Source organism: Musca vetustissima, unplaced genomic scaffold, assembly GCF_032173495.1.
Source record: "Musca vetustissima isolate MV318-11 ecotype Yass unplaced genomic scaffold, APGP_CSIRO_Mvet_v1 utg8833, whole genome shotgun sequence".
Taxonomy (NCBI): Eukaryota; Metazoa; Arthropoda; class Insecta; order Diptera; family Muscidae; genus Musca; species Musca vetustissima.
This window is the reverse complement of record NW_026879097.1, coordinates 150747-222835: the sequence shown is the minus strand read 5'-3', so window position 1 is coordinate 222835 and position 72089 is coordinate 150747. Positions and strand designations below refer to the sequence as shown.

The 72089-nt window shown below is 37.8% G+C and overlaps 5 protein-coding genes across 5 annotated transcripts; all 5 read left to right on the top strand.

Moving 5' to 3' along the window:
* Positions 1 to 13706: 13706 nt before the first annotated feature.
* On the top strand, positions 13707 to 19910 carry LOC133323901 (ras suppressor protein 1-like). Its single transcript, XM_061532804.1, has 3 exons — positions 13707 to 13858; positions 19116 to 19737; positions 19804 to 19910. Exons 1-3 carry the CDS (start codon positions 13720 to 13722, stop codon positions 19892 to 19894), a joined length of 852 nt encoding a protein of 283 aa, XP_061388788.1. The 5' UTR covers positions 13707 to 13719; the 3' UTR covers positions 19895 to 19910.
* Positions 19911 to 34955: 15045 nt separating this feature from the next.
* LOC133323900 (eukaryotic peptide chain release factor subunit 1) lies at positions 34956 to 44739 on the top strand. The gene is made up of 7 exons (XM_061532803.1): positions 34956 to 35054; positions 40141 to 40316; positions 40381 to 40850; positions 40921 to 41076; positions 41151 to 41348; positions 44383 to 44530; positions 44609 to 44739. The coding sequence occupies exons 1-7, from the start codon at positions 34969 to 34971 to the stop codon at positions 44686 to 44688; spliced, it is 1314 nt and encodes a 437-aa protein (XP_061388787.1). The 5' UTR covers positions 34956 to 34968; the 3' UTR covers positions 44689 to 44739.
* Positions 44740 to 52284: 7545 nt separating this feature from the next.
* Positions 52285 to 53431, top strand: LOC133323899 (ficolin-2-like). The gene is made up of 6 exons (XM_061532802.1): positions 52285 to 52368; positions 52429 to 52544; positions 52617 to 52637; positions 52707 to 52778; positions 52838 to 53245; positions 53302 to 53431. The coding sequence occupies exons 1-6, from the start codon at positions 52285 to 52287 to the stop codon at positions 53423 to 53425; spliced, it is 825 nt and encodes a 274-aa protein (XP_061388786.1). The 3' UTR covers positions 53426 to 53431.
* An 8-nt stretch (positions 53432 to 53439) lies between these two features.
* On the top strand, positions 53440 to 55584 carry LOC133323898 (angiopoietin-related protein 1-like). The gene is made up of 6 exons (XM_061532801.1): positions 53440 to 53447; positions 53526 to 53594; positions 53679 to 54086; positions 54147 to 54266; positions 55002 to 55388; positions 55461 to 55584. The coding sequence occupies exons 1-6, from the start codon at positions 53440 to 53442 to the stop codon at positions 55582 to 55584; spliced, it is 1116 nt and encodes a 371-aa protein (XP_061388785.1).
* A 9838-nt stretch (positions 55585 to 65422) lies between these two features.
* LOC133323897 (ficolin-2-like) lies at positions 65423 to 65952 on the top strand. Its single transcript, XM_061532800.1, has 3 exons — positions 65423 to 65435; positions 65536 to 65718; positions 65762 to 65952. Exons 1-3 carry the CDS (start codon positions 65423 to 65425, stop codon positions 65950 to 65952), a joined length of 387 nt encoding a protein of 128 aa, XP_061388784.1.
* Positions 65953 to 72089: the final 6137 nt, after the last annotated feature.

Genomic DNA, 72089 nt, shown 5'->3' with positions numbered 1-72089 from the left:
TAACCTCAATATCGCCAAATCAGTTCATAAATCTCAATCTATCTAATTCAAATTGACTGTTAAGAATTACTTGGCAAACAATGCATTTTTAAAAGAAGAAGAGAGCAAAAAATTATGAGCTTCTAAAACTTAGATGAGGCAGCAAATCCATCAATCTCTATGCAAGCATAGTTTCGCATACTTTGTTCATATATATTTTTTCTTCTTGGATTTTGTATAGCAAACCATCGATTTTTATGCCATTCTGTCAATTTTTTTGCAATAGAAAAAAATGATTCAAACCTGTGGTGGTTTGGGTTTATGGCCAAACATTTTTACTGGAGATGAAAGTAAATATAAAGGAGAAGAAAATGAGATTGGGAGTACTTAAAGTTTTCCAAAGATTTTTTTGGCAGATAAACCAACATTCGTTTATATTGGGCCCTGACAAAATATTTTGAAAAAAAATCCACGCCTTGTATAGTACCTTGAAAAAATATTTTTAAAAAATCCAATCATAGACCATAAAGAATATAATTTTTGCCCTTCATTGTTATTGTTGTTGCTGGAGTAGCCACTACCCTTCCTGTTGTTAAGCATTTTTTATGGTCAATAGTTGACATTAATGGGTATTTGATTTTCAAAACATGTACCAGACGACAACTAACATCCACCAATACCAACACACCACCATGGAATTCAAACCAAAAACCCAAGTTCATTTTTTATTTGGTGGGAAGGGAACTGACAATATTTATCATGGAGGATACTGGGAAGGACCATGATGATTACCAGTGGACAAAAACAAAATATGAGCAAAGTTTTTCTGCTTGTTATAAAATAGTATTGAAACTTAAAACCAAACAATTTATTACTTTTAACAATGATTGTTGTTGTTACTTTACAATTGTCCTGCAGCAGCAAATATTTAAACCATTTCTCAGCAATCAAGTGGATGATTTAAAAAAAAAATATTTTTGGGGGCCATATAAGGCGTGGATTTTTTAAAGAATATTTTTTCGAGGGCTGCCATATAAGGCGTGGATTTTTTAAAGAATATTTTTTCGAGGGCCATCCATATAAGGCGTGGATTTTTTAAAGAATATTTTTTCGAGGGCCATCCATATAAGGCGTGGATTTTTTAAAGAATATTTTTTCGAGGGCCATCCATATAAGGCGTGGATTTTTTAAAGAATATTTTTTCGAGGGCCATATAAGGCGTGGATTTTTTAAAGAATATTTCTTGGAGGGCCATATAAGGCGTGGATTATTTAAAGAATATTTTTTCGAGGGTCGCCATATAAGGCGTGGATTTATTAACGAATATTTTTCAAGGGCCAACTGAGGCGTGGATTTATTAAAGAATATTTTTCAAGGGCCAACTGAGGCGTGGATTTATTAAAGAATATTTTTCACGGACCCATATAAGGCGTGGATTTATTAAAGAATATTTTTTGGAGGGTTATACAAGGCGTGGATTTTTTAAAGAATATTTTTTGGAGGGTTATACAAGGCGTGGATTTTTTAAAGAATATTTTTTGGAGGGTTATACAAGGCGTGGATTTTTTAAAGAATATTTTTTGGAGGGTTATACAAGGCGTGGATTTTTTAAAGAATATTTTTTGGAGGATTATACAAGGCGTGGATTTTTTAAAGAATATTTTTTGGAGGGTTATACAAGGCGTGGATTTTTTAAAGAATATTTTTTGGAGGGTTATACAAGGCGTGGATTTTTTAAAGAAAATTTTTTGGAGGGTTATACAAGGCGTGGATTTTTTAAAGAAAATTTTTTGGAGGGTTATACAAGGCGTGGATTTTTTAAAGAAAATTTTTTGGAGGGTTATACAAGGCGTGGATTTTTTAAAGAAGCAATTTTTTAATTATTTTATGGAAATGGTGTATTCAAACCCTTATTGTTATATTGCTACAAGTGTTGATATTGTCTAATAAATTTATGAGGTGTAATAATTTAGTGGAATGCCAACTCTTTAAAGAACTTCGTATCACAATAGCAACTATGTATTTGATAATGGTAAGTTGGCCAAAAAGGGAGGACAAAGTTGATCCTGTTGTACTTCCACATTATGGGTCCCATGATGGTGCTGAACAACACTTCAAGTGGGATGGAGGTTGTAATACCAAAAATATGGGAGTTGAAGGGAAATAAAAAATGTTCTCAGATGAGAGTTGAAGCCAGATCTGTTTTATGATTTTGAAGGGGATCTATAGAGGATTTTAAATATTTTAAAATTGTTTTCCTTGATTTTCTCATCAACTAATTTTTGAATTTTTTGCAATTTCCTCCCTCAATCACATCTCATTAATTACTAAAACCTCAAACTTGTGCCACCTTTTTATTACAATCTGCAAACCACCCCACCCTCAGATTTTTAGTTTTTCATTTCATTTCCACCTTAATTACAAGCTATTGCAATGTAATTGCTGTTACAACAATGACAATAAAGCCAACAGCATTTTTAATTACAACCTCAAAGTTTTGTTCGACGCCATGTTACGCCTTGCCATCATAAATCATAAACAAAAATTCATATAAATGTTATTATTTGACTTAAGTAGCGAATAATTTTAATTAGGACATCCATAAGATGCGAAACGACAGAACTATTTTGCCATCGTGTTAAATTAATATTAGCCAAGCATTTACCAGCCAACGCGGTAGCAATCCCAAAAAAACTACCGACATTGCCAAACAACCAGCCAGCCAGCCCAACGAATATCCTGCAGCTGTGGGCAAAAAACTCCTTCATAATCTACAATTCAATAAAACTAAAGCAGCTGGAAAAAATGGAAAACTAAAATGGTAAGTTGTGTCATTTGGGAAAAGGGAGAATTACTGCAAAGGAAAAAGGGGTGATAAAAATTAAAAATATTTTTTTTTTAATCCACGCCTTTTCTAGGCCCTCAAAAATATGCTTTAAACCATCCACGCCTTTTGTAGGCCCTCAAAAATATTTTTTTAACAATCCACGCCTTTTCTAGGCCCTAACAATATTCTTTAAACAATCCAGGCCTTTTCTAGGCCCTCAAAAATTTTCTTTAAACAATCCAGGCCTTTTCTAGGCTCTCAAAAATATTCTTTAAACAATCCACGCCTTTTCTAGGCCCTCAAAAATATTTATTAAAAAATCCACGCCTATTGTTAGGGTAGGTTGAAAAGAAGGACATACACATAAGCCATTTGAGGCCTGTTGTGCGCTCTAGAAATGCGGAGAAAGTCAAGTCAAGAATTAGTGAAAGTTTATATTAAAAATATTTGGGTTTGATTCCCCTATGAATCTCGGAATTCCGTGTTTTTTCCGAACTCTTTCAATCTTCTCCATTCACATCACCCTCAGATCGGTTAGTCCGTGAAAAGTGTAATTTCCAAGAATTGTCTCCGAAGGCATATAACTGCTGAGCAATGGCACTGGAAATGTTCCAGTGTTTTACTGTTTTCCCCACTCGCTCTGCACATGCCTTCGCATCCAAGCTTGAGTAGATGTGCCTTCAGGTTGGGTGTCCCGTCAGAATAGCCGTCAGTCGGCTTATTTAATTTTTGTTTAGATTTAGGATTTGCTTAGTTTTATCTTCACTTGGGTCGCCTCATAAGATTTTGGTGATTTTTCCTGCCCCTCATTATCCCAAAGGGTTTTGTGGGTATCATTCCCTCATTTCTTGGCGTGTTTTGCTAAACTAAGACGAAGACAAATTTCGGTACCCGTTTCTTCGATAAAAAGTCCCAGTCCAGTTTTTCCTCCTAATAGATCTCCATTCTCAAAGAGGACAACTTTCTTCGAAAGACTTTACAATTACTTCCGTTAATTTGTTGACGTTCCTGTCTATGTCATTCGTGTCTAGGCATTCATAATTTGGTTGCCCTAAACCCTCCTTGACTAGTCTCCCAAACTTTATCCAGTTAGTTTTGGACTTGTTTCGGAAGTGTATGGGTTTCGGCGGTGGCCGTAGGACTATGAACATAATATATTTGTGGTCAAAAAAGGAGTAGTCTTCTGAGACTCTCCACTCCTGGACCTCATCTATGAAGTTTGCTGAACATATTGTTATATCTAATACCTCCTCTCTAATTCTGTTTACAAAGGGTTATCAGATCGTTAGTATTCAAATAATCTAGAAGGGCCTGGTCTCTTTTGTTAGTATTTGTACTGCCCCACGCAATATGATGTGAGTTAGCATCACTACCAATTAGTATTTCGTTACCTGTTTCATGTGCTTTCTTCACCAGTCGCTGCAGCTCCGCCATTGGTGGTGGTATCGGCAAGTCGAACGGGAGATACACTGAAGCCAGGTAAATGTTACCGCTCCCCTGCTTCAGTACAGGGGCGTCCGATGTTGACAACTCTGGGGAGAAGAGAAAGCATACATTTTTGTGACATATTATACAGGTTCTCGGACGAGACCCCGTATTTGCATAAAAGAGTTGGTAATTTATATGGCTTAATCCAGAGACCCTGTTTTTAATTGTCCAAGGTTCCTGGAACATTCCGAGGTGTTTTTTACCTTTTATAATTTTTTCCATCAGGGTCAGGGTTGCCGTCTCGCTCCGATTGAGGTTAATCTGGATGACTTCTATCAGTTGTCCTCCAGTAACCGGTTTTCTTGGGAGTCTGTGATCTTCACATCGGCTCTCTCTTCTTTGTTGCTGGGTATTTTCCCCTCGCTGTTTTCCTTGGCTTCATCGTCTCCTATCCTTGCGTTTCCGATTTTGAAGTACACATCATTGGACACGTATTGCGCCTTCCCCTTGGTCTTAGCCAGACTTGCCATTGAAGACCTGTCCAAGCCTAACACAAGGAGAGTACCTTCCTCCTTCTCCTCCCTGTGAAAGACCCTCAATTTCTTCACATGCAGTGTCTTGTTTTGTAGGCTGAGGACCTCGAGCATGCGTTCCGTGTCGAAATTGCTGCCCCAACCTCTAACGAAGACTGTAGCCTTTTGTAGTTGAGGAATGTCCTTTTTTTCACCAACTTGAGTGTCATTGTTCCACCTATGGGCCCAATGCTTGCCACTGCCTTTCACAGGGCTTCTATGCTTGCTGTTGTAGCAGAGGTGCGATCTATGCTTTTTGGATTTTCAAATTCCAGCATTAGATAGTCCCCTTTGCAAGCGCAGCTATCCACTTCAATAGAGTCCCCTCCTTGTACTCCATAATCTTGGTATTTAACACTTCCTTGTGGGTCTCCTTCTTTAGCTTACCAGACGCGCTATTCCCGTCGATCACTGCATAGCAGAGCTCGTCCCGATAGCGTTTCCTTGCAACCTTGTCATCTGTTGCTGTCATCGTTCTCTTTCGCAGATTCCGGTTGGTCCTTTTGGGATTCCCGGTCTTTTCGAAAGATTCCGACTCAGCACTCGTCCTCCTGATATCAGAGCCAGCTTTGTCTGCCCTCGTCAGTGGATTCTCGTGGCAGTCTCCTTTGACGCTGGTTTGATTCAGCTTTCTCTTATTATCGATCGACGGGAAGCTTTTTTTCTTTTTGGCGGATTTTACAGTCGCCTGCTCATCTGGATATCTTATCCTCTTCGCCGCTTCCACAGAAGTGGAGGGAAGGTCATTCTTATCCTTAAGAGCCTCTGCCTATATCTCGCCTATTTTTTTAATAAATCCCTCAAAAAATATTTTTTAATAAAATTGATAGTCCTCAAAAAAATCATCTCTCCTCTTTTCACCACCCTTTGGCATAGCTCATTTACTGAAGTCAGCAATGATTGTGCACAGCAAATATTTTTTGTGATAGTTCTTCCTCAGCAGACCTCCGTAAAAAATCAAAACTATAAAATGCAACTGCGGTAATTTTCTACTTCTGATCCTTTCCACGAAAAATAGAAACGTCGAACGCTAAAAAACTTACAACAGTAGCAAAACATTTTCATAAAATTTTCATTAGAATGTTTTTGTTGTTGTTATTATCCCAATGGAGTTTTAATTCCAAAGAGGAGGGTATATGGACTCAAGGGGAAATCTTTTTCTAAGGTAAGAAACCAACAACAACAAAACTGTTAATTCAAAATTCCCCAAGGTTCAAGTGGTCCATTACTCTCAGCTCATATCGAAATACTGCCTTACTGGTGGTTTTGTCGCCTTTGGACAATGGAGGGTAGCCCCATCTATTGAAGGTGTGTGTGGCTAAGGTTTGTGGCTGGGCTACATTTAATTATTGTAGCCAAGACAACAATATTTCTATACAGTTTCAGAATCACTAGGGTAGGGGTGTGAGCTAACACTTGATAGAGGATTTTTCGATAACACAGTTTTTATCGATAAAAGAAAATATAAAGCGAAAGGATTTAAAAACAAAAATGTTTAGGGTTTATAGAACGTGTGGATCTGCGAATCTGCACTTGGAATGTGCGCACGTTGTACCAAGGTATATTTAATAAGGTAGCCGCATCGGCCCAGCTGTTGGACAAATAAATGTCAAAAATGTTGTTGTAATGTTGAACCAAAAAATTAAAAAACAACATTATAAATGAAAATCTCCGAATTTCGAAGAGCTTTTTTGGCACTACTTTTATTAACATTTTCTACAAGAATTTGTGTTTAAAAATGTTGTCAATCTGTTTGTTTTTGCAAAATATTTTTGACATATCAAAATACAACAACCGATGTTTGTTGTAGAAATTCGCCGATGCGGCTACCTTGTATATCTACCATGCGTTGTACAGAACAGGCGCAGTTTTCGCCTTGGCGGATGTACTCGAGAAGTACAAAGCCGATATTATTGCTTTACAGGAAATACGATGGAAAGGGACGGGCGTAAGTAAATCAGATGATACACCCTGTATTATAGCTGCCATGAAACGAGACGTGAATTTGGCTGCGGATTTATGTTTAATAGGAGAATAAAAGACCTCGTCTCCAGATTCACTCCAGTAGATGAGCGAATTGCTATAATCCGTACAAAAGCGAAGTTCGTCTACATCAGTCTTATTTGCGCTCATGCTACGACGGAAGACAAAGATGAACAGACCAAAGACATTTTTTACGAGCGCCTAGAAACTGCATATGACCGCTGCCCTGGACATGACATTAAAATTATGCTAGAAAAATTTTGATGCAAAAATTAGAAGGGAAAATATTTTTGGTCCCACTGTCGGAAAATTCCGCCTCCACGAAGAAACATCCGACAAGGGCATGAGGTTGATTGAGTTCGCGGAAGCAAAAAACATAGTAGTTAGCAGCACCAGATTCAAGCATTTGAGAATAATCCGTACAAAAGCGAAGTTCGTCTACATCAGTCTTATTTGCGCTCATGCTTCGACGGAAGACAAAGATGAACAGACCAAAGACATTTTTTACGAGCGCCTAGAAACTGCATATGACCGCTGCCCTGGACATGACATTAAAATTATGCTAGAAAAATTTTGATGCAAAAATTAGAAGGGAAAATATTTTTGGTCCCACTGTCGGAAAATTCCGCCTCCACGAAGAAACATCCGACAACGGCATGACGTTGATTAACTTTGCGGCAGCAAAAAACATGGTAGTTAGCAGCACCAGATTCAAGCATCTGGATATAGACAAGGCCACCTGGATTTCTCCTGATCAAGCAAAGAGAAATCAAATTGACCATGTTGTGATAGACGGAAGGCATTCGTCCAGTGTATTAGACGTTCGATTGATACGAGGAGTGAATATCGATTCGGACCACTACCTTGCAGCAGCCAAGGTTCGCACTCGTCTTAATGTTGTAGCAGAGGTGCGATCTAACACATCACGGAAACTCGACGTCGAAAAGCTGCAAACACATAAGGTAGCAGAGGCCTACTCCGCTCAACTTACCCACCCGCTTGACGAAAGCACTTCTTGTCCCGATAATAGTATAGAAGCACAATGGCAAAGAATTGTCCACTCCCTACAAACTACAGGAAAAGCAACACTTGGGTACCAAAGGCCACTATCAAGAAATTCGTGGTAGGATCAGGAGTGTCGTAATGCCACTGATATGAAAAACGCAGCGCATAGGGCAACCCTGCAGACAGTAGCAACACGTAATGTGATGGAGAATTATCGGGATAAAAGGAGAAAAAAGAAGAAAGAACAAGAAAAAAGTGAGCGTGAGCAAATCAAGATTTACAGGAGTCAGAATGAAGTCCGAAAATTTTACCAACGAGTAAATCACCAAACCGAATGCTTTGGTGCAGGCACAGCCTCCTGTAGAGATAAAGAAGGAAACTTGGTGACAAATACAGACAGCGTGCTGAGGATGTGGAGGGAGCATTTTGAAAAATTTTGGTATCAAATAGTAGCAGTGAAGAGGATACCCCAGAACCAATAATAGATGACGGTATAGAATGTATACCACCTAGCCAAGATGAGGTCAGAATAGCAATAAATCGGCTGAAGAATAATAAAGCAGCAGGTGCCGATGGTTTACAAGCCAAACTATTCAAGACTGGTGGTCAGATGCTGGTAAGGAGCATGCACCAGCTGATTAGGCATCCTGTGTCCCGTGCACAAAAAAGGAGACAAGACGACATATGCCAACTACAGAGGAATAAGTCTCCCTTCCATCGCATATAAAGTGCTATCCAGCGTACTGTGTGAACGACTTAAGCCAAAGGTCAATGACATTATTGGAGCATACCAATACGACTTCAGACCTTATGGAACGAAAGTTCTGTCACAAGACAGCTAAGTAAGTAAGAATTACATGGGTTGGGGTGTGAGGTAAAACTCGAAAGAGGAGTTTTCCATAACACTGTTTTATCGATAATGGATCTACAATTGACGTGGATTTTAAAAATAAAAAATTTTAGGGTTTATAGAAGGCGTGGATTTTTTAAAAACAAAAAAATTTCAATGCGGATTTTTTATAAGTTTTAAAATTATAACCCATTCGTTGGTAGCTGCGGTTAAGCTTGTTTGTGTCAACTATTTTATGAATTACCTTTTTTGGGTTTACAACAATCACAGCAACAACAAGAAGAAAACACACGCCCTGAAATGGATATTTCTACGCAGTTGCAAACAGCATCGTACCACAACGAAATCATTCGGGGGCAGACATATTTTGCAAATCGATCATCAATCGATTGTGTAGAGATGATTAACAAAAAAAAAAAAAAACAACAACAAAAACGAAGACATCGACGAGGATCGTATTCATGGTTTAAAATAAAGCACACACAAAAATATAATATTAGGGTCCAGGGGCGTAGCAGGAATTTTCATGAAGAATTTGGGCGGATAGTCGGGAAAATGGAGTAGTCCTTAAAAGACTGTTGGTTTGCATCTACAAATGTGATGATGGTAGAGCATCTGTAATAGGTCCGATATTTAGTTGGAAGCCCTAGCTCCATTTTTTTTTTTTTGGTCAATCAACAGGCGTGGTTAATCAACAGGCATGAATTTTATAAAAAAATACAGGCGTAGATTTTTTTAAACATAGTTTTTAGGGTCTATCAGGGTGGATTTTATAAAAAAATATTTTTAGGGTCTATCAGTAGGGGTGGAGTTTATAATAAATATTTTTAGCACCTATCAACGGCCGTGGATTTTTTTAAGAAAAATATTTTCAGGGTCTTCAAATTCCGATCCTCTTTCATCATTTTCCCCTTTTTACTCGCCACGACCCTGATTTTTCCGCCTTATGATAAATGAAGTAATATCAGTCAGTAGCAGACGCACCGGTAACAACATCAGCAGCCGCATCAACTAACTAGTCGAGATGTTTAAAACCAAAAACAAAAACTAATAAAAATGATATCGACATCTCGAGACACACACACAAAAGAGAGGCAGCCAACCAGACAGGCCGACGGACGGACATACCGCGTTGGACACTTGTACTTGATTATGTGACGTATATGGGGTGGCAGCTATTTTCGTAAGAAAAAAACGGCAACAAAACATTTTGATGCCGTTGCAATGCAGTTGGCGTGATTGAGTCAAAGCGAGAAGACCTACGGCGGGATACAAAGATATATAATTTATAAAAAATTTAATTAAGTGTAAAATAAATGAAATAAATAATAAAAACAACAACTTAATAAAAATAACGATTCAATAAAAAAGTGAAGTGAAAAAAATATTGAAAAAATCAATGTTTTTCAAATTCCAAAAATATCTGAAAAATTACAACCCCTCTCTCTCCACATATCAAAATAATTATGTCAATGACAAAATTAATGATATATTTTTATCCAATACTCCCACACACATCGTTACACTCACACATAGAAAATCAAATAGTTTTTCTCCAAGATGCAAAACTTTCACCCTCCAATTTCCCCCGAATTTCCCCTTTTTATGTAGAGCTTTTTTTGGAGAGATCAACAATTTGTTGTTGTAGCTGCTTTCAAATTTTGGAGATATTCGAAATTTTGTATAAACAAAAAACACATGTTTTGTTGTTGCTGTAATCAATGACATCAACCCATCCATCAATGATCAGGGCAGGGGTAATAAATACCCAAGAAAAATTAGGGATGCTATGTTTGGAATTATTGGAAATAAAATGGAATAGTGGTCTTATATGGATCTTACTCCGAAATATGTGTCCATTACAGCATATTCGGTTGAATAACGTGCTCAAGCTCCCTCAAATACGGAAATTTCAGAGGTACATTTATATTATATTGTTGATAATTTTTGGTAGATTGATTTGCTAACCTGTAAAAATCCGGAATACTGAATTACAGCCATTTTAGTTGAAAAATGTGTCCATGCTCCCTTAAATACGGAAATTTGTGGGGTACCCTTATATGGGAACTACCCTTTAAAGTGGACCAATATTGAAAATCTCTGGTATTCTGGATTCGCTACCCAACTAGGATTCGCTACCCAACTAGAATCCAAAATATTAAATAACACCCCAGTTGATTGAATAACGTGCCCAAGCTCCCTAAAATACGGAAATGTGCGAGGTACCGTTCAATGGGGACAGCCCTTTAAAGTTGGTCAATGTTGATAATTTTTGGTAGGATGATTTGCTACCCTATAAGAATCCGAAATACTAAATTACAGCCATATTGGTTGAAAAATGTGTCCAAGCTCCCTTAAATGCGGAATTTTTTGGGGTACCCTTATATGAGAACCACCCTTAAAGTGGACCAATATTGAGAATTTTTGGTATAGAGATTTGCTACCCCATGACAATCAAAAATACTAAATTACAGCCATTTTTGATTTAAAACGTGCCCAAACTCCCCCAAATTCTGAAATTTTAGTGTACCGTTTTATAGGGGGTCCACCCTTAAAAGTGGACTAATATTAATAATTTTTAATAGGATGATTAGGTACGCAATGAGTACCCAAATTTTCTATTTAGAACAAAATCGATTGAAACCCCTGCTCCAGCTCTTCAAAATATGGACATTTCGAAGGTATCGTTATATGGGAACTATCCTAAAAATAGATTAATATTTTTGGTGCGAAAATTTGCTACCCAATGATAAATCAAAATACTAAATTACAGCCAACTTTGTTGAAGAACGTGTGTAAGCTCCCCAAAATATCGAAATTTGTAAGGTGCGATTATATGGAGGTTACCCTAAAAAGTGGACCAATATTAATAATTTTTAGTAGGATGATTTGGTACCCAATGATAATCCAAAATACTACATAGCACCCGATTTGGTTTAAAAACGTGCCCAAGCTCCCTCAAATACGGAAATTTGGGTGACATCCTTATATGGGACCTACCCTAAAAAGTGGACCAATATTGATAATTTTTGGCGTGGGTATTTTCTGCACAATGAGAATCCAAAATACTTAATTACAGCCAACTTGTTGAAAAACGTGCTCAAAATCCAAAAAAATATAGATATTCGAACGATACCCTTATATGGGGGCAACCCTAAAAAGTGGATCAATATTCATAATTTTTGTTTGGAATATTCGCTACCCTATAAGAATTCAAAATACTGAATTACAGGCAATTTTATTGAAAAACGTCCTCAAGCTACCCAAAATACCGAAATTCGTGGGGGCTACCCTTATAGTATATGGAGGCGGGATACCGTTCAGGGCTTGTCTATAAACGAGATCAACTTCCAACTGATCTCCTTCAGCCACCTTCAGCCAGGTCTATACAGAAGAGCATCTTTTGGCTGATCTATAAAAAAACCAACTTCAGAACTGTCCTATGAAGAAGATCCCACCATACGACTACTCTATAAAGAAGACCACCTTCAGACTGATGTATAAAGAAAATCCCCTTCTTCAGGTTGACCTATAATAAGAACCACCTATTCCAGGCTGGTCAATAATGAAGATCACAAACTTCAGATCTGGTATATGAAGAAGACCCTACTTTACTACTAATCTGTAAAGACGACCTTCATCTGGCTTATCTACCACCTTCAAAGCTGGCCTATACAGAAGGTCACCTTCTGAGCAGGTCTTTGAAGAAGTCCGCCTTTTGATCTGGTCTTTAAATTAAAGCACCACCTTTAGAGCTGATCTAAAAAAGAAGATCACATTCAGAGCTGATCTATAAAGAAGACTATCTTCAGAAGTGGTCTAGAGAGAAAACCACCTTCAGAGCTGTTCTAAAATTCAGACAGGTCGGTCTATTTAAAGAAAGTCTCATCCTCAAGCTGGTATATAAATAAGGCCTTCAGACTGGTCTATATAAAGAAAAGTTCACCTTCAAGCGGGTCTATAAAAAATACCACCATCAGAGCTTGTATATAAAGAAGATGACCTTCAGCCTGTTATCTAAAGAAGATCACCTCCAGGCTTGTCTACAAAGATAACCTCACCTTTAGGGGGTCAAAAAAGAACTTTCAGACATGATCTATAATGAAGACCTCACCTTCAGAGCTGGACTAAAAAAAGACCACCATCAGAGCTGTTTTATAAAGATGACCCTACCTTCAGGCTTGCCTATAAAAAATTCATAAACTGAAGGTTGGCACAACCTGCAGGGCTAATCAATAAAAATGAACCTCCCGAAGTGGTCTAAAAAGAAAACCACCGTAGTAGCCTTCAGGCTCTTCTATTAAAAAGATCACCTTCAGACTGACCTTTAAATAAGACCATCTTCTGAACTGGTCTATAAAAACACCGTCAGAGTTAGTCTATAAAAGATACCACCTTCTGAGCGGTTCTATAAGGAAGACCACCATAGTAGCCTTCAGGCTACTAGATAACCGTCAAGCTGGTCTGTAATGAGGACCATCTTCTGAGCTGGCCTAAAAAAATGACCTCACTTTCAGAGTTGGTCTATAAAAAGACCACCACCTTCAGCCTGGTCTATAATGAATACCACCTTCATCAGAGCGGGTCTATAAAGAAAAACATCTTCAGAGCAGGTCTATAAAAAAGACCAACTTCAGGCTGGTTACTAAAGGCGACCAACTTCAGAGCTGGTCTATAAAGAATACTACCTTGAGTATATAAAGAACACCACCTTATTCAGATCATTTTCGGGATAGTTTATAAGAAAGGCCACATTCAGAGGTGATCAAAAAAGAAAACCACCTTATAGCGGGTATCTAAAGTCGGATGATTTTTACTAAACTATAGTGGATCCCCTTATTTGGCTATGGCCCATTATTCCCTATGACCATTTCCATTACTTTCTTTAATTCACTGAACGCCCATTTGCTTTCATTTTCCATTGCTATTTTATTGCCCACAACAATAACAAACATCTGTGTTTGTGCATGAATGTGCGTACGAGAGTGAAAGAGAGAGCGGAAGTTTGTAAACAATACATTGAGAGCGTGATTAATTTTGTTCTCCCCCCAAACAGCAACCAAAAATACGCCAACATGAGTCAGTCGTGTTTGCCCGTTCAAGCGAAAATGTCGAAAGCCAAAAAGGTGTTGGATGAAGCGCGCGAGACACAAAATCGTGAACTCGATTTGGTGGACAAAGGCATTAGCTCCTTTGAGGAGTTGCCGGGATTGTGTAAGTGAATAAACATAAAAATTAAAACAACAAAATAACTAACTAACCATAAAAAGTAAACAATGAAATATGTGTTGAAAGAAGAAAAAAAAAATGAAAACAGTGGGTGTGAAATGGTGTTGCCATACCAGAAAGTGTGAATAATACTTAACAAATGAAAAAAAAAACAAAAAAAATTATTAAAAATTTACTAAATTTGTTTCATAAAAGTTCATTTAGATTTGATGAAGAATTGAAAATGAGAATTATAATATTCTACCAGCATCTGCCTTCTGTTATGAGGTCATCTTGTTTTCCTACACATCTGTGAAGTAATCAATGTCGAACTGATATGTCTGTCCAACCCTGCTGTCTGCTGCAACATATCTATGAATGATTTGGTTTGGCTGACAACCCACACCTCCAGCGAAAATAGCATAGAACAATTATCGATACATCTGTGCGTCTTCCTCCAGCATAAATATGTGTATGCAAGAATTTGTTGTTATTGTTTCCCTTTCTTTTTCGTAAACAATTTACATCAATTATTTGTTAAAATTTTTTTATAGAAGTACAAAAAATCTATTGTAGACTGTTGCTGTTCTTGTATTCATAACTTGTTGCTTGAGTTAATTTTATAATCTAACGTCATAAAAAGCAAATGGAGAGGAGAAACAAATGTCAAAAAAGAAGAGAGAACAAAACAAATATGTATTTGATGTTGCCACATATTAAAAAAAAAAAAACTTGATTTCCCATATTTGGGGTTTATTTGTGCGGTATTTCAATGTCAGGGAAAAACTGTTGAGCGGAGCAGTATGATCGCACCGACAGAGCATTTGGTACCTTCTGGCTGGTCTATAAAGAAGTCCTCCCCTTCAAACTGACATATAAAACCGACCATATTCAGAACTGGTCTATAAAGAACACCGCCATCTTCAAGCTGGTCTACAATAAAACCCCTTCAGAGCTGGTCTATAAAAATTCCGCCATCAGAGATTGTTGTTAAACGATAACAACTTCGGGTTGGTCTATAATGAAGATCACCTTCAGAGGTGGTCTATAAAGAAATCCTCGACTTCAGGTCTATAACGGGGACCACCTTCAGAGCTGGTATATGAAGAATACTACCTTCAGGATGCTGTATTGAGAAGACCACCTCCAGGCTAGAACACTTTCTTAGGGCTTGTCTGTTAATAAAAATATCCTTCAGAACTGATCTATTAAAGGGACTACCTTTAGGCTAGTCTATAACGTAGCTCAACTCCTCCACTCTACTGTATAAAGAACACCACCTTAGATAGCGTGGACAAAATTCAGCGACTTCCAAGCTTGGGGGTACTGAAGGCTCAGTCGTCGCAGCCATCAACGTTCTAGCTGTGCTCGGGCCACTCACAGTCATCGCCTCTTTTCGAGGGGTTACCCTGATGGACTTTACACGTGTTATAGGAATCCTATCAATCAAGAAGTGCCTCGCAATATCGTTCGGATAGTTCCTGGAGAACTACCGAATGAAATTTAGGTTCATCTTGTTAACCGCTCTTCGGTAAATCTTCTCGTCAGAGATCTCTTTGACATTGACTCGTTTGGTGGTTCCCGGTTCTGATGATTTATCCATCTTTTCATATCCAACTGCCTAAGAATTCTCGAGAAATGGTCAACAGTATAGCTACTGTAGTTGACACCGAATTGCCGATAACAGTAGTTTCCATGAAGTCTTCCTCGTCTGTCAAGGGTGAGTCGTCCCAGAGTTGATTCGGGATGATCTCCTGATTAAGGCGGAAGTAGCAGGTTTCCTCTATAATGCTGTGGAGAACATCCGTTTGGCTCTCTAGGCTTTCGTTTACGTCGTCGAGAGTAACGGGGTCAGGCAAAAGAGTGGTCCATTGGAATAGGGTGAACATTTGTGGGGGTGGATTGAAATCTGACCTTGTAGAGTTCAAGACTGAGACAGCATCAGTTGAAAAATCGCATTTATTGTTATTAATTTTTCTATAGAAAAAGATTTTAGCGAAGATTTGCGGTCGTCCATGACATAGCTCCGTTTGGCTCTCTAGGCTTTCGTTTACGTCGTCGAGAGTAACGGGGTCAGGCAAAAGAGTGGTCCATTGGAATAGGGTGAACATTTGTGGGGGTGGATTGAAATCTGACCTTGTAGAGTTCAAGACTGAGACAGCATCAGTTGAAAAATCGCATTTATTGTTATTAATTTTTCTATAGAAAAAGATTTTAGCGAAGATTTGCGGTCGTCCATGACATAGCTTCTTACCATGGTAAGGACTCGGCAACTAAGCCTGAACAACTTGTTGAGGCGCTCAGATATCAACAAGGCTCCGTTCTAATACAGTCGGGAGCCTGACTGCAAACCGTACAACACTGATGGGCACGAGGTCGCTTGACACCCCAGCGTTAGTTCACTTTTGATCAGTGTTCGCAAAAAAACGGTACACTATCGTAGTGTACCGTACCAGGAACACAAACACTAAAAAATTTTTAGCGTTAGTGTTCCGGTACACAAACATTAAAAAATATTTTAGTGTTACTGTTCCGGAGCACAACGAAATTCGTAGTGTACCGCAGTCGGAGCACTAAAAATCGTAGTGTACCGCGGTCGGAGCACTAAAAATCGTAGTGTACCGCGGTCGGAGCACTAAAAACCCGTAGCGTACCGCGGTCGGAACACTAAAAATCGTAGTGTTCCACTTGCCGGAACACTAAAAATCGTAGTGTTCCATTTGGCGGAACACAAAAAATCGTAGTGTTTGTCGGAACACAAAAAGATGTATTTATTATATTTAATTTTTTATATGAATAAAATTTATATATTTTTTCAATAGATTTAATAAATAGAAAACTTGTTAAATTTGTATTTGTTTATATTTTATTAAAAATTAGTAATATTTTATTAGCATCTACAGTTTAAAATAATAAATATTTTATAACTAAAAAAGGTTGTCGAGTGAAAATTCAATCTGATGCCAACTCGCAAAATGTAATTCCATTGGGTTACATTTTGGCTGATAATCGATTGCACTGATCGGAAAAATGTATTGCATAAGACTACCGTCTTGATGAGAATATGTGGTTTTGTAACATTTATCCCAAGATTATAAAAACATTTTTTTCATACCCGCGTAATTTGTACAATTTGCTAAAATTTCCTAAAAGTATGAATCATAGATGGATGCAGGTATAATTGTTTTAAGAAAAAACATTTTCGAACTAACATTTTACAAGGAGATCTCCCAATATTATGGAAAATATCATGTTCGTTGTGTAAATTAATGAAAATTTTATCCTAAGCTGTATAATTTTGTCACAAAAACTGCCCAAAATACCTATTTCAAATGGACATTTTCACTTTTGTTATTGCAAATAAACTTATATTCAGTATTATTTTTTTATTATTTGATCTCATTTTACCTACGATTTTTAGTGTTCCGGCAAGTGGAACACTAAGATTTTTATTGTTCCGATAAGCGGAACACTAACATTTTTAGTGTTCCGTCCAGTGGAACACAACGATTTTTAATGTACCGCAGTCGGTACACTACGATTTTTAGTGTACCGCTGTCGGTACACTACGATTTTTTAGTGTACCGCAGCAGGTACGCTAAGATTTTCGTTGTGCTCCGGAACAGTAACGCTAAAAATATTTTTAGTGTTTGTGTACCGGTACAGTACGTTATTTTAGTGTACCTATCCACCTTGGTACGGTACAGAACACTATGGAACGGTACCATAATGTTTATTTTCGAACGCTGCTTTTGATGGTAGTGACCCCCCTCGTCAGTCCAGGCCGATTTCAATCCTGTCGCCAGTAACCATAAACTTGGAGCGCTACTCCTCCCATTGTTGAAAAACAGTTTTCCAGTTGCCCAACATCAGCATGTATTCCGTAAGGTGCACAGCACAACAACAGCATTACACCCCATTTCTACACATATTAGCAGAGGGCTTAACCAGAACAGGCCGTGCTACCGAAAAGTTATGGTGGCACTTGACCTAACGAAGGCCTTCGACCATGCCAAGCTGTTCGAGGATATAGAGAAGACAAATCTTCGATGGAGAACAGATAATGGTCGATGGAGAACAGATTCCGACCACTAACTACCCCAGGATACTGGGAGTAACGTTCGACAGCCTTTACATGTCGTCTGCGCAAAGCACTGTTTTATGCGATAAGCTGAGAAGTAGAAACAATGTCCTCAAGTCGCTAGCCGGCAGCACTTGAGGCGCTAACAAAGAAACCTTTTTGACCTCTTATAAAGCAATATACCGGTCGGCGAAGCAGTATTTTGCGAATTTAAGTGACACGCATTGGAAGAATATCCACATCTGCCAGAATGCTGCCCTAAGAACTCCTCATCCATCGCAACTGAAGAACGTCAGTTGCCCAGACAAACCAGGATAGTTTTGTTCCAATTACGTTCAGGATAGTGAGCAGTCATCTCAATTCGTATTGCCCTCGGATTGATGATGTGCTGCAAGCTCTCATGTCACACCGCACTTAACTTTCTGCATACCCATATTCCGAGTCTGGACTTCGTTTGTTCCGGATCGAGGACCCCACTCTCTTGGAAATGGCATCAGGAAATGTGTCTAATATCGTGCTGTTAATTCGGGGCCCAATACGAAGTGAAGTGGCTCCATCATCCTGATATTATTTTAAGCTAAAACTATACGCGTTTGCCTAAGCACCTGTTGTCTTTTGCTGCTATAGTTGGTGGCTGAGCTCCTAGAACTGCATTCACATGATATTTGTTCTTAGAATGGATTGCTGTGTAAATGGTATTCAATTCTGACTGAAAGGCCTGCTGATCTATGGATCCTCTCTTGTACCGTTGGACACCTCTCTCTCTCTCTGTCTCTAGATCTTGAAGGTCTCCAATTACGTGCCTTGGTCAAGCAATCATTTCTATGAAAAAATTGCCTGAATGATTCGGGCGATTGTAGGCACCTTGTCGCAGTACTCAGGACGTCATTCTGGCAATTTTTCAATATTTTTCAACTCGGGTCTTTATAGATCTCATTGAAAAAATAATAATAGGTCCATAACTATCTCACCCATTTTTCATTACAACGAAAGTTTTAACCACATAACTAGAATTTTGCTGCAAATAAATGTCGAGCTGCAAATAAATGTCAATAAACTTTTGGGCGATAATAAAAAAAAAACTTCGACCCTGCCGAATTTTACTTGGTTTTTAAATCCATATTCTTAACAGAAATGTTTCTAAAAATCCTAATTATCTCCTTCCTCTTTTTTCCATTTCAGTTAATATGTCCAACATAACCCGCCTAACGTTGAGTCACAATCGCATCACTACCATCAATCCGGGTATTGCAAATCTTTTGAATTTGGAAATTCTCAATTTATCCAATAATCAATTGCGTGAACTACCCGTTTCACTATCATCTATGCCAAAATTGCGTATCCTTAATGTATCGATTAATCGTTTAGATAGTTTGCCACGTGGTTTTGGTGCCTTCCCTGTACTCGAAGTACTTGATCTGTCATATAATAATTTAAATGAAAAAGTACTACCGGGAAATTTCTTTATGATGGAAACATTGCGTGCCCTCTATTTGGGTGATAATGATTTTGAATATATACCCCAGGGATTGGGAAATTTGAAAAATTTACAAATTTTGGGTTTACGTGACAACGATTTGCTGGAGTTGCCAAGGGAAATTGGAGAGCTGACACGTTTGCGGGAACTACACATCCAACACAATCGTTTGCAATTCCTGCCCCCAGAGGTGGCACAATTGGATTTGTTGGGTAGTAAATCGGTAATGAAAATGGAAGAGAATCCCTGGGTCCAACCAATTGCCGAACAATATCTATTGGGTATTAGCCATGTCATTGAATATTTGAAAACGGAGACCTATAAAATGTAAGTTGTGTGCGGTACACAAATGTGGAATTTTTTAATAATTTATTCATTATTTCCTTTTTACAGCATTTATAACCGCCACATCCAGGGTGGTCGTGGTGGTCCACCACCACCAAAAGCCGACAAAAGCAAAAAAGCTTCACGTGTCCGAGCCTAAGTGTGTGAGGATTTTTCTAACATCACATTATTTTCAACAGCTGCGAATAATAGTGCCTTTTGGAATTTATTTTTTTAAGTAATTTAAATACGTGTGTGTATGCGTTCTTTGTACTAATTTTAAAAAGAAATCTATATTTTGCTTGTAACATAAAATTAATTTATATTGTATTTTTAAATATAACATTTTTTAACCAATTTGTGTAAAGCTATAACTTTTCCAATGTAATGAATGAATAATGAAACGGTCAGGATAGTTTTATAGGAGAAATACCAACAAGTTTACCACTATTGGAATTTTTTTAAAGCAGCTTTTGTGGCCCTATTGGTGGTATTGGTTGTATGGATGCTATATTATTTTTGGTAAGGATAGTTTTTACCAATCAGAATCTATAATACCTAATCATTTAAAATATACGTTTAAAATCCACAATAACATTAAATTGAGGGTACCATTGTAAGTGGTCAAATAACTAACAGTGAACCATTGATCAGAATTTTTGGTTGTTGTTGTAGCAGATTCATATGTATACCATTTTTCTTGTTTGATTGAAACTGGTTCTGGTCTTGTCTTCAAGTTAAAAAATGCATCTACTTCCACTGCGCCCCAAGTGCTGTCGGCAATCGACTTGAGGGCCTTGTTAATACTTTTCAACATATCCCAGATAGCTGTGGTCTGCGAGAACAATTTGAACATATGGTGGACAGTGTGACCGAAGATTTCATGGCGGATATTTTCATATTCCTCGCGTGTAAGAAGGCTGTAAAGTCGGCGAAATAAACGTTCAACCTTACAACTACGTATAACTGAAAAAATTGATTATCCATTCCTCAAAAAGGGTGGCAGAATTAACAGTATTAATGGCTTTGATAGTTCAAGCGCAACACAGTTCTATGGTGCGGCAGGTGCTGGTAAAGTCATGGACTTATATGTATGTGTGGAGATGGCGTGCGATGTTGTTCAGGATTAGCGACTAGATAGATTTCAATAATGCTTTCAGTAATGCCTCAAAAGACCTCGCTACGGATGACAAAATTGAAATCGGCCTGTATGATTTAACATTGCGTTTTACTAGTAGTACTACTGGATGAAGAACTGGAAATGCATAGAATTTTGCTGAAGCTACCTTTTTAGATCCGGGAGAATAAAAATAATCGACAAATTGAATTTACGTCTAGAGGTTATGATCATGGGATGTTAGAATATTTGAATAAAAACCGGGACGCTAATAGGCAGAATGATAGAAATAGCATTGCTTAAATTAGTGAAATAACTAGCCGTACAAATACTGGTAGAGAAGCTCTGCTGGACGGAAATCTAGGGGGAGTGCTAGTCGTAGAACTGGAAGAAGAGCTAGTACAATAGCTATTTAGACATACCTGTTGCAAGTCCTTCAAAGATTTTTTGTAGCCTCCTTAGAGCTGAATATGAGTGGATTTTTTAAAAGTTTTTAATAGCCTCCTTAGAGCTCAATAGGCGTGGATTGGTTTAAGATTTTTAATAGCCTCCTTAGAGCTCAATAGGCGTGGATTTTTTTAAGATTTTTAATAGCCTCCTTAAAGCTCAATGTGCCTTGATTTTTAAAGATTTTTAATAGCCTCCTTAGAGCACCAGAGGAGTGGATTTTAGTAGCCTCCTTGGAGCTCACTAGGAGTGGATTTTTTTTAAGATTTTTATTAGAATCCATAGAGCTCAATAGGCGTGGATTTTTTAAAGATTTTTAATAGCCTCCTTAGAGCTCAATAGGTGTGGATTTTTTGGTGCTCCCACATTGACAACCTTTTTCGCCAGAAAATTTACTTCCTCATTGAATCATATTCCGTAATGACTCGAAGTCCAAATCACTTGGCATTTAATCACCCTTGAGCTACTCAACAAATTGTAAATTCGGCAAACAGAAAATTTCAGAACTACCAGAGCTATTCAAAGGAAAGCTGTCTATAAAGATGACCAGTTTTTTATAACCATCCTCCGTTGCAATTTCCAGTGCACAAATGCCGATATGGGGCTGCAATTTTTTACGTGTTGCAAGTCCTTTTCGGAAATAATTTGTTTTATCCTCGAAATTTAAATCGTTGTTTAAATATCGGTCAGCTGTTATCTTACCCTTTGCCTCTTCCCATTTATAAATATTCTTCATTTGTTATCGTCACCACATTCGTAACATTACGCTGCTATCGTTCACAAAAACGAGACTAGTTCACCTGCTCTTTGCGATGAATAGTTAAATTGAATCCGTTCATTTGTGAATTAACCACAGCAACAATAACAACAACAGTCAACCAGTGACAATCCAAACAAATCACGGCGCTGTGGAGTAAACGGAAATTCATTAAATGCAGCTGGAGGTACCGGAGAACCTAAATGTCGGCAAAAAAATCTCGAAGGTAAGAAAACTCCATAAATAATTAAGGTTACTTTTATTTATTCAGAACCCAATTGATTTTATTTTAGGGTCGTCAAGTTGACATCAACGGAACAATTTGAACTGTTGAAATATGAAATGCTACAATATCCGGAAGCAGCTATGGGCTACCCTTCGACAGTAGATCGTGCGAAATATGATGACCAGTGGAAGGCAATTGTGGAGAAATTGAATGCCATCGGACCACCATATAGAACTATTTCTGAATGGAAAAAGGTATGAAGCTGCTGGACAGGCTTGTAATAATGGCAACTAGTGACCCCAGAAAGCACAGATTTTGCACGGAATCCCATTAATTTATTTCTTTTGCTGTTGCAAAATTCCCTTTGTGCATGGGCATGGTTAGATTTTTGTTGTTGTCTGGAGTCTGTTGCCTGACAACGTTTAATGGATGTGCGTGTCTAGATAACCACATATTTGTATCCGCTACCTTTTGTAGTCACGTTTCGTTTTCTGTCACGTCACGACATCGTCGCCAGTCGTGATGTTAAAACCAATACACAAAGACGAACTATTTCAAGATCTCTTTAAGTTTGAGGTGAAATGGAATTTTCGTAATTAAAGTAGCGTGACAAGCTTAAAGTGTGCGTGTGTTTTTTCGTTCGTTGTGACTTGTCGTGTACAGTCACACAGCTTGCATGTTCAAATAAGAGTTTCACAATACAACTTGTGTGCAAATGATAGGAAATTCAGATGAGCTAAGAGGTCACCTTTTTTTCAAGTTTTTAAATTCAAACCGAGAGGACAATAGCCAATTTTAAATGATTTTTTAATACTGCTATAAATATTTTTATCACCACCACCCAGAGAGCTCAATAGGCGTGGATTTTTTAAAGATTTTTAGTAGCCTCCATGGAGCCCAATAGGCGTGGATTTTTATTAAGATTTTTAATAGAACCCCTACAGCTCAATAGGCTTGGATTTTTTTAAAGATTTTTAGTAGCACCCCACGAGCTCAATAGGCGTGGATTTTTTAAAGATTTTTAGTAGCACCTCTATAGCTCAATAGGCGTGGATTTTTTTAAAGATTTTTAGTAGCACCCCTAGAGCTCAATAGGCGTGGATTTTTTAAGGATTTTTAGTAGCACCCCTCGAGCTCAATAGGCGTGGATTTTTTTTAAAGATTTTTAGTAGCACCCCTCGAGCTCAATAGGCGTGGATTTTTTAACGATTTTTAGTAGCACCCCTCGAGCTCAATAGGCGTGGATTTTTTAACGATTTTTAGTAGCACCCCTCGAGCTCAATAGGCGTGGATTTTTTTTAAGATTTTTAGTAGCATCCCTAGAGCTAAATAGGCCTGGATTTTTTTAAGATTTTTAGTAGCACCCCTAGAGCTAAATAGATGAATATTTAATTAAAGAAAGTAATTTATTTTTCCTTGCAGGTCTGGTCCGATGTACGCTTGCGCAATAAAAAACGTGTTGGCGAACAAACTCGATTACGGCCCAAAAACACCAGCAGAAAACAAGATTCCGAATCAGAAGAAGATTTTGTTTTGGATTCAATACAAAATTCTCAATCCATTTATCCTGCATCTCAATCTTTGTCTAGTAATGATAATTATTTTAATGAAGATCAGAAAAATATTGGTTTACAACAATACGAAGAGTCAAATAATACTTCCAATCTGCAGCAGACGACAAAACGAAGTTGGTCCAGAACAAAGAAAACCTCAACTAGACAATTTAATTTATTAAATTTAGAAATGTCAAGGCATCCCTGTGCTGCACGGGGTTATGTTGCTGGCGTAAATCGGCGACAGGCCGATAAAGAATGGAAAGAAATTGTGCAGAAATTAAATGCCATTGGGCCACCTTATCGTACAATGTCGGAATGGAAGAAGGTATGTCAAATTAAATTATAATAAATTTTGGTTTTTAATTATTTATTTCTCCCTTTCTTCAGGTTTGGTCCGATGCCCGATCTCGCATTAAGAAACGTACATTTAAATTTGATTCGGAAACCGATGATGATGTGCTAATGGAAACCCTACGAAATGCTGTGAATTATCCTAACAATTCCTTTGAAGATTATCCAATAGCGGATAATGGTAATGATGTGGAGGATGCCCATGATATGGACAACAAACCTTGTCCAGCTAGCATTGTAAATGTTTGCCATGCATCAGATGATGATAATCATCAATTACCCACCAGCCACAATACCATCGATGAGATGGACCATGAAACCAGAGACTATAAAGATCGTTTACATTCCATTTTAAATATTCCCAATGGGGATTTAAATGAATCTCCAATTAATGTAAACAGTTTAGAACAAATCCTGCATGCTCTGCACCAGCAAATGCAACAAAATAATACGCTACTAAAACATTTAACCGGCATATCCATGACTTTATCAAATCTATTAGAACGTCATGTAACGGCCACCGAAAAAATGACCCACCTTATGGAATGTCAGCATAAATCAACTGGATTTAATAGTTTTCTACAAAGGCGTCGAGAAAATTGCCGAAAAGGTCGTTGCAAAAAATTCTATGAATTTTTTTGATACTTTTTATAATATGTGATTATGGAATTACTTTTAGTATTTATTAAATTTCGAATATATTAAAAATGTAAATATGTATTATTATGGATTAATATAAAATATTTTTTTTGAGGTTATAACTCTGTGAGATATAACAAATAATTTTGTGATTAAAATAAAATCGAATACAATGTGCAATGAATAAAAAAAATGTTTCAATTATAGACCTCAATAGGCGTGGATTTGTTAAAGATTTTCAATAGCCTCCTTAGAGCTCAATAGGCGTGGATTTTTTAAAGATTTTCAATAGCCTCCTCAGAGCTTAATAGGCGTGAATTTTTTAAAGATTTTAATAGCCTCATTAGAGCTTAATACGCGTTGATTTTTTTAAGATGTTTAGTTGCCTCCATAAAATTCAGTAGGCGTGGATTTTTTTAAGATTTTTAGTAGCACCCATAGAGCTCAATAAGCGTGGATTTTTTAAAGATTTTTAGTAGACTCCACAGAGCTCAATAGGCGTGGATTTTTTAAAGATTTTTGGTAGCCTCCACAGAGCTCAATAGGCGTGGATTTTTTAAAGATTTTCAATAGCCTCCTCAGAGCTTAATAGGCGTGAATTTTTTAAAGATTTTAATAGCCTCATTAGAGCTTAATACGCGTTGATTTTTTTAAGATGTTTAGTTGCCTCCATAAAATTCAGTAGGCGTGGATTTTTTTAAGATTTTTAGTAGCACCCATAGAGCTCAATAAGCGTGGATTTTTTAAAGATTTTTAGTAGACTCCACAGAGCTCAATAGGCGTGGATTTTTTAAAGATTTTTGGTAGCCTCCACAGAGCTCAATAGGCGTGGAGTTTTTAAAGATTTTTAGTAGCATCCACAGAGCTCATTAGGCGTGGATTTTTTAAAGATTTTAGTAGCATCCACAGAGCTCAATAGGCGTGGATTTTTTAAGGATTTTTATTAGCCTCCATAGAGCTCCATAGCCATGGATTTTAACTATTTTTAGTAGCACCCTCCATAGAGCTCCATAGTCATGGATTTTTTAACTATTTTTAGTAGCACCCTCCATAGAGCTCCATAGTCATGGATTTTTTAACTATTTTTAGTAGCACCCTCCATAGAGCTCCATAGTCATGGATTTTTTAACTATTTTTAGTAGCACCCTCCATAGAGCTCCATAGTCATGGATTTTTTAACTATTTTTAGTAGCACCCTCCATAGAGACTCCATAGTCATGGATTTTTTAACTATTTTTAGTAGCTCCATAGAGCTCCATAGGCATGGATTTTTTAAGATTTTTAGTAGCACCTCCATGAGCTCATAGGCGTGGATTTTTTAAAGATTTTGTGTTTTTTTTAAGGATTTTCATTAGCTCAAAAGGCTTGAATTTTAAAGATTTTTACAAGCACCTCTTGAGCTCAAAAGGCGTGGATTTTTTAAAGATTTTTAGTAGCACGCCTCGAGCTCAAAGGCTTGAATTTTAAAGATTTTTAACAAGCACCTTTTAAGCTCAAAAGGCGTGGATTTTTTAAAGATTTTTAGAAGCACGCATCGAGCTCAAAATTTTAAAGATATTTACAAGCACCGCTCGAGCTCAAAACGCGTGGCTTTTTAGGGGTATTTATTAGCCTCCATAGATCTCAATATGCGTGGATTTTTAAGATTTTTAGTAGCAACCCTACAGCTTAGCGTTGATTTTTTAAAGATTTTTAGTAGCCTCCATAAAACTCAATAGGCGTGGATTTTTTTTAAGATTATTAACAAAATATTCTCCAACTAAAGCTTAGCTTCTGAATAATTTTCTGCCGTTATCCGTTTCCATTGTGTTCGATTTACAATCATGATCATATATCGTGAGATGGCAACCTTAATTGTTGTTTTTAATGTTTGACATTTGCTATGAAATGAAACAACAACAACAGCAACAAAATGTAAACAAAGTGAATTAGTGAATGGCTTGCCGAATCTTCGCCATTTACGTGAAAACACGACGGCGAAAGTTTAGTTTTCTTATTATTTTTATTTATTTTATTAAAAATTAAAATTTAATAATATTATTTGTGCATAGTACTGAAACCATTACCACAAAATGATGAATCGACGAACGTAAGTATAACATGATTTTAATACCTGATTTTATTATCGTTCTCTTGTTTTGCTCAAAGCTTTACTTTTGTTTGTAAAGGTGTGAAGTGAATCACGACGACGTATGCGTTGCTATTTTGCTTACGATGGTGATCTTTGACATTCGCCATTAACTGGTGAATGTTAAGTGGGGCATTTTTGGGTTCCATTTTTATTTATTTTTTAATTTGAGAACAAAGTAGATAAATTGTATGCATGTTTATTATAATAATTAATTTTTGAATTTGGCGGTTAATTTTAATTTTATTATAAAAAAAGATTTATTGGAAAAAATAAGACAATTATTGAAGATAAAAGAGAAACTTGAGTATTTCTGAATCGCAAATTATTATTATTTGTTATTGTTCTACCTCGATTATTTATATGTGATATTCGATCATGCTTGTTAGAAAGACAATTAGTATCACCCTGAGTAATAATAAGTAGTAATACTTAAATTTAACTAGAACACCCCAGTATTTAAAAAGAGGCATGGTTCCTTTCGAGAATGTGCATAGAATCACTTTCTGAGTCGATTTATGCATGTCCGTCTGTTGATGTTAAATTATAAACAAAGTACAGGCCGCATTCATAATCCGAATTGGATGAAATTTGGTGCAGTTCGTTTATTTGGCCCAAGGACGAGCCCTATTGAAATTTGGAAAAATCGGTTCAGATTTAGATATAGTTCCCATATTTAATTTCATCCGATTTTCCGTAAATAGTGAACTTACGCCCCAAAATATGACCGATTCGCACAAAATTTTGCACATCGTACTGATGATAGTATAACCTACTGTGTGGAAAGTTTCGTTGAAATCGGTTCAGATTTAGATATAGATCCCATATATATTTTCGTTAGATTTTGAGTAAATGGCGCACCAAAGTCCCTATATATCTTTCGATTTGCATGAAATTTTCAGTACATGGCACACCAAAGTCCCTATATCGTCAGCTAAAATGCAAAAAGGCGTCAATTTTCAATTTTTTGTTTGTTACGCCTTTTTTCATTTTAGCTAACGATATATCTTTCGATTTGCACGAAGTTTTGCATAGTGTACTGAATTAAGTCTAGAATGATGTGTGTTAGGTTAGGGATGTACGGCTGTTATAACAACCGTCCACTCGGAAACTATGTCCATTGTGATCATCCTTTATGTATAGGTATACCTATAAAGAGAAGAAAAAAGATAGTGGAAGAGTAGAGAGAGAAATATTGAGAGAAAGGGAGCGGAAGAGACATTATTTTAGCCAAGTCAATTTTTTGACAAAGCCTAGAATTTGGTTAGGGTCTATTTTGGAGAAGAAGACTAGATTAGCAATTTCATAACATCCAAACTGTTTATGTCTTCTGCTGATCGGTGATGGACATTTGCAGAGGATGTGCTCAATTGTTTCCACTTCTTCTTCGTCCTCACATAGACGACAGTAATCCTCTCCACTGGAGTCCCACTTAGAAGTGAGAGATCTAACTTTGCAGTGACCAGTAATGATCCCCACAACGATTTTGATCTCCCTTTTGCTGTGATCCAGCAGCGAAGACGTTCTTTTACGAGACAATTCTGGCCAGATAGATTTAGAGATTCTGCAAGCAGGTTCCCTCAGCCATCTGTTGCCGACTACCTCGCAATGGAACGCGCGGATTTTGCCAATAAAATAGCTAATAGGGGGTTTCACAGATCTCTCAATCAGAAGACTGGACGACTGTGACCCCCCTCGAGCAAGCTCGTCGGCTATCTCATTCCCTTCAATATCATTATGTCCTGGAACACAACATAGCCCAACTATTTGTCGTATATCATTCAGAGCGGTCTTACAATCATGAACTGCTTTCGAGTTTATAGTATGCGACTTCACCGCTTTCAGGGCCGCCTGACTATCTACGTAAATAGTCATCAGTATTAAGTGCTTTTACTATCTCGGCCGCTTTCGTGATTGCAAGAATCTCTGCTTGAAAAACGCTACAATCATTGTTGAGTTTATATGATGCTGGCATGACCATAGTTCAGCGATTTCAAGGCATCTGTTTCCCGGAGTCTCAGGGCACACCTGGCCGCCTGGAATTTGATCAGAATATCCAAAGGTTGGAGATTCAAGATTGCATTCAAGGCTGCCTGTGGTGTGCTTCTTAATGCTCCGGTGATCAGAATTGAAGCCGATCGCTGTACTAGGCTCAGTTTTGTCAGCAGCTTCTTTTTATTCACCCCCTGCCACCAGACAAGACATCCATAAGTAAGTATGGGTAAGACAATCGTCGTATACAGCCAGTGTATAATTCCGGGTCTCAATCCCCAACTCTTGCCTATGGAGTTCTTGCATGAATAGAGTGCCAGCAATCCCTTTTTGGTGAGGTGTGAGGATTTGAGGTCGACCATGGCATAGCCTCTTACTATGGTAGGGACTTGGCAACTAAGCCTGAAACACTTGTTGAGGCGCCCAGGTATCAACAAGGCTCCGTTCTAATACAGTCGGTACCCTGACTGCAAACCGTGGAACGCTGATAGGCACGAGGTCGCATGACACCCCAGCGTTAGGGGGGACACTTTAAGAAGGTAGTGTCCCAAACCTTTGAGATGGATATATGAGAGGGGGCGCCATTCTCGCCTCGTCGGCTCAGGGATCACTGGCACTCGGTCATTTCCTCCGAGACTCTCCCCCTGAGCCCGCTGATTTTCCGCGACTGTTTATTGGTTATTAACAGTTATCCAACGAATGGTGTTGGGCTTCCCACTATCCGCAACCTGTGGACGCGTCCGTTAGCATTCAGCTTTGCTTCCCGTAGCGGAATGTGTGTTAAGTTTCGTTAAAATCTGTTCAGATTCAGATATAGCTCCCATATATATGTTCATCCGATTTTATGTTAAAGGAGCACCAAAGTCCCCACATTTCTTTCGATTTGCATGAAATTTGGCATAGCGTACTTAATAAGGTCAAGAATGATGTGTGTTATGTTTCGTAAAAATCGGTTCAGATTTATTTTTTTTACTTTTGTCCGATTATATGTTAATAGAGCACCACTTACTTACTTAGCTGACTTTTGGCAGAACAGTTGTTCCAAAGGCCGATCTAAAAAAACGATATCCAGGGGCGTCGGACAATTTTCGGAGATGTTGTCGTCTACTTTGTCTTTCCATTTATTTCGTGACCTTCCCCTTCTGCGTTAACCATAAGTAGGCTCAATTTTATATGCCTTTTGAGCTGGGACATTCTCATTCATTCGCACAACATGGCCTAGCCACTGTATTCTCTGCAGCTCGATACGCCTGACTATGTCGATGTCCGCGTATAGATAGTAAAGCTAGTCGTTCGTTCGACGCCGATATTCACCGTCGACGCAGATCGGCCCGTAGATCTTTCGGAGAATTTTTCTCTCTAACACCCCAACCGGGTAGTATCAGCGTCTTGTAGAGCGTGAGTTTGGTCTGGCGGGAAGTGGCCTAAATTGTTTACTTAGACCATAGTAGCATCTGTTGGCCAACACTATTATCCGAAACTTCAAAACTGATGTCATTCGTTTTATTTATGGTGGTACCAAGTCATATAAAGTCTTTAACTACCTCGAAGTTGTAGTCCTCAAGTTCCACAGTTGGTCCGAGTCAACTGGACGTCTTCCGCGTCGATACCATTAGATTGGTCTTCTCGACATTTACTGCCAGTTCAAAGGTAGCTGTTACCGCTCGCAATGTTCGACCCATTATATCAATGTCATTGGCGTAGGCGAGTAACATGTGTTGTTTGGCGTACAGATTGCATTTTCTGTTCACATTTCCATCACGTATGACGTTTTCCAGCAGGATGTTGAACAGCTCACACGACAAACTGTCACCTTTTCTGAATCCTCGTTCGGTATTGAGGTCCTTCCGACTTTAACTGCTGACCTTGTGTCAGTTTAAGTTATCCTGCATAGCCGTATTAATTTTCAGGAATGCTAAATGCAGACATGGCTTTAAACACCTCTGAACGGATAGGGTTTTCAAATGCGGCTTTATAGTCGACGAAGAGATGTCGAAAATCTGGTCAATGGTGAATTTGCCAGGCCTGAAGCCGCATTGGTATGGTCAAATAATGCCATTGACCATTGGCTTCAGTCGTTCACAAAGCTCTCTGGATAGGGTCATACAAAGTTATAATAACCTCAAAACAGTTTTTTAATTTATTTACTTTTATTCATATTGCCCCATCATTTATTTTTCATATTGCCCCATCGTATTCCCATATTTTTTCAGGGCTCGTGGTAAGGCCTATAAAAAGACCACCAATCGTCAATACACAGTGCTGATACGTGAAATTGGTAGGCATCTGTCGGGACCACCAAAAAACAAAAATGAACATTATCTATTCTGGTGTGAGCTGCGGGACAAATTAAATAATTTGGGACCACCGACACGTAATATCACCGAATGGAAAAAGGTAAAAAGATATTCAATATTTCCTTTTATATTAATTCCAATAATTCTAAAAATATATTATCTGTTTTATTTCCCAGGTCTGGAATGATTGTCAACGTAGTCGCAAACGTCGTGAACTATTACGTGAATCGTTGCGCAAACCCAAAGAAGAACCCATCGAGGTAAGAGATGAACCGATATATGATGATCGTGGAGAACCTATAAATATGTACAACGATGATGATGATTACCACAATGATGTTGATAATGAGGGGGAGGAGGCGGAGGACAATGAAATCCACAAAAATCACAGCTATCACAATGAATCTTCACAGCACTCTCATCACGTACAAAGTACTTATGATGATAATGTTTCATCGTTTATAATATCGGAAGCTAGTGATGGAGGTGGGTTTCAAGAGCCCATAATGCCTAGGACATTGCCACCACTATATCGTTGTCCTTCAAATGTTTCCATAACACCACAACCACCGCCAACATTTTCAAATGCCACCACATCCAGTGGATTTAATCATTTCGTTGTAACCACCACAAATACCTCTAAGCCGAATAATGCAAATTCCTCTACCACCTCTTCATTGCATAAGGATATCTTACATGTACTTAAAAATCAAATGATCCATCAAACAAAATTACTTGAACATATGTCGAGGGTATCGAATAACATGTCACAATTAATGGAACGTCAAGTGCAGGCGATTGAAAAACAAACCGAAGCGGTACGACGTCAGGCCATCGCAATGGAACATCATACATTGGTTATGAATTCGTTTGTCGATATGATACGCGATAAAATGCCCAAAACGAATAGTAATAATAGGAGAGCCACGAATTCCGCAAACAATGGTAAAATGTGAAGATCAAAATAAACTTTTTATGAAATCTCTATTCTATTTGGTTCATTTTTTATTTTTTTTACATTCCTAGTATTTAGTTTTAAAACTACATTCTAAAGATTTTTTGTATTCTTTTTTTATTTGAAACCTATTATCATTGAATGGTAATATTATTGAAAATAATGCTGGATTTTTTGACTTAATATTTAAAACAGGTATTTCATGTTACATACCTTCAATTTTGTTGTTGTAAGAAATCTCTAACCTACAGACTTATGAAGTTATTTTAAAAAAAGATTTATGAAACAATTTCTTAAATCCTTGTTAAATTTGTATAACCTCAAATATATAGTAAATAATTTTTTTTGCATTCCTAAAAAATAAAATGAGAATTGTGTTAATTTTTTTAATAATTTTTTTTTATTCTCTCTTTCCCAAAATCTCCACGCCTTCTATAAGCCTCCCAAAAATGTACTTTAAAAAATCCACGCCTTCTATAAGCCTCCCAAAAATTTACTTTAAAAAATCCACGCCTTCTATAAGCCTCCCAAAAATGTACTTTAAAAAATCCACGCCTTCTATAAGCCTCCCAAAAATGTACTTTAAAAAATCCACGCCTTCTATATGCCTCCCAAAAATGTACTTTAAAAAATCCACGCCTTCTATATGCCTCCCAAAAATGTACTTTAAAAAATCCACGCCTTCTATATGCCTCCCAAAAATGTACTTTAAAAAATCCACGCCTTCTATATGCCTCCCAAAAATGTACTTTAAAAAATCCACACGCCTTCTATATGCCTCCCAAAAATGTACTTTAAAAAATCCACGCCTTCTATATGCCTCCCAAAAATGTACTTTAAAAAATCCACGCCTTCTATATGCCTCCCAAAAATGTACTTTAAAAAATCCACGCCTTCTATATGCCTCCCAAAAATGTACTTTAAAAAATCCACGCCTTCTATATGCCTCCCAAAAATGTACTTTAAAATGTACTTTAAAAAATCCACGCCTTCTATATGCCTCCCAAAAATTTACTTTAAAATGTACTTTAAAAAATCCACGCCTTCTATATGCCTCCCAAAAATGTACTTTAAAAAATCCACGCCTTCTATATGCCTCCCAAAAATGTACTTTAAAAAATCCACGCCTTCTATATGCCTCCCAAAAATGTACTTTAAAAAATCCACGCCTTCTATATGCCTCCCAAAAATGTACTTTAAAAAATCCACGCCTTCTATATGCCTCCCAAAAATGTACTTTAAAAAATCCACGCCTTCTATATGCCTCCCAAAAATGTACTTTAAAAAATCCACGCCTTCTATATGCCTCCCAAAAATGTACTTTAAAAAATCCACGCCTTCTATATGCCTCCCAAAAATGTACTTTAAAAAATCCACGCCTTCTATATGCCTCCCAAAAATGTACTTTAAAAAATCCACGCCTTCTATATGCCTCCCAAAAATGTACTTTAAAAAATCCACGCCTTCTATATGCCTCCCAAAAATGTACTTTAAAAAATCCACGCCTTCTATATGCCTCCCAAAAATGTACTTTAAAAAATCCACGCCTTCTATAAGCCTCCCAAAAATGTACTTTAAAAAATCCACGCCTTCTATATGCCTCCCAAAAATGTACTTTAAAAAATCCACGCCTTCTATATGCCTCCCAAAAATGTACTTTAAAAAATCCACGCCTTCTATATGCCTCCCAAAAATGTACTTTAAAAAATCCACGCCTTCTATATGCCTCCCAAAAATGTACTTTAAAAAATCCACGCCTTCTATATGCCTCCCAAAAATTTACTTTAAAAAAATCCACGCCTTCTATATGCCTCCCAAAAATGTACTTTAAAAAATCCACGCCTTCTATATGCCTCCCAAAAATGTACTTTAAAAAATCCACGCCTTCTATATGCCTCCCAAAAATGTACTTTAAAAAATCCACACCTTCTATAAGGCTCTTAATAATGTACTTTAAAAAATCCACGCCTTCTATAAGCCTCTTAAAAATGTAGTTTAAAAAATCCAAGCCTTCTATAAGCCTCCCAAAAATTTACTTTAAAAAATCCAAGCCTTATATGGCCCTCCATGAAACCACGCCTTCTATAAGTACTTTAAAATCCACCCTTCCTCCTTCATCCAACAAATTGAACCTTTATCAAAAATGTACTTGCCAATATCCAACCCTGTCTCCTCCACAAAGCACACATTTCAGTTGGTATACCCCCTTTTGCTCCACTACCATAGATAAAAATCTGCATGCGAAAAAAACTCCAACCTCGGACCTGCGCACTGGGTCCACATTTCTAATTCTTTCTCTTCATAATAGAATTTTGTGTTATTTGGTTGTTTTTCATTTAAAATTTTGCTGAAAAAAATAAAGGAAAAACATTTCCAAAAATAAATAGTTGACCACACGTGTGGACCACAAAGTCGGGGCCAAAGGAGTTTCAAGAAAATTGAAATAACGGAATTAATTTTGGTCAGCTTTATGAAGTGAAAATTGTTTCGCGCCCGTCACCAATCAACCAGCCAACAAAAAATCTACAAGGCTTTGAAGCCTTTGTTCACTGCAGCAGTAGTCAGTCAGTCAGCAAGTCAGTTAATAGACCAAAAAAAAAAAAAAAAATAGAAACAAAAGTTGGTGAAAGTAAAACTTTCCCAAAAATATTAAAATTTTTGCTGTTACTGACTCCTGCCTCCGGACGGAACAGCCTGACATTGTGTCCACACAAAAATTAACTCCTTGAGGAACCAACCAGGAAGTAGCCATCCAGTAAAGAAGCTAAAATGTCGGGCGAAGAAACATCTGCTGACCGTAATGTGGAAATTTGGAAAATCAAAAAATTAATAAAAAGTCTGGAAATGGCCAGAGGGTAAGAAAATTTATATTTTTTTCTAACAAAAAATAAATATCACAATGTGCCAAATTTCTTCGGAAGAGGTGAAAAATGATAGAAAGAAAGCAAAAAAATGTCCATTGAAAATGTGGCCAATATGTTGGTTGGTATGTCTGTATGTATGTGTGTGTCTCGAAATTCTTTTATATGGGAGCCACCTCGCCTGCATTACATGTACATGCTGCTTTTACAGAAGACTCACACACACACACATACAACCTTATGCGCCCATTTTCCAATATGCTGCTGCTGCTTCGGTGATTTCATTTGGTATACAAGCCGTCCGTCCCATGCGTTTCAATTTTTTTCTTTTTGGTTCCACGTTTACAACTTGCCAATGTGGCGACAACAGTCATTACTTCGGCTTCAGTATTTTTTGAGGGAAAAGGAAAATTGACAATTAGTTATTCCCCCGCAAAAAATGCGAAGAAAAAACTTTGTTTATATCCCCCTTGTTAATACACCCCTCCGCCCGCCTTTGCAGGATATTAATATATGACTAAGTGCATTTGTTTATAACCTCAATGGTTAGGTTTTTGTGAACTGTGGCGAACAAAAATGTGACTGACTGACTGCCTTTTCTAAATACCATAAGTCAAAGGTGAATGAAATGTGGACCGTTCCCACCCACCCAATTTTGGAATTCTTATTGGATTTTTATAAAAACTTCGCGCAGAAAAATCGAACAAAATTTGAGAATAAAATTGAATGGACTCAACTCTAGCATTTGTGTCGTTACTCCTCGAGCACTTTGGAGTGAAATTAAATATGGACTTGATTATGGCATTTGTGCCCTTACATATCCAACGAGAATGATTAATATTTTAATTCTCAGAGGGGAAGATAGTTTCCTGTGTTACATTTACATATTTTAGAACAAAATTGAATATGGACTCAACTTTAGCATTTGTGTCGCTACCTCTCCAGCAGAAATACCACAGCACTTTGGAGTGAAATTAAACATGGATTCTGGCATTTGTGCCCTTACATCTCCAGCGAGAATGATGAACATGTTAATTCTCAAATGGATTAAAAACGTCACGCAGAAATGGGGAAGAAGTTTCCTGGGTTACGTATTTTAGAATAAAATGGAATATGTACTCAACTCCGGAATTTGCGTCGTTACGTTTCCAGCGGAAGTTATGGACATGCTACTTAAGTTACCCATTCATAAAAGAGCTTAGAATAATTACTTCGTGGTAGGCCCTCTGCGGCTAGTTATTTTCAACCTTAGTTTTTTATATCTGTCCAGATGATATAGGATATCACTCCATGGAGTAATATCACTGTTATTTTTGATTTAAAGTGCATTTACAACCTAATTTTTTTTCTTACCCGGCTTGTGACAGAATATTTGTTCCAAAAGCCTAGCTTTAACAAGATTTCCAGAAGCGCCGGTCTTGCTCGCAGCTTCCAAGTTGAAAGGCTGTGTTTCGAAATGTTCTCGTCCACTTAATATTTCCATCTAATTCGTGGCGTTCCTCTTTGCGTGAACCATCAGCTGATTCTCTTTTATATGCCTTTTGAGCTGGGACACATCCTCATCCATTCTCTCAACATGACCTAGCCAATGTAGTCGCTGCAGTTCAATTCGTCTGACAATGCCGACGTCCGAGACTAGATAGAGTTCTACCATGGTTCATTCGATGGCGATATTCACCGTCAACGCAGTTCGGCCCATAGATCTTTCGGCGAATTTTTCTCTCAAACACTCCAAGAGCTGCCTCATGTGCTTGCGTAAGCATCCATGCTACAGATCCATATAATAGCACGGGTAGTATCAGCGTCTTGTAGAGTGTGAGTTTGGTCTGGCGGGAGTTGGTCTTGTTTCTAAACTGCTTACTTAGACCATAGTACCATATGTTGGTCAACACTATCCTTCTCCGAATTTCGCCACTATTTGATACCAGAAGTTTTGCAAAATGTTCCTTCCAGATCCTCAACACGCTGTCTGTATCTGTCACCAGGATTCCTTCTTCATCTCTACAGGAGGATGTGCTTGCACCGAAGCCTTCGGTTCCGGACTTCGTTCTGACTTCTCTACATCTCGATTTGCTCCTGCTCACGTTTTTTTGTTCTTTTTTCTGAAAACACATTTCTACTCCTCTCTCCTTTTCTCCATTACGACAATCCTGATCGTACCATGGCTTTCTTGATGGGGGTCTTTGGTACCCAAGTGTTGCTTTTGCTGCAGTGTGTAGGGAGTGGGCAATTCTTTGGCATTGTGCTTCTATATTATTATCGGGACAAGGAAAGCTTCCGTCAAAAAGGTGGATGAACGCCTTCCGTCTATCACAACATGATCAATTTGATTTCTCGTTGCTTGATCGGGAGAAATCCATGTGGCCTCGTGTATATCGAGATGCTTGAATCTTGTGCTGCTAACTACCATGTTTTTGCTGCCGCGAAGTCAATCAACCTCATGCAGTTGTAGGATGCTTCTTCATGAAGGCTGAATTTTCCGACGGTGGGAGTCAAAGATATTTTCCCTTCCGATTTTTGCATTAAAATCTCCTAGCAGAATTTTATGTCTTTGGTCTGCTCATCTTTGTCTTCGGTCGGAGCATAAGCGCAAATGAGACTGATGTAGAAGAACTTCGTTTTTATACGGATTACAGCAATTCGCTCATCTACTGGAGTGAATCTGGAGACGAGGTCTTTTATTCTCCTGTTATCCATAAATCCGCAGCCAAATTCATGTCACGTTTCATGACAGCTATAATACAGTGCTGATTTACTTACGCCTGTCTCTTTCCATCGCATTTCCTGTAAGGCAATAATATCGGCTTTGTACTTCTTGAGTACATCCGCCAAAACGAAAACTGTGCCTTTTCCAAGTGCAGATTCACAGATCGTGGTCCTTTATACGTTTGCCAGTGTCCACAATTGAGACGAAAGAGGGACCAAGATAAGCCTGAGCTCCGCCACGTTAAAGCCAATCAGAGCCGTTGCTTGGTATCTATCATCCCCTACGCCATCCCCTATCGAAAACTTCTGTGGAATATTGTAATGGACGTTTCCGTGGTTATTGCTCGTCAGCGACATTTCGGGCTCTCAAACTCCAACTGGGGAGTTGTGACCACTTCTGCATTATTTCGATGTGGTTCCCAGTGTTGATATTTGTTGCCATCCTTCGTGATTATAGCTTGGAACCAAAACTGCAGTTTTTATTAATTTTTTATCTGTCCAGATCATGTTTATTGCATTGGGGATCATATCGGCTATTACCATCCACCCGGTATGAGCTTTGCGGTCCACCTTCTCCAGCTTTCGTTTTTCCATTGTGCCCGCAATTTTATCATTGTTTTTGTTCAAAGAGTCTGATCATAGGTTCTAGGAATAATCCACGTTTAAGTAAAGTCTTTCTTTGTTCCACCATGAGATCTATGGGGATCATACCCTCCATTATCAGAATTGCCCGCTCTGATACTGTTATGTTTCTCGCTTTCTTCGTAGTATGTTTGTACTGGCTCTAGGTTGTTGACCGATTTGTCCGGTCCAGTTAGTTTCACAACTCCAATAGTACTTATTTTACTTCGTTTACTGTTTAAATGCTGATTTAATTTTCAAACATGTCTAATTTGGTACTACTTAAACTAAGTTTGCTTAGCCTAATATTAAACACACAATACTTATCGATAAACTCTTTGTTCTAATAATAGAATTTGATCTGTGGAGAGTTTTCCCATCATTTTCGCTTTAAAATTTTAATAATAGTCTTATCAGCGTTGCATGCTGAATTATCTTAAAACACTCCAACGATTTAGGATAGGTTAAGGGATGTACATCTGCTGATTGCAACCGTTCACTCAGAGACATTTGCCCATTGTATTCATCCTTGTACCTGAAAAGAAAGGAGAAGAGAGAATGGAAGAGAGGAAAGATAGTGGAAGTTTGGAGAGTAAGATAGTTATTTTAGCCATGTCAAAATCTTAACAAAGCTTAGGATCTGCTTGGGGTCTATTCCGGAGAAGAATGCTAGATTATCAATTTCATATTTGCCGAACTGTCTGTGTCTTCTGCCACTCAGCGATGGACACTTACAGAGTATATGTTCAATTGTTTCCAGCTCTTTCTCATCCTCAATCTTAATCCATTCCGATGATGTCCCATTTAGAAGTGAGAGATCTAATCTTGCAGTGACCTGTTATTATCTCAACAACGATTTTAATCTCTTTTGTTATGGGACAACAGAATTCCGGCCAGATGGTTTTTGAGATTCTGAATCCTGGTTCGGATGACCATCTTCGGCCTCGCAGTAGCTCAAACGGATTTTCCCAGCAAAGTAGCCAATGGGCGGTTGTACATATCCCTCAATCAGAAGATTGGACGACTGTGATCTCCCTTGAGGAAGCACATCGGCAATCTCTTTCCCTTCTATGTTGCTAGGTCACCGGCAGTAGGTGTTTTGACTATCTCAGCCGCTTTCGTGATTGCTAGGATTTTTGCGTGGAAAACGCTACAGGGATCACTTAGTTTATATATGTTGTAGATGGCTAGTTCCTTGCAGTAAACATCTGCACCAGTACCTCCTTCCATCTTCGACCTGTCTTCAAATAACGACATCCCTACTAGGAAACTCTACTTTAATGTCATTGAAATCGTTATGAGAGGGAGTATACTGATCTAAGCACTCCTCTCTAGAAGGTCACAAACTGACGTTGGTTTTGGAATAGTAGCCTGACCAAAATTCAGCGACTTCCAGGCATCCGTTTCCCGATGAGTCAGATCACTTCTGTCAGCCTGGAATTTAACCAGAAAATCCAGTGGTTGTAGATCAAGATTGCATTGAATGCTGCTTGTGGTGTGCTTGCTTGCTTGCAGAAGTGGAGTGCCATTAGTCCTATCTTAGTGCATTCCTCAACTATTCCTTTTGATTCTAAGGAGACGTCTAAGGTTGCTCCACCCAAGGACGGCAATCGGAAATTTGCGTGTGCCCAGTTGGACAGAGTTAAAATGTTTAGATTTGAAAAAAAACCTCAGAATCAGATTTTTTGAATATTGAAATGTCGTTTGTAAGAGTTGCCACATTTGAATATTTGTTTCTTAATTCTATTCTTAGCAATGGCACCAGCATGATATCCCTGATCATACCACCCAAGGATCAAATATCACGTGTTAGCAAAATGCTAGCCGATGAATTTGGAACAGCGTCGAACATTAAGTCACGGGTAAATCGATTATCGGTTCTGGGTGCAATTACCTCGGTACAGCATAGACTTAAATTGTATACCAAAGGTGAGTGGGAAAACCTTCAAAAGTCTCAAACATTTTTTATTAAATATTCGTTTCTTTTTTGCAGTGCCTCCAAATGGATTGGTAATTTATTGTGGTACAATTGTCACCGAAGAGGGTAAAGAGAAAAAAGTCAATATCGATTTTGAACCATTCAAACCGATCAATACATCATTGTATTTGTGCGACAATAAGTTCCATACGGAAGCGCTAACCGCCCTGCTGGCGGACGATAATAAATTCGGTTTTATTGTTATGGACGGTAATGGGGCGTTGTTCGGTACCCTGCAGGGTAACACGCGAGAAGTTCTACACAAATTCACAGTGGATTTACCGAAGAAGCACGGGCGTGGTGGTCAATCGGCATTGCGATTTGCCCGTCTGCGCATGGAAAAACGTCACAATTATGTGCGCAAAGTTGCTGAAGTTGCCACCCAGTTGTTCATAACGAATGATAAGCCGAATATTGCGGGACTGATATTGGCCGGTAGTGCTGATTTTAAAACGGAACTGAGTCAATCGGATATGTTTGATCCGGTAAGTGGGGAGGGGTTAGGGATTATTTTCTAAAAAAATTGGAATTTTATTGTGATATTTTCCCTTGCAGAGATTACAATCGAAAATAATCAAATTGGTCGATGTGTCATATGGCGGTGAGAATGGTTTCAATCAGGCAATTGAACTGGCTGCGGAATCTTTGCAAAATGTTAAATTTATTCAAGAGAAAAAATTAATTGGTCGTTACTTTGATGAAATATCTCAGGTAGAGGATTTGGAGCCCCTTTACTATGGATCTAGACTTTTGTAATTTATTTTTGTTCATTTTTTCGATTTCAGGATACGGGCAAATATTGTTTTGGTGTTGAGGATACATTGCGTGCTTTAGAATTGGGCTCGGTGGAGACCTTGATTTGTTGGGAAAATTTAGATATTCAAAGATATGTCCTTAAGAATCATGCAAATTCAACGGCAACCACGGTATTGCATTTGACGCCGGAACAGGAAAAAGATAAATCGCATTTTACAGACAAAGAGGTAAGTGTGAAAAATTATTATTATGATTTTTTTAAAGAATATTTTTCAAGGGCCATATAAGGCGTGGAATTTTTAAAGAAAATTCTTTTTCGTGGTCCATATTTGGCGTGGATTTTTGAAACTGGATGGCCATTTAAGGAGTGGATTTTTTAAAGAATGTTTTTTGGAGGGCCGTATAAGGCGTGGTGTTAATGATTTTTGAATACATGGAATACACCGTTTGTCTACCATCCCCAAGAAAAGTTCATAGAACTGACGCCACTTCAAACAATCCCCATTTAATTGAGGAATTGTTACCTTCAGTAGTGGAAGTGAACTGTGTGCAATAATGTCACTTCCCAGTTGAGGTGCAATACTGCTAGTTTTATTAATTTGTCATACCGAATCTTCCAATATATCGTAGCTTTCTTGTTTCATTTAAATTTTCGATGAATCTTCAATCTGCTGCAATATTTCGTGGCAGATCTCCGTTATTTGATTTCATAGTTTTTTTTTAAGAATCTTCTCTGATGCTATAGAATTGCCTCGACTGTTTCGCTTCGATTGTGCCCAAGCCTTGCAAATGACGACTAAGGGCCTTCATTCGAGTATTTCTCATACTGGCAAGTCCATCAACACGGGAAGGCATTTTGTCTCCTGAGACAACTTCAGTCGATTTCTCTCTCAAGGTGGGAACTGGCTTACTTTGGGCAGACATCAGCTTCTTTATTTCTGCGTCTATATATTCGATTGTTGAGCTAAACTTCTCTCCAATCGTTCTATATAGATTCCGAACAATATACGGGTCATCCTCTGACAAAGATGCATCATTGCCATTATTGTTTGTTGATGTAGTAGCGAGTAGCAGCAGTTGTTGTATGATGGTTAGTTATAGACAATTTCCTCCTGTCTTCTCCTCCAGACCACTGAAAGGGGTTTTTGAAATTGGAACTTGTACGATACGTCCTCACACCTTGTGGGTAATGCCCCCAAAAACACCGCCAAATCACTTCGGGGCCACCGAAAAGGTTTATGATAACGCTACAAACTTTCTTGGAGCCAAAAATAGTTTAGAGGAATTATCTGCAAGACAAAGACTACTTTTATGGGACAAGGGCTACTTTTATCAACTTCCAGTTTCAAGGGCATACAATTCCATTTTATTCCACCAAGAGCTCCGTATTTTGGAGGCTTATGGGAAGCTGCAGTGAAGTCCTCAAAACGTCTCTTGGTCCATAGTGTGTCAACGGAAACACTTACTCATGAAAAATTAGAGACAATCATAGTAGCAATCGAAGCTATTTTAAATTCGCGTCCGCTCACACCACTTTCAAACGATCCAGATTGTCTTGCAGCATTAACCCCGGTGCATTTTCTTGTCGGAGAAGCTCTAACTTCACAGGTAGATAGCACAGCAGATACTTCCAAGACATCCAGGATATCACACTGGAAGTTAATTTCGCATATTAAGCACCAATTCTGGAAAAGGTGGTCGGAAGAATACCTACAAAAACTCCAGCATCGTAAAAATGGAGACAAAAGAAGACAACCTATTATGAAAGAAGACAACCTACCACCAATGAAGTGGCCATTAAGGAGAGTTCTTAATGTATTCCCCAGTGATGACTGAGCTGTAAGAGTTGCTGAAATAAAAACCTCAACCGGAGTACTCAAGCGGACGATCCACTGACTGGCACCACTTTTTCCTGAAAATCATGATAAAGTTTTAGTAGACAATGATCCAACGCAAGAAAGCACAATTTCCTGTGCAGCAACTTGCAAGTTACACAATTTCATGAAGGATTGGGAACAGTGAAACTGAATACGGCTGAATGGAAGATGTTAGTATATTATGATTTAACGCCCCTTGTTTCGGAAATAGAGTCATTGGCATCTGGTTTACAAACGCTGCAGCAACTGTGCCCTGTAATGCATCAGCATGAGGTGCAATATTTTTAACATCTCATTCCACATAATTGGCAATATTGCGCACTCACTTTTTGACGTTCTTGATGCGGACTATGGAGAAGGAATGTCAAGACCATCAACCAGCAAAAAGCGATCAGGAGCACATAATCAGTCTTGATGCAATTGATGCAACAATTAATGTTATAAAACAGGATGAGATTAATACTCACCTAAAATTTGGGAGATTTTTTAAAATTCTCAACTGTTTGGACTTCTATCAACGCATCTGGTTTTATCCGCAATAAACCTACCGAGAACACAGGCCAAAGTCATCAATGTACTTACAGATATTCTAAATGAAAAATAAGTCCCCTATTATTATCTCCTCATCAGTTGAAAGAATAAATTAATTTCATTAAGGCTAATCTTGCAATTTCACATGCTTTGCCAACAGCAGGGGATAATTTGATTCGACTTTATAAGCTTATGAGTGTCAAAGGGACAATGACAAAATATGAAATCATTTTGGAAGTCAATATACCCTTAGTTAACCGACAGTTTTTTTTCGAGTTGTTCAAAATAGTTGCAGTTCCAACAATACAAAATAACACCTTAATCGCCATTCAACCAGAAACGGTATACATATCAACCGATGCACATAGAGAAGAATATATTATTTTCAAAAAAACGGAAGACATCAAGCTGCCTCAAACCAAACGATGATGAATATATTTGCAGAAATCAGCAGTCAAAACTCAAGAAAAATGCATAATGAAAATAACTCACCATAAAAATGTCGGAATAATCGAAATTGGTTCCAACTGCGTGATAAAAATAAAATTTGTTACCATACATGGACATTTTGAAGCTTCGAATAGATTAAAAAAACATGTAAGATTAAAAAAACATGCATTCGACAAGTCGTCAAGAGGAAATAGAAAAGGTTTTAACATATACCAACACCACTCCTTACAAGGTTCATCAAGAATAATTAGATTTTTTTTTAGCTCCAACTGAGGCGTGGAATTAAATCTTTTTATAGCTCCAACTGAGGCGTGGATTTAAAAATTTTTTGTAGCTCCAAGATTTTTTAAAGCAAAATCTTTAATTAATATTCTCTATTCCTCTCCCTCTCCTTCCCTTTTAGACTGGTGTTGAAATGGAACTGATAGAATCCCAGCCCCTGTTGGAATGGCTGGCGAACAATTACAAAATGTTCGGGGCCACATTGGAAATAATCACGGACAAATCCCAGGAGGGTAGTCAATTTGTGCGTGGTTTTGGTGGTATTGGAGGTGAGAATTTTGCAATGGTTTTTCATGATCTGAAATTCTGATGACTCTCTCTCTACCCTCCCTTTTTCTCTCTTTTAGGAATATTACGATATAAAGTTGATTTTCAATCATTACAAGCCGATGAACCCCTGGAAGATGTTGATCTGGACGATTATTAAATCTGTTAATACCATATTTATTATGAAAAGGAATAAGAAGAAGATGAAGAAACCCCGAAGATACTGATAATGACAAAACGAAACAAATAAAAACGAAACCAGCTTGTTTGATTAACTTAATGATATCTTGCAGTCCAATATTTCATACAAAATATATATATATTCAAGAAGTTAAAACGAGAAACCAACAACAACAATCTTGGCCATATGAAAATCACCAGCCATGACGGCGGCGAAGGTGAACAGCTGATATCAGCTGTTCTATACTAATTTTATGTTTAATGTATAGCGCAAATACTGCCTCTAAATCTCGAACAAAGAGTATTAAAATGAAGACCATCATCAGAGATAAAACCAAAAGAGAAAAAAATCTACCAAACAACCACAACAACAACAAATCATAATCAGCCACAGCAGGGAAAATTGAGACAAAATACAACTCTGAAATAGCGGCAAAATACAACTCTGTTATTGTATGAACACACGGGAGATGCAAATGGGATTCGGAAAGGAACGTGAAATTCGTTCTTCGAAGGGGATAAAAATAATTTTCGTAGTTGACTTGTGGTGAGAAATGCTGAAGTCCTCCTATAGAGATCTCCGGACATCCTTTGGAATACCTTTAGCATTTAAGAGTCCTATTCTGTCATTCGTGTATTATCCAATAGCAGATTATTGGAAATTTGTATGCCACTTTGCTCCCATTGAACTGCTGTCATTTTAACATTTCTACCAAAAGAAGAACAGCTGTTTAAATTAATGAAATAAATTGGAAAATATTTGCAAGAGAATAGTTTGTTGTCATTATTAAATTTAGCAAAAAGAGAGGTGAGTATCCTAGGTATAAACACTGGACCATGTTAGGTTTGAATTTTTAAATAGGCGTACAAGGCGTGGATTTCTTAAAAATATTTTTTGGCGTCATATACAAGGCGTGGACTTTTTTTCAGAGTACTGTACAAGGCTTGGCAGTTAACAGCACCAGATTCAAGCATCTTGATATATACAAGGTCACATAGATTTCTCCTGATCAAGCAACGAGAAATCAAATTGATCATGTTGTGATAGACGGAAGGCATTCATCCAGCGTATTAGACGTTCGATTGATCCGAGGAGCGAATATTGATTCGGACCACTACCTTGTGGCAGCAAAAGTGCTATCTAACACAGCACGGAAACTCGACGTCGTAAAGCTGAAAACACAACAGGTAGCCGAGGCCTACTCCGCTCAACTCACCCACCTGCCTGACGAAAGCACTTCTTGTCCCGATAATAGTATAGAAGAACAATGCCAAAGAATTGTCCACTCCCTACATACTGCAGCAAAAGCAACACTTGGCTACCAAAAACCACTTCCAAGAAACCCATGGTACGATCAGGAGTGTCGTAATGCTACTGATGTGAAAAACGCAGCGTATAGGTCAACCATGCAGACAGTAGCAACACGTAATGCGATGGAAATGGAGAAAAGGAGAGAGGAGAAACGTATTTGCAGAAATAAGAACAAAGAACAAGAAAAACGTGAGCGTAAGCAAATCGAGATGTACAGGAGTCAGAATGAAGTCCGAAAATTCTACCAACGGGTAAAACACCAAACCGAAGGTTTTGGTGCAGGCACATTCTCCTGTAGAGATGAATAAGGAAACCTGGTGACAGATACAGACAGGGTGTTGAGGATCTGGAAGGAGCATTTTGAAAAGCTTCTGCTATCAAATAGTGGCGGTGAAGAAGATACTCCAGAACCAATAAGAGATGATGGTATAGAGTTTATACCACCTAGCCAAGATGAGGTCATAAAAGCAATTAATCGGCTCAAGAACAATTAAGCAGCAGGAGCCGACGGGTTACCAGCCGAACTATTCAAGACTGGTGGTGAGATGCTGGTAAGGAGCATGCACCAGCTTATTAGTACAATTTGGCTAGAAGAATGAATGCCCAATGATTGGAACCTCAGCATCCTGTGTCCCGTACACAACACATGTTACTCGCCTATGCCGATGACATCTATATAATGCGTCGAATATTGTGAGCGGTAACAGCCACCTTTGAACAAATTGAAAAGGAGTCTGCCAAAGTGAGTCTGGGAGTAAGCTGCGAGAAGACCAAGCTGATGGTATCAACGCGCCAGACGTCAAGTAGACTCGGACCAACTGTGAAACTTGAGAACTGCAGCTCTCAGACTCCTTTTCAATTTGTTCAAAGGTGGCTGTTACCGCTGTTTAACATCCTGCTGCAAAAGGTCATACGAGAGGCAAAAGTGAACAGAAATGGCACTCTGTACACCAAACAGCACATGTTACTCGCCTATGCCGATGACATCGATATAATGGGTCGAATATTGCGAGCGGTAACAGCCACCTTTGAACAAATTGAAAAAGGAGTCTGCCAAAGTGAGTCTGGGAGTAAACTGCGAGAAGACCAAGCTGATGGTATCAACGCGCAAGACGTCCAGTAGACTCGGACCAACTGTGAAACTTGAGAACTACAGCTTCGAAGTAGTTAAAGATTTTATATACCAGTAGTGTTGGCGGTTTATTTGGGATACCATTTGTATTTTGTTTTTGCAAAATAGTCAGGCTGAATCCCAGTTTGTTGTTTTTATAAAAAACAACTATTTATTAGTGGGGAATGTATGGCATTGTTTGCCGAGGGGTAAGGCAGGGAAGACTATAGTTTCGGATCACGCCACTGATCCTCATCAGTTCCCTTAGTTTTTTGTTAGGATATTCTCCCCAGAAGCTATTGCTTCTATACAAAAAACCTTTCATATCCAAATGTCTCTTGTAACAAAGCGAAGTACTTAGCTGACCAACGACATAAACTGCATGAGAATTTCGCTGGAGCCTCACTTCGAGGTTAACAAGGCATTTACAAACAATACCACACCTTTCCCACTGTTGTGTGTTGTCACATCGCGACAAATGCACACAACGACTTTGTTGATTTTATATACCTTGGTACCACCATAAATAAAACAAATGATATCAGTTTTGAAATTCGGAGAAGGATTGTGATGGCCAACATATACTGCTATGGTCTTAGTAAGCAGTTTAGAAACAAGGCCACCTCCCGCCATACCAAACTCACACTTTACAAGACGCTGATACTACCCGTGCTGTTATATGGATCTGAAACATGGGTACTTGCGCAAGCAGACGAGGCAGCTCTTGGGGTGTTTGAAAGAAAAATTCTCCGAAAGATCTACGGGCCGATCGGCGTCGATGGTGAATATCGGCGTCGAATGAACCACAATTTATAAGCGAACATCCACATAGTTAGTCGTATTGGATTTTTTTTAATATTTTTTAAGACTACTAAGCAAGGCGTGGATTTGTTAAGACATGGATTAAAAATAATATTTTGAGGCTACTATGCAAGGCGTGAATTTTTTAAGACATGAATTAAAAAAATATTTTGAGGCTACTATGCAAGGCGTGAATTTTTTAAGACATAGATTAAAAATAATATTTTTTATAATAATACCCAAAATAAAAAATTTTGTGTTGTTTTTTTATTTAAAAAATTATTTAACATTTGTTTCGAATCATCATTTGAGCATATTTCAAGGATCTATTCCACATACGAAATTCATGCCAACTTATTCCCCAATTATTGGATTCGCTCTCTTGGCGATATGGTCCATTTAAATAGCTACAAAAAAAAAAAATAGAAATCAAAATTTTAAAAATTTACGGAATCGATTTTTTTAAATTTACTCACCCATGATAACCTAAACCAAAGAACCACCAGCCACCCTCAAAAATTACGGCATTATTTCTATCCGGATTATTGTCATTATCTCTATCATAGGTGGTAAACGGGTGTCCTTTGTGTATTTCGAAACTATTGCCAGCATCACCGCTATAACCACCCACATCGAGCAGGGCATATTTCTCCTCCTCACTGCCAATACGAAAACGTTCATATTTGGCATAACGTGTTACGCCATTAAAATCTTTTAATATAATTAACAATTCTTGTGGTCGACCGAAATTGGTCAGTTCATAGATACGCTGAAGACCCATAAAGTAGTTGCCATCAGGATTACCAAAACCATTGTCATACTCATTCCACGAACGATTAAAATGTACCGAGTCATCCTGACGTCTCTGTATGGTTGTCCATTTTTGTGAGTTTTGACAGGATTTTTTCAAATCACCTTCCAGAGTATCTAATCTGGAAAATGTAAAAAAAATCAAATGAATAGCCAGTAGGATATCCTTCATTAGCAAACAACCTCTTATTCAACACCTCCAAATTTTTGTCCAACCTCTGGGTTTCATTCAAAATATTATTCACTTTTATGAAGAGAGATTCCCATATAATTGCTTTGTCCTGCGGATTAGTTATATCCTGAGGTAGAACAAAAACAATATGCAATTAATATGTATGTATATGAAGGGCTTACATATTTACACTTCACATACCAAATACGATTTTGTCGAATTAGTGTTATTGTATTCCGCATTTATAAAATGCAAAATTAAAATCAGACACAACAGTTTCATTATACTAATCCGCTCACGAATTCAAATTAGACTGGACGGGGCTGAATATTTCCAATTCGAATTTCCCTTATCAGTAATGGAATGCCAAAAGTTCAGGCACACTTCTTGTGGCTATGGGAGGGGATTTTTTTTTAAATATTAGGTGTGGATTTTTAAACATATTGTTTAGGGTTTTTATACACAGACGAGAAAAAAGAAAAACTTAGTTTAGCATAGACGGTGATCGGTTGCTTTTCTCATAAAAGTAAGATTTGTGCAATACAATTAAGTTTATATCTCTATAAAATACTTGTATGTTTGTAGTATTTCCCTGAAGATGAAATATTGGAAAATAAAAATAAACAAAATAGAAAAACCATAACCCACGAGTTTTTCAATTGACCTAAAGCCAAAACAAAAATCACAAGAGTTTTATACATACCCTAAAAGATACAAGTCATGTGGGTGGCGTAGGGGAGGATAGATATCAAGCAACGGCTCTGATTGGCTTTAACGTGGCGAAGTCCTGGCTTATCTTGGTCCCTCTTTCATCTCAATTGTGGACACTGACCTCCCCGCGGTGTCACCTGGGGTAGCAATTTTCATCACCCGTTGAAATAGAACTATAAAAAACTGGGTTAAGGCGTCGGGTTAATTGCCCACACTCGGACTATGAAAAAGCAAAGAAAAAGAAAGCCAACCCGCTCTTATGTTGACAAACGTATAGAGGACCACGATCTGCGAATTTGCATTTGGAATGTGCGCAACTTGTACAGAACAGGCGCAGTTTTCACTTTGGCGGATGTACTTAAGAAGTACAAAGCCGATATTATTACCTTACAGGAAATGCGATGGAAAGGTACGTGCGTAAGTAAATCAGATGATTACGCCCTGTATTATAGCTGCCATGAAATGAGACATGAATTTGGCTGCGGAATTATGGTTAACAGGAGAATAAAATACCCCGTCTCCAGATTCACTCCAGTAGATGAGCGAATTGCTATAATTCGTATAAAAGCGAAGTTCATCTACATCAGTCTTATTTGCGCCCATGCTCCGACCAAAGATAAAAATGAACAGACCAAAGACATATTTTACGAGCACCTAGAAACAGCATATGACCCCTGCCCTGACCTGACCATGACATTAAAATTCTGCTAGGAGATTTTAATGCAAAAATCGGAAGGGAAAATATATTTGGCCCCACAAATTCAGCCTTCATGAAGAAACATCCGACAACGTCATGAGGTTGATTGAATTCGCGGCAGCAAAAAAACATGGTAGTTAGCAGCACCAGATTCAAGCATCTCGATATACACAAGGCCACCTGGATTCTCCCGAGTGTATACCACCTAGCCAAGATGAGGTCATAAAATCAACTAATCGGCTCAAGAACAATAAAGTAGCAGAAGCCGAATATTCAATACTAGTGGTCAGACGCTGGTCAGGAGCATGAACCAGCTGATTAGTACAATTTGGCTAGAGAAATGCATGCCCAATGATTGGAGTCCCTTCATCCTGTGTCCCGTGCACAAAAAAGGAGACAAGACGACATGTGCCAACTATAAAGGAATAAGTTTCCTTCCCATCGCATATAAAGTGCTATCCAGGGTACTGTGTGAACGACTGAAGCCAATGGTCAATAACATTATTGAACCATACCAATGCGGCTTCAGACCTGGCAAATCCACCAATGACCAGATTTTCACTCTGCGCCAAATCCTGGAAAAGACCCAAAAAAAAACATCATCGACATATACCACCTATTCGTCGACTATAAAGCCGCATTCGACATCCCTATCCGTTCAGAGGTGTTTAAAGCCATGTCTACGTTCGGCATTCCTGAAAAATTAATACGGGTATGCAGGATAACTTTAACTGTCACAAGATCAGCATGTTAAAGTCGGAAAGGACTTATCGGTTTGTTGTGTGAACTTTTTAACATCCTGCTGGAAAAGGTCATACCAGAGGTAAAAGTGAACAGAAATGACACTCTGTACACCAAACAACACATGTTACTCGCCTATGCCGATGACATCTTTATAATGGGTCGAACATTGCCAGCGGTAACAGCCACCTTTCAACAAATCGAGAAGGAGTCTTCCAAAGTGGGTCTGGCAGTAAACGGCGAGAAGACCAACCTGATGGTATCAACGCGTCAGACGTCCAGTAGACTCGGACCTACTGTGGAACTTGAGAACTACAGCTTCGAGGTAGTTAAAAATTGTATATACCTTGGCACCACCATAAATGAAACGAATGACATCAGTTTTGAAATTCGGAGAAGGATTGTGATGGTCAACAGATGCTACTATGGTCTAAGTAAGCAGTTTAGAAACAAGCCAGACTACTTTTTACAGGACGCTAATTTTACAAGACGCCGCCAGACTACTTTTTACAAGACGCTGATACTACCCGTGCTGTTATATGGATCTAAAGCATGGGTACTTGCACAAACAGATGAGGTAGGTTTTGGGGTGTTTGAAAGACAGATACTCCGAAAGATCTACGGGTCGATCTGGGTCGACGGTGAATATCGGCGTCGAATGAACCACGAGCTTTACAAAATATACGCGGACATCGATATAATCAGTCGTATTGAGCTGTAGCGACTACGATGGCTAGGCCAATTTGTGCGAATGAATGATAATGCCCCATCTCAAAAGGCATATAAAAGCGAGCCTACTGATGGTTCCCGTAGAAGGGGAAGACCACGAATCAGATGGAAAGTCCAAGTAGAAAATAACATCTTGAAACGTGGTCTTTCAAATTGGCGGAGATGTGCACAAGATCGACGCGCTTGGAAACCTTTTTTAAGCTCGGCTTATAGAACAATCGTTCTGTAACAAACCAGCTAAGTAAGTAAGTAATACAAGGCGTGGATTTTTTACATATATTTCTTTAATACACCCTTATTATAGGTTCATTATTATTATCACCCTGTAATATCTCACGTCTTAGCATTACAAACCACAACAAATCTAAGTATATCCTAAGGGGTTTTTTTCAATTCCTCAGAAATTGATAAGAAAGAAATGCATCCGAACAAGTTTGCATCGACAAGATTAATCGAGTCAGTTCTAAAACCGCAATCGATCAGTAAGCTACTATGAGATTAATTTGGTTGCTGTTGTTAATTTTCCAAGCGGTTTATGCCGGAGACAAAAATGTGAATTCAACAAAGCAATATTTGGTGAGAGAGAGTATTGAAATTTATTATTATTATTTTTTTCTACAAAAATTGTTTTAATAGGACCTAAACAATTCGAAAGATAAAGCTTTCATATGGGAGAATCTGTTCATAAAATTAAATAGGGTCGTGGAGGCAACACAGAAATTTGAACAAAATTTTGAAAGCATCAACAAAAGGTATGACGACATTCGAATATAATGGTATTGAATTATTAATAATGGATGATTTTTGTTTAATGGAATTTCCAGATTCGATGAATTGTCTAAGAGGTGAGGGAAAAAAATATGAAAAAGGTGAGGAAAAATATTTAAAAAAATTCCTTGTTTTTGGTCTTCTAGACAAAATGAACAGGAGAGGAATCTTTCAATCAAGCCATTGGATATTGGGAATATAAATGGAGCCCCCAAAAGGTAAGTTCGCAGCTGTTATCCTGATTTGAACCTAGACTCAATTTTTTCTTTGTCTCCAGCCAATGGACAACGATTCTGCGACGTCAGGATGGTTCGGTAGATTTCAATCGTAATTGGAACCATTATAAAAATGGTTTTGGTAATCCTGATGCCGATTTCTTTATTGGCCTTGAAATGCTGCATCGTCTAACCAGTAAGGGTAGACCCCAAGAGCTACTGGTCGTTTTGGTAGACTATGAAAATGTAACACGTTTTGCCCGATATGACAAGTTTCGTATTGGTTCGGAAGCTGAAAAATATGCGATTACCGAACTGGGCACCTACAGTGGTGATGCTGGCGACGGTATGGGCGTGCATAGAGGCAAAAAGTTTACTACCTTCGATCAGGATAATAATGCTGGTAATATCAGGGATTGTCCGCAGACTTTTAAGGGTGGTTGGTGGTTCCATGATCCCTGTTATAGTGGGTAAGTATCTTGAGGCCAGAATAAATTATGAAATCCGTTTAATTTTTTTCTTTCAGTCATTTACATGGACCTTATAGGACAAAGGAAAATTCACGGACTTGGGGTGTTAGCTGGGATCCATGGAGAAAATGGAATGTTTCGTTGAAATATGCCGCCATGATGATACGGGATAAAATGTAAATAAATTTTCCGGGATGACTGGGTCCTGATGAAAAACCTTTGAAAAATTATTATCAAAATATTCAAAGCCTTCAAAATATTTAAAAAATCTTTCTTCTAGGCAAACAGAGCAGGAAAATCTTCCAACCAAGGCTGTGGACAACAAGAATGGCAAAGAAGTCCCAGAAAGGTGAGAAATAAATCGAAACTATTATCCTGATATATCCACATGTCTTAAAAAATTGTTTTCACTTCTCTGTAATTTTTTCCCCAGCCAATGGACAAAGATACTACGTCGTCAGGATGGTTCGGTAGATTTCAATCGTAATTGGATGGATTACAAACTTGGTTTCGGCAATCCTGATGCTGATTTCTTTATTGGTCTTGAAATGCTGCATCGTCTAACCAGCAACGGCAAACCCAAGGAGTTATTAATCGTTTTGGTGGACTATGAAAATGAAACTCGATTTGCCCGCTATGACAAATTTCGTATTGGTTCGGAAGCTGAAAAATATGCCATTACCGAATTGGGTGCATATAGTGGTGATGCCGGCGACGGTATGGGCTGGCATAGAGGCAAAAAGTTTACTACCTTCGATCAGGATAATAATGCGGGTAATATCAGGGATTGCCCACAGTATTTTAAAGGTGGTTGGTGGTTCCATGACCCCTGTTATAGTGGGTTAGTATTTAAGTGTCAATGTGAAGTATGCAATCAGATTAATATTTTTTGAACTTCTAGATATTTACATGGTCAATATAGGACAAAGGAAAATTCACGAATTTGGGGTGTTAGCTGGGATCCATGGAGAAAATGGGATGTATCCATGAAATATGCAGCAATGATGATACGAGATAAAATGTAAACTCGAAGTGTTGGAAATATTAAATAAAACTTATTTTCTAAACCTAAGCTAATCACAGAATTTCTTTATAATACCCCGAAAAAATTATTTTTTAAAAATCCACGCCTTGTATAGTAGCCTGAAAAAATATGTTTAAAAAATCCATGCCATCCATCCAGTTCTTATATAGAAGCATGAAAAAATAGTTTTACTTTACAAGAATTAAGAAAATACCCCTCCTATAGTCACGATAAGTGCGCCTGAACTTTGGACATGCCATTACTGATAAGGACAATTATGATTGGAAATATTCAGCCCCGTTCAGTTTAATTTGAATTCATGAGCGGATTAGTAGAATGAAATTGTTGTTTCTGATTTTAATTTTGCATTTTACAAATGCGGAAGACAGTAAAACTGATTCGACAAAATCGTATTTGGTATGTGAAGTGTAAATATGTAAGCCCTTCACATACATACATATTAATTGCATATTGTTTTTGTTCTACATCAGGATATAAATAATCCGGAGGACAAAGCAATTATATGGGAATCTCTCTTCATAAAAGTGAATAATATTTTGAATGAAACCCAGAGGTTGGACAAAAATTTGGAGGTGTTGAATAAGAGGTTGGTTGCTAATAAAGAATATTCTCCATTTTATTATGTTTTTCAAATTTTCCAGATTAGATACTCTGGAAGGTGATTTGAAAAAAATCCTGTCAAAACTCACAAAAATGGACAACCATACAGAGACGCCAGGATGGTTCGGTGAATTTTAATCGTTCGTGGAATGAGTATGACAATGGTTTTGGTAATCCCGATGGCAATTACTTTATGGGTCTTCAGCGTATCTATGAACTGACCAATTTCGGTGGACCACAAGAATTGTTAATTGTATTAAAAGATTTTGATGGCGTGACACGTTACGCCAAATATAAACGTTTTCGTATTGACAGTGAGGAGGAGAAATATGCCCTGCTGGATGTGGGTGGTTATAGCGGTGATGCTGGCAACAGTTTCGAAATACACAAAGGACACGCGTTTAGTACCTATGATAGGGATAATGATAATAGTCCGGATAGAAATAATGCCGTCATTTTTCAGGGTGGCTGGTGGTTCTTCGGTTTAGGTTATCATGGGTAAGTAAATTTAAGAAAAAAATTTCGATTCCGTAATGATTAAAATTTTGATTTCTATTTTTTTTTTTGTAGCTACTTAAATGGTCCATATCGCCAAGAGAGTGAATCAAATAATTGGGGAATAAGCTGGCATGATTTTCGTATATGGAATAGATCCTTGAAATATGCTCAAATGATGATTCGCAACAAATGTTAAATAAATTTTAAAATAAAAATACAATTCAACATTTCTATTTTGGTATTGTTATAGAAAAATATTTTTAAAAAATCCACGCCTTGTATGAAACCCAGGAAAAGTTCAACAGGTTAAGGGCCCAGATCTACGCCGAAGAAAGAGAAATTAATTAGTGCATGTCCAGAACTACGCAGAAGTAGAGAAAATTAAAAAGTGATTCCCAAGTAATAAAGTGAAAGTGCGTGGACAGCAGGAAGACATTTTTTGAAAAACTGTGTGTCAGTTTCATATGCATCGTGTGTGGATTAGGTTTGTTTGATATCCCAATAAGTTGTAACAATTTGTACAAATTGTTACTGAATGTTTGTAACTCATCGAAATATTCATTTCCGACCCTATAATATATATATATATATATATATTCTTGATCAGGGTAAAATTCTAAGACGATCTAGCAATGTCCGTCCGTCTGTTGTAATCACGCTATCTTCTGAAGGAATTGAGATAGGGTGCTGAAATTTATCATAGGTCAAGTTCGAAGATGGGCTTTATCGGTCCACGTTTGGGCATAGCTTCCATATAAGGGGACCCCCCAATTTTCAGTATTTTGGGGTTCTTGCGCGCGTTTTTCAACCGAATTCGCTGAAATTTGGTACATTAAGTTCCTATTGGGTACTAAATGCCTTATGAATATAGGTCTACTTTTTCTGGTAGCCCCCATGGGGGTTTTGATCGTATTTTTCCACCGAATAGACTGTAATTTAGTATTTTTAGTTTTTAATAGGTATCAAATCTTATGAATATAGGTCCATTTATTTGGATAGCCCCCATATAAAAGTACCCCCAATTTTCGGTATTTTGGGGTTCTTGAACGCGTTTTTTTACCGAATGCGGTGGAATTTGGTATTTTGTAGTCGTATATGTTAACAAATCTCTCTACCAAAAATTGTTAACATTCGCCCCCCTTTTTTTATACCCTCCACCATAGTACGGAGGGTATATTAATTTTGTTTTTCCGTTTGTAACTCATCGAAATAATCATTTCCGACCCAATAATGTATATATATTCTTGATCAGCGTAAAATTATAAGACGATCTAAGCTTGTCCGTCAGTTGTAATCACTCTAGCGTCTAAACAAGTTGAGATAGATCGCGAAAATTTTGCACAGAGTCCTCTTTTGTCTGCAGGCAGGTCAAGTTCGAAGATGGGATATATCGGTCCACATTTAGACATAGCTCCCATGTAAGGGTACCCCCAATTTTCACTATTTTGGCGTTCTTGAGCTCGTTTTTCAACCAAATTCGCTGAAATTTGGTATTTTGTAGTCGTATATGGTAACAAATTTCCCTAGAAAAAATTATTTATATGCACCCCCTTTTTGGGGTAGTCCCCATATAACCCCCTTTTTATACCCTTCAACACACTGTGATACAGGGTATTATGTCATTGTGCATATTTTTGTAACAGGCAAAAGGAAACGAGATAGACACATGGTTCCTTTTGAGAATATGCGTACAATCACTTCCTATATCGATTTATGCATGTCCGTCCGTCCGTCTATCCATGTTAAATTGTAAACAAAGTACCGGTCGGCATTTATGATCCGAATTGCATGAAATTTGGCATAGGTCACTTATTCGGCCCAAGGACGAACCCTATTGAAATTGGGAAAAATCGGTTCAGGTTTAGATATAGCTCCCATATATATATTTAACCTATTTAATGTAAACGGTCCCTATATATCTTTCGATTTGCACGAAATTTGGTACAGCCTAATCATTTAGGTCTAGAATGATGTCTGCCAAGTTTCGTGAAAATCGGTCCAGATTTAGATATACCTCCCATATATAGTTTCGTCCGATGTCACGTAAATGGTGCACCAAAGTCCCTATATATCTTTCGATTTGCACCAAATTTGGCATAACGTACTGAATTGAGCCTAGAATTATGTCTGCAAAGTTTTGAGAAAATCGGTTCAGATTTAGATATACCTCCCATATATATTTTCGTCCGATTTCATGTAAATGGTGCCCCAAAGTCAGTTTGAGAATGTATGTGTGAGAATTTCATGTATTACGAAAATCAAAATAGGTTTGATTTTGAAAAGGAACCCCCCTTTCAATCCGATGAATTTCGGTAATTTTTAGAGTTGTCAGAAACAAATTTTGGAATACAAATACATATAATTGTGACAAAATAATATAAAATCAATTTTAATTCGAAATTAAATTTTTGTTAAGGAAAAAAATGTGATTTTGATACACAGGGGTTTATCAGCAGTAGCAGTACGGCAGTATAGTGTGTGGGGCCATAATATAAAAAGAATATCAAATGTCGTCAATGTTCAACATTGAAAAATTGTCAGAGGACAACTATGAGCCGTGGAGTCTACAAATGAAGTCCGTCGTTATTCAGCAAGATCTATGGAATGGTGCAGTGCAACAGTAAATGTGCGAATTCACGCAAGTAGTGGATAGACTGGCTGAGTCAGGTTTCGACCTCAATGTAGAAATATTGGTCATTATGATCATCGCGAGTCTACCCAGCTCGTACGAAAATTTAGTGGTTGCGATGGAGTCGAGGGATAATTTACCCACATTGTCTGCTATTAAGGTAAAATTGGCCGAGGAAAACGAAAGGAGAAAATCGTGAATGGGCAACACAGCTAAATATTCCACAAAGGCATTTATGGAAAATGAAATGAAATCCCAACAACAGAATAAAATACAACGCACATCCAGAAAGCACCAACAACAACAATAGAAGAAGATACAATTACAACGCAAATCGAGCAAATCTCAACAACAATAGAAGAAATTACAACGTACATCAGCAAAATCGTAACAACAACACAGGTAGCAGGTATAAAGGATCCCGCACAGCAACAACCTCAATAAAAGTGTCTGGTGTTCAAATAGCGGTGCTTCCTCACACATGTGTTGTGACCGCAATTTGTATACGATGTTTGAGCAGCATCGAGAGGTTATCTCCGTAGCTGGTGAAAAAAACAATTGAAGCAAAGGGGAAGGGGAGAGTACGAATCAATGACGTGTTGTTTGGGCAAAACCTACAATGCAATCGAGTCAAATTTTTGTATTCTTGGGTTATTGGCAGTTTTAGGTCAGTGAAAAATAAAGTTTAAGACCTGGTTGCGATTAATTTCAAGCCTCCCACATGTAGCCCATGGCTCCTTGTGATGTGTATATTGTGGATTAAAATCTATTTTTTCTATGGAGTGGCTTCAAATCTTGCCTTCTTAAAGAAAATTGAAGGACATAAATCCCCGGCCAAAGACTAAATCATGGAAATTGTGTTGAACGTATAAAATCTTTCCATATGCGTAATTAACCTGCGCCGAGAATTGTGACAAACACCAATGGGCCGATTTCAATATAGGCCAACATAATACCCTCGATTTAATGAGTTGCTGGGATTTCTGGACAGATTTCCACACATAACATAAAATATGTGGACCAATGGGCGAACGGGGTTATCACTGAGCCTAGATTTCCTTTCCGTCCGCCTCTATGAATGTAGTTTTCTTGAATTTTTATTATTAAAAACACATAAATTGTTTTTTTTCGATCGTTCCCACGCCACTCATTCCCGCCCCTGCGGACCGAGGGGGCCACCTCCTCATAACGAGAGGAGCACGTACACCCCATAGTTCGGACTATGGAGGGATATGATGGTAGGAAAACTACCGGCTACAAACATTTTCAGCCGGTCATATATGTATTTACTACGAACAAGGACAAAACAACTACATACGAAGGATTGCATTTTTTATTGCATCTACAGAGTCGTAAAATGGTATACAATTATAAAACTTATTATAAACCTCACATATAGCACGAAAGGGATCATTTAATTCATAATTAGATTTAGCTAAAGAAAATTTAAGTGGAATGTAGTTACGCGTCTTACGTGGAGGTACATTTAATTTTATTTCTCCAACTAAAAAAATCGAAGCTATATTGCCTCTTAAAAGTTTAGTAATAAAAATTGCGCGGAGCATTAAACGTCTTCTCTCAAGAGTTGGGAGATCTATAAGTTTCTATTTTCATAAGGCGGGAGAGCTAAATCTGTATTCCATGGTAAAACTCTAAGAGCAAAGAAAGAAGAAATTGTTTTTGAACGGATTCTATATTGCCAGAATAACATTTGTAGAGAGGACTCCAAAGTACGCAACAGTATTCCAAGGTAGGTCGAACAAGAGTTACAAAGAGACGTTTGGTCACATAGGGATCATCGAACTCTTTAGACCAACGTTTTATAAAGCCTAACAATGGCTTCGCTTTATTAACACAAGCCTCAATATGTAAGTGGAAACGAAGTCTATTATCTAAAATAACACCAAGATCGACAAAGGAGTCTACATTTTCTAAAGTGTAATTACAGGACACATGTCGTGTTCTAAAGAAAGATAGTTTTTTGCATTTCTTGAGATTGAGAGACATGCCATTGAAGCTACACCAATTTGCAAGGGAGTGCAGATCATTTTGCAAATAAATATATTGGTTTGGAGAATTTAGATTTGCGAAAAGTTTAACATTAGCACTCTTGACGTTGTAATACCTGATGGGAGGTCATTTAAGTACAAAACAAATAATACAGGACCTACGTGACTGCCTTGTGGAACACCAGAAGTAACAGTTATGTTCTTGGAGAAAGTTTAATTAAATAATATTATTGGGTACGGTGTTGTAGGTAAGAAGATATCCATTTTAAGAATAATGATGGAAAACCCATGATGTCCAATTTATACAATAATAGGTGATTTGCTACAGTGTCAAACGCTTTACTAAAGTCAGTGTAAATGACATCTGTTTGAAGTTTATTCACAAACCCATTATGGACGTAACATGTTAGCTCTAATAGATTAGTTAATGTTGACCTCCCAGTTAAGAAACCATGTTGACATGGAGATATTAGAGGGGCAACAATATGCGATAACCTACGTGTTACAAGTAATTCAAATGACTTGGGTATAGCACTTAAGCAATTCCTCCATAATTTTCAATGTTTCTTCTACTACCAGATTTGTGAAGGGGAATTATAAAACTGGATCTCCAAAAATAAGGAAAATAACCAGAAGACAAAGACGCATTAAATATATTAGTAAGGGGAATATATAATTCATGAGCACAGGATTTAAGGAACACCATCCGGACCGGGTGATATAGAGTTATTTAACGATTTCAGTCCATTTAAGACTTCATCTTCCGTGAGAGTAATAAGGGGGAAGTTATTTAATTTGTTAATATTGTAGTTGTAGGATGAATTTGTAGAGTATGTTGAGTAGGAACTTAAACTCCTTGTACATTAGAACTTTTTGCCGGGGTTAACCTACTTTATGAGGATTTATTTGACATATATGGAAAGGAAATGACAATTGAAATCCACTGGGTTAACGAAATCCGGTTAAATGTAAACGTACTGTTATTAAAGACCATTTTTGAAATCGAAATGTAATATTGAAAATGATTTTGACAATTTGCTTTACAAACAATAAAGAAAACAGTTTGAAACCAAATGATTGCCACTTACACCTTATTTAAGACACCTTGATTAGAACATTCTTCGTGTTAAGTGTACCAAAGTAGATGTAAGTTGTAAATAAAAATCACTCCGTAAATAGCAACTACACGAAGTAGACGTATTTTATTTGTCAAACGAGAGCAGACAAGCAAGGAAGAAGTTCAACATATAGTAGCCTGAAAAAATATTCGGGTATGTTCTGGAACTCACGGTGTGTTCTTTACACTTCACCTAAGAGGTGACCTCCTGTTCTGCTACGTATCAGAAACGTTGTCCAAAAGATGGTGGAAAAATCAGAGTCCGGTTTCAAATCAGGGTAAAAGTACCAACCATGCACTTTAGAGACTCCAATTGGAAGATCCCTCTCCTGTTCATTTTGCCTAGAAGAACAAAAAATAGATGGAGGAAAAATTAGAGTCTAGATTCAAATCAGGGTAAAAGCTCCAAACTTGCGTTTTAGAGGCTCCATTTGTATTCCCAATATCCAATGGCTTGGTTGGAAGATCCCTCTTCTGTTCATTTTGCCTAGAAGACAAAAAAATAGATGGAGGAAAAATTAGAGTCTAGATTCAAATCAGGGAAAAAGCTCCAAACTTGCGTTTTAGAGCCTCCATGTGTATTCCCAATATCCAATGGCTTGGTTGGAAGATCTCTCTCCTGTTCATTTTGCCTAGAAGACAAAAAAATAGATGAAGGAAAAATTAGAGTCTAGATTCAAATCAGGGTAAAAGCTCCAAACTTGCGTTTTAGAGGCTCCATGTGTATTCCCAATATCCAATGGCTTGGTTGGAAGATCCCTCTCCTGTTCATTTTGTCTAGAAGAACAAAAAATAGATGGAGGAAAAATTAGAGTCTAGATTCAAATCAGGGTAAAAGCTCCAAACTTGCGTTTTAGAGGCTCCATGTGTATTCCCAATATCCAATGGCTTGGTTGGAAGATCCCTCTCCTGTTCATTTTGTCTAGAAGACAAAAACGAGGATGTTTTTAAAAATATTTTTCCTCATCTGCACATTTTTTCCTTACCTCTTAGACAATTCATCCAATCTGGAAATTCCATTAAACAAAAATTATTAATAATTCCTTACAATTATATTCGAATTTTGTTTCTGTTTTTTTTCAAGTTTCTGTGTTGCCTCCACGACCCTATTTAACTTAATGAACAGATTTTCCCATATCAAAGCACTATCTTCCGGACTGTTTTGGTCCTATTAAAACAATTTTTTTAGAAAAAAAATAATACTAAGAAATTTCAATCTCACCAAATATTGCTTTGTTGAAATCTCATTTTTGTCTCCGGCATAAACCGCTTGGAAGATTAATAACAGCAACCAAATGAATCTCATAGTAGTTCACTGATCAATTTCTGTTTTCGAACTGAATTGAATAATCTTGTCGATGCAAACTTGTTCGGAAGCATTTTTTTCTTATCAATTTCTGAGGAATTGAAAAGTATATATTAGATATGTTGTGGTTGTTAATGTATAGACGTGAGATATTACAGGGTGATAATAATAATGAACTTATAACAAGGGTGGATTAAGGAAATATTTGTAAAAAATCCACGCCTTGTATTACTTACTTAGCTGGCTTGTTACAGAATGGTTGTTCCATAAGCCGAGCTTAAAAAAGATTTCCAAGTGCGTCGGTCTTGTGCGCATCTCCTCCAATTTGAAAGACCACGTTCCAAGATGTTGTTTTCTACTTGGTCTTTCCATCTGATTCGTGGCCTTCCCCTTCTACGGGAACCATCAGTAGGCTCGCTTTTATATGCCTTTTGAGCTGGGGCATTATCATTCATTCGCACAAATTAGCCATCGTAATCGCTGCAGGTCAATACGACTGACTATGTCGATGTCCACATATAAATTGTAACGCTCGTGGTTTATACGACCCCGATATTCACCGTCGACGCAGATCGGCCCGTATATCTTTCGGAGAAGTTTTCTTTCAAACACCCCATGCTTCAGATCCACGGGTAGTATCAGCGTCTTGTAAAGTGTGAGTTTGGTCTGGTGGGAGTTGGTCTTGTTTCTAAACCGCTTACTTAGGCCATAGTAGCATCTGTTGGCCATCACAATCCTTCTCCGAATTTCATAACGGATGTCATTAGTTTTATTTATGGCTGTTCAAAATACAATTTTTAGGCTAAGAAGGCTAATTCCTCTATATTTGGCACATATCGTCTTGTCTCCTTTTTTGTGCACGGGACACAGGATGCTGATGTTTCAATCATTGGGCATTCATTCCTCTAGCCAAATTGTACTTATCAGCTGGTGCATGCTCCTTACCAATCCATCGGCACCTGCTGCTTTATTATTCTTCAGCCGATTGATGGCTATGATGGCTATTAAGACCTCATTTTGGCTAGGTGGAATACACTCTATACCATCATCTCTTATTGGTTCTGGGGTATTCTCTTCACCGCTATTATTTTATACCAGATGTTTTTCAAAATGTTCCTTCCAGATCCTCAGAACGCTGTCTGTATCTGTCACCAGGTTTCATTCTTTGTCTCTACAGGAGGATGTGCCTGCACCCAAACCTTCGGTTTGGTGTTTTACCCGTTGGTAGCATTTTCGGACTTCATTCTTTTTTCTGAAAATACGTTTCTCCTCTTTTCTTTTTTATAGATAGTTCTCCATCGCATTACGTGTTGCTACTGTCAGCAGGGTTGCCTAAAGTCTGCGTTTTTCACATCGGTAACATTACTGAACTGCTGATCGTACCGCGGATTTAATGATGGTTGTCTTTGCTACCCAAGTGTTGCTTTTGCTGTAGTTTGTAGGGAGTGGGCAATTATCTGCCACTGAGCTTCTATATTATTATTTCGTCAAGCAGTTGGGTAAGTTGAGCGGAGTATGCTTCTGCTATCTGTTGTGTTTGCAGTTTTTAGAGGTCAAGTTTCCGTGTTGTGTTAGATCGCACCTTTGCTGCAACATTAAGACGGGTGCGAACCTTGGCTGCTACAGTAATGGTCCGAATCGATATTCCAACATCTTATACACTGGATGAATGCTTTCCGTCTATCACAACATGAACAATTTGAATTCTCGTTGTTCAATCGGGAGAAATCCAAGTGGCCTTGTGTATATCGAGATGCTTGAATCTGGTGCTGCTAACTACCATGTTTTTTGCTGCCGCGAAGTCAATCAACCTCATGCTGTTGTCGAATGTTTCTTCATGAAGGCTGAATTTTCCAACGGTGGGGCCAAAGATATTTTCCCTTCAGATTTAAATTTTAATGTCATGACCAGTGCAGCGATCATATGCTGTTTCTAGGCGCTCATAAAATATGTATTTGGTCTTTCATCTTCATCTATATCTTCGGTCGGAGCATGGGCGCAAATAAGACTGATGTAAAAGATCTGCGCTTTTATGCGGATTATAGCAATTCGCTCATCTACTGGAGTGAATCTGGAGACGAGGTATTTTATTCTCCTGTTAACCATAAATCCGCAGCCAAATTCATGTCTCGTTTCATGGCAGCTATAATACAGTGCGTAATCGTCTTACTCTTTACTTACGCCCGTCCCTTTTCATCGCATTTCCTGTAAGGCAATAATATCGGATTTTTACTTCTTGAGTACATCCGCCAAAGCGAAAACTACGTGTTTGCGGGGGTCGTCAACATTAGGGGGGTTGGTTTTCTTTTACTTTGATTTTTAATAGTAGGAGGGGGTTTCCGAGTGGGGGCAACAACTTCTTATGGGTGAACTCGCGGCACATATCACATTTCAACGGGTGATGAAAGCAGCTACCCCAGGTGACACCGCGGGGAGGTCAGTGTCCACAATTGAGATAAAAGACGGACCAAGATAAGCCTGGACTTCGCCATGTTTAAGCCAATCAGAGCCGTTGCTTGGTATCTATCATCCCCTAAGTCACCCCACGCCTTTTTATTTTTTATACGCCTTGTATAAAACCCTAAAAAATATTATTAAAAAAATTACGCTTTATATAGTATCCTGACAAAATATTTTTAGTTGACAAAAAATAAAAAATCCCCCTCCTAAGCCACGATAAGTGTGTCTGAACTTTGGACATGCCATTGCTGATAAGGCCAATTATGATTGGAAATATTCAGCCCCGTACAGTTTAATTGTTGTTTCCGATGTTAATTTTGCATTTTACAAATGCGGAATACAATAACACTAATTCGACAAAATCGTATTTGGTATGTGAAGTGTAAATATGTAAGCCCTTCATATACATACATATTAATTGCATATTGTTATTTCTACCTCAGGATATAAATAATCCGGAGGACAAAGCAATTATATGGGAATCTCTTTTCATAAAAGTGAATAATATTTTAAATGAAACCCAGAGGTTTGACAAAAATTTGGAGGTGTTGAATAAAAGGTTGGTTGCTAATGAAGGATATCCTCATGGCCATTAATTTGATTTTTTTCCAAATTTTCCAAATTAGATACTCTGGAAGGTGATTTGAAAAAATCCTGTCAAAACTCACAAAAATGGACAACCATACAGAGACGCCAGGATGGCTCGGTACATTTCAATCGTTCGTGGAATGAGTATGATAATGGTTTTGGTAATCCCGATGGCAACTACTTTATGGGTCTTCAGCGTATCTATGAACTGACCAATTTCGGTGGACCACAAGAATTGTTTTATTGTATTAAAAGATTTTGAAGGCGTGACACGTTATGCCAAATATGAAAGTTTTCGTATTGGCAGTGAGGAGGAGAAATATGCCCTGCTGGATGTAGGTGGTTATAGTGGTGATGCTGGCAATAATTTCGAAATACACAAAGGACACGCGTTTAGCACCTATGATAGGGATAATGATAATAGTCCGGATAGAAATAATGCCGTCATTTTTTAGGGTGGCTGGTGGTTCTTCGGTTTAGGTTATCATGGGTAAGTAAATTAAAAAAAAATCGATTCCGTAAATTTTTAAAATTTTAATTTCTTTTTTTTTTGTAGCTACTTAAATGGTCCATATCGCCAAGAGAGCGAATCAAATAATTGGGGAATAAGTTGGCATGATTTTCGTATGTGGAATAGATCCTTGAAATATGCTCAAATGATGATTCGTACAAAATGTTAAATAAATTTTAAAATAAAACAAGTGAAAAAGCGTTAAGTTCGAGCGGGCCGAACTTTGGATACCCTCCACCATAGACAGGTACTTGAAATGAAAATATAGGGAACATACCAAAAAGTGGGCCTATACCGACATTTCTAAAAAAGGATTATGTAAACCATAATACAAATTTCAGAAATGTTTAATGGACAATTATACTCTCAGCCTTATGGCTAGTGAGGGTGTATACAAGTTAACACAGTGAAAATGTGACTCATCGAAATATTGGTTCTAGACCCCATGTTTCTTTGGACCAAATCCGTTTCAGAAAATTTTAGATTTCATCCAAACTTTGCCCATCTTATTATTTCTTCCAAACTTAGTTCAAATTCAAGGTTTAAGGTTTAAGGTTTAATTTATTGAGCCTTTTTTAAAAACGTTATAATTCAGAAGAGTTTTAATAAAAGAGAACCAAACTTAAGATTATAATGTGTTATCAAAATTTACAATATAGTGTGTACAGCACCATGCTTAAACGTGTGAGAAAAGAGAAAAAATAATTATATTACAATAATACTGTAGAATAATTCCTTGCTCCCGAGAATACCGTAATTTTGAGAGTTAAAATCTCAATTAGACTTAAAAACTAAATAAAAACAAAAAAACAACAGAAGAGAACAAAGAAAAAATAAATAATATAAAAAAAATAAAATAAAAACCAACCAGCATACACATCACCCTCTATGTGTACCGAATATCGCTTTTTCATAAAAAGAATATCGAATGTTTGTGTTTATGTCGAAACTAGGTGGTACTTCATTTATATATCCAATTGGAGATAAATAGTTGATATTTGACCAACTGTATGGTCTCTGGTTGTTATAAATACATGATATATAGCTATTTTCATGACCGTTTACGCGTTGAACAAATTTTGAAATCAAATCACAAACGTATAAACCAACAGGAGTAATTTTGGACTCGCCATATATTACCCTATTGGAAAAACGCTTGCAGCTTGATTCATAGTATTTCCCAATACAGTGTCTTAAAATTTTTCTTTCCAAAATTTCCATTTCGGTAATTAGAACAGGGGATATACTGAACCATATTGGGAACGCATAAAGAAATACGGGTCTAATCGAAGTTTTATATAAAAGTAATTTGGTGCTTGATGGCAGGTCTTTATTGGCCAAAATTTTTGAAAAAGACCCAAGAAGGCGATATGCTTTTCCTAAAACCTGTCTGGCGTGTTTATTAAATTTCATAAGGTTATTAAATGTGATACCTAAATATTTAAATGAGTTGCCTATAGGAATGTCAGTACCATTGAATGTTAACTTTAAATTTTTACTTTCAGGGACTACCCATTTTTTGCATTTCCCTGAAGCATTTCTAATACAAATAGCTTCAGTTTTAGATGCATTAATTTTTATACCCCATTTTGTATAGTACTGTGCAACTTTCTCCAAGTGATTTTTTACTTTACATAATGCCGTACTTGGGGATTCATCGTGTGCATATAGCAATGAATCGTCTGCATAAAGGATACCACAAGAATATCCATAATGATGTGGAAAATCGTACATGAATATACTATATAAATGGGGTGACAAAATGGAACCTTGAGGAACACCACATCCAATATCCACGAGCTCAGATACTAGTTGCTGAAACTGAACACAAAATTTCCTATTTGAGAAAAAACTATAAAACAATTTTATAACAAATGGGTCAAAATTAAGTTGTATCATTTTATATAAAATTCCTAAGAGGGATGCACGGTCAAATGCCTTTTCTACGTCAAGTGAAATAGCTACTGTACATTTTCGTTCTCGTAGATTACATATTATATCATTTTCAAATTTAAGTAAAGCATCGGTCGTAGAATGGCCACTTTTAAATCCGAATTGCAGAACTGGAATATATGACAAATTAAGACCATAGTCCATTTTAATGCGTATTATTCTTTCTAATAATTTCCCAAGGTTGGAAAGCATAGAGATGGGAAGTTCAAATTCAAAGAAGGGGAATATCGGTCTACTCCTTCTGGAACCTCCACACAGGGGCTAGGTCCCTTCGTCCGTCTGTAGATGTTAAATTGTAAACAAAGTACAGGTCGCATTTATGATTCGATTTGGATGAAATTTGGCACAAGTCACTTATTTGGCCCAAGGACGAACCCTATTGAAATTGGAAAAAATCGGTTCATATTTATATATAGCTCCCATAGATATTTTCGTCCGATTTAAGGTAAATGGGGCACCAAAGTCCTTCTATACCTTTCGATTTGCACGAAATTTGGCACAGAGTACTGAATTAGGTCCAGAGTGATGAGTGCCAAGTTTCGAGAAAATCGTTTCAGATTTAGATATAGCTCCCATATATAGTTTCGTCCAAAGTCCCTCAATATTTTTCGATTTGCACGAAATTTGGCACAGAGTACTGAATTAGGTCCAGAATGATGTGTGCCAAGATTCGAGAAAATCGTTTCAGATTTATATGTAGCTCCCATATATATTTTCGTCCGGTTTAAGGTAAATGGGGCACCAAAGTCCTTCTATATCTTTCGATTTGCACAAAATTTGGCACAGAGTACTGAATTAGGTCCAAAATGATGTGTGTAAAAGTTTCGAAAAAATCGGTTCAGATTTCGATATAGCTCCCATATATAGTTTCGTCCGATTTAAGGTAATTGGTGCACCAAAGTCCCTCTATATCTTTCGATTTGCACGAAATTTGGTACAGACTACTGAATTAGGTCCAGAATGATGTGTGCCAAGTTTCGAGAAAATCGTTTCAGATTTAGATATAGCTCCCATATATAGTTTCGTCCAAAGTCCCTCAATATTTTTCGATTTGCACGAAATTTGGCACAGAGTACTGAATTAGGTCCAGAATGATGTGTGCCAAGATTCGAGAAAATCGTTTCAGATTTATATGTAGCTCCCATATATATTTTCGTCCGCTTTAAAGTAAATGGGGCACCAAAGTCCTTCTATATCTTTCGATTTGCACAATATTTGGCACAGAGTACTGAATTAGATCCAGAATGATGTGTGCCAAGTTTCAAGAAAATCGGTTCAGATTTAGATGTATCTCCCATATATAGTTTCGTCCGATTTAAGGTAAATGGGGCACCAAAGTCCCTATATATCTTTCGATTTGCACGAAATTTGGCACAGACTACTGAATTAGGTCCAAAATGATGTGTGCCAAGTTTCGAAAAAATCGGTTCAGATTTAGATATAGCTCCCATATATAGCTTCGTCCAAAGTCCCTCTATATCTTTGGATTTCCACGAAATTTAGGACAAAGTACTGAATTAGGTCCAGAATGATATGTGCCTAGTTTCAAGAAAATCGGTTCAGATTTAGATATAGCTCCCATATAGCTTCGTCCGATTTAAGGTAAATGGGGCACCAAAGTCCCACAATATCTTTCGATTTGCACGAAATTTGGCACAGAGTACTGAATTAGGTCCAGAATGATGTGTGCCAAGTTTCGAGGAAATCGTTTTAGATTTAGATATAGCTCCCATATATAGTTTCGTCCGATTTAATGTAAATGGGGCACCAAAGTCCCTCTGTATCTTTTGATTTGCACGAAATTTGGCACAGACTACTGAATTAGGTCCAGAATGATGTGTGCCAAGTTTGGAGAAAATCGGATCAGATTTAGATATAGCTCCCATATATAGTTTCGTCCGATTTAAGGTAAATGGTGCACCAAAGTCCCTCTATATCTTTCGATTTGCACGAAATTTGGCACAGACTACTGAATTAGGTCCAGAATGATGTGTGCCAAGTTTCGAGAAAATCGTTTCCGATTTAGATATAGCTCCCATATATAGTTTCGTCCAAAGTCCCTAAATATTTTTCGATTTGCACGAAATTTGGCACAGAGTACTGAATTAGGTCCAGAATGATGTGTGCCAAGATTCGAGAAAATCGTTTCAGATTTATATGTAGCTCCCATATATATTTTCGTCCGGTTTAAGGTAAATGGGGCACCAAAGTCCTTCTATATCTTTCGATTTGCACAAAATTTGGCACAGAGTACTGAATTAGATCCCGAATGATGTGTGCCAAGTTTCAAGAAAATCGGTTCAGATTTAGATGTATCTCCCATATATAGTATCGTCCGATTTAAGTTAAAAGGGGCGCCAAAGTCCCTATATATCTTTCGATTTGCACGAAATTTGGCACAGACTACTGAATTAGGTCCAAAATGATGTGTGCCTAGTTTCAAGAAAATCGGTTCAGATTTAGATATAGCTCCCATATATAGCTTCGTCCGATTTAAGGTAAATGGGGCACCAAAGTCCCTCAATATCTTTCGATTTGCACGAAATTTGGCACAGAGTACTGAATTAGGTCCAGAATGATGTGTGCCAAGTTTCGAGGAAATCGTTTTAGATTTAGATATAGCTCCCATATATAGTTTCGTCCGATTTAATGTAAATGGGGCACCAAAGTCCCTCTGTATCTTTTGATTTGCACGAAATTTGGCACAGACTACTGAATTAGGTCCAGAATGATGTGTGCCAAGTTTGGAGAAAATCGGATCAGATTTAGATATAGCTCCCATATATAGTTTCGTCCGATTTAAGGTAAATGGTGCACCAAAGTCCCTCTATATCTTTGGATTTCCACGAAATTTAGGACAAAGTACTGAATTAGGTCCAGAATGATGTGTGCCAAGTTTCAAGAAAATCGGTTCAGATTTAGATGTATCTCCCATATATAGTATCGTCCGATTTAAGGTAAATGGGGCACCAAAGTCCCTATATATCTTTGGATTTCCACGAAATTTAGGACAAAGTACTTAATTAGGTCCAGAATGATGTGTGCCTAGTTTCAAGAAAATCGGTTCAGATTTAGATATAGCTCCCATATATAGCTTCGTCCGATTTAAGGTAAATGGGGCACCAAAGTCCCTCAATATCTTTCGATTTGCACGAAATTTGGCACAGAGTACTGAATTAGGTCCAGAATGATGTGTGCCAAGTTTCGAGGAAATCGTTTTAGATTTAGATATAGCTCCCATATAAAGTTTCGTCCGATTTAATGTAAATGGGGCACCAAAGTCCCTATATATCTTTCGATTTGCACGAAATTTGGCACAGACTACTGAATTAGGTCCAGAATGATGTGTGCCAAGTTTGGAGAAAATCGGATCAGATTTAGATATAGCTCCCATATATAGTTTCGTCCGATTTAAGGTAAATGGTGCATCAAAGTCCCTCTATATCTTTCGATTTGCACGAAATTTGGCACAGACTACTGAATTAGGTCCAGAATGATGTGTGCCAAGTTTCGAGAAAATCGTTTCAGATTTAGATATAGCTCCCATATATAGTTTCGTCCAAAGTCCCTCAATATTTTTCGATTTGCACGAAATTTGGCACAGAGTACTGAATTAGGTCCAGAATGATGTGTGCCAAGATTCGAGAAAATCGTTTCAGATTTATATGTAGCTCCCATATATATTTTCGTCCGGTTTAAGGTAAATGGGGCACCAAAGTCCTTCTAAATCTTTCGATTTGCACAAAATTTGGCACAGAGTACTGAATTAGATCCCGAATGATGTGTGCCAAGTTTCAAGAAAATCGGTTCAGATTTAGATGTATCTCCCATATATAGTATCGTCCGATTTAAGGTAAATGGGGCACCAAAGTCCCTCAATATTTTTCGATTTGCACGAAATTTGGCACAGAGTACTGAATTAGGTCCAGAATGATGTGTGCCAAGTTTCGAGGAAATCGTTTTAGATTTAGATATAGCTCCCATATATAGTTTCGTCCGATTTAATGTAAATGGGGCACCAAAGTCCCTATATATCTTTCGATTTGCACGAAATTTGGCACAGACTACTGAATTAGGTCCAGAATGATGTGTGCCAAGTTTGGAGAAAATCGGATCAGATTTAGATAT

Coding starts and splice junctions, on each gene's coding strand:
- LOC133323901 (XM_061532804.1), top strand. CDS start 13,720: ATGAGTCAGTCGTGTTTGCCCGTTCAAGCGAAAATGTCGAAAGCCAAA. Junction 13,859..19,115: donor TGAGGAGTTGCCGGGATTGT/GTAAGTGAATAA, acceptor TTTCCATTTCAG/TTAATATGTCCAACATAACC. Junction 19,738..19,803: donor AAAACGGAGACCTATAAAAT/GTAAGTTGTGTG, acceptor TCCTTTTTACAG/CATTTATAACCGCCACATCC.
- LOC133323900 (XM_061532803.1), top strand. CDS start 34,969: ATGTCGGGCGAAGAAACATCTGCTGACCGTAATGTGGAAATTTGGAAA. Junction 40,317..40,380: donor ACTTAAATTGTATACCAAAG/GTGAGTGGGAAA, acceptor TCTTTTTTGCAG/TGCCTCCAAATGGATTGGTA. Junction 41,077..41,150: donor ACTTTGATGAAATATCTCAG/GTAGAGGATTTG, acceptor TTTCGATTTCAG/GATACGGGCAAATATTGTTT.
- LOC133323899 (XM_061532802.1), top strand. CDS start 52,285: ATGAGATTAATTTGGTTGCTGTTGTTAATTTTCCAAGCGGTTTATGCC. Junction 52,369..52,428: donor ATTCAACAAAGCAATATTTG/GTGAGAGAGAGT, acceptor TTGTTTTAATAG/GACCTAAACAATTCGAAAGA. Junction 53,246..53,301: donor CATGATCCCTGTTATAGTGG/GTAAGTATCTTG, acceptor TTTTTCTTTCAG/TCATTTACATGGACCTTATA.
- LOC133323898 (XM_061532801.1), top strand. Junction 53,595..53,678: donor GGCAAAGAAGTCCCAGAAAG/GTGAGAAATAAA, acceptor TTTTTTCCCCAG/CCAATGGACAAAGATACTAC. Junction 55,389..55,460: donor TTCGGTTTAGGTTATCATGG/GTAAGTAAATTT, acceptor TTTTTTTTGTAG/CTACTTAAATGGTCCATATC.
- LOC133323897 (XM_061532800.1), top strand. Junction 65,719..65,761: donor CTATGAACTGACCAATTTCG/GTGGACCACAAG, acceptor AAGATTTTGAAG/GCGTGACACGTTATGCCAAA.